At 40.9% G+C, this 72,089-nt stretch overlaps 2 protein-coding genes across 2 annotated transcripts; both read right to left on the reverse strand.

Annotated features, from left to right (window-relative positions):
• Positions 1 to 2,528: 2,528 nt before the first annotated feature.
• On the reverse strand, positions 2,529 to 13,799 carry TAS2R40 (taste 2 receptor member 40). Its single transcript, XM_053743473.1, is given in 5 exon segments — positions 2,529 to 2,633; positions 2,635 to 3,336; positions 3,338 to 3,361; positions 3,363 to 3,462; positions 13,738 to 13,799. Coding segments are annotated over 5 exon segments (993 nt in total).
• A 32,752-nt stretch (positions 13,800 to 46,551) lies between these two features.
• On the reverse strand, positions 46,552 to 47,509 carry TAS2R39 (taste 2 receptor member 39). The gene is given in 2 exon segments (XM_047763860.1): positions 46,552 to 46,827; positions 46,829 to 47,509. Coding segments are annotated over 2 exon segments (957 nt in total).
• Between the last annotated feature and the right edge of the window lie 24,580 nt (positions 47,510 to 72,089).

The raw sequence follows: 72,089 nt of genomic DNA on the forward strand, positions 1-72,089 counted from the left end.
TCTCAGGGGACAGTAGTGTAGGGTTTGCAAAGTGGATCCCTTAGGAATTCTGGTTTCTGTCTGAAGCCAAGCAATTCAAAGACAGGGTATTCTGGCCCCTTCTGGAAGTTTAGGTATGTTTTACATAAAGGAAAAAAAAAAGGAGGGGAGGGAAGAGTGGAGAGAACTTGATCTAGTTAAAGTAGGACAACATACAGTATTTATAATTATGTCATCACCCTTAAAGCTCTTGTTAGCTCTCCTGCCTTCAGCTTTTGCAAACAATGAGATAATATTTCTTCATAATAAGCACAGAGAGGGATTATACAGTTGGTTTTCCTGGCATGGTTCATATTAATGACAGGCTGACTTTTAATTTTTTATTTATTTATGTTTTGCTTTTTAGGGCCACACCCATGCATATGGAAATTCCCAGGCTAGGGGTCCAATCGGAGCCAGCCTACACCACAGCCACAGCAACACCAGATCTGAGCCACATCTGCAACCTACACCACAGCTCATGGCAACACTGGATCCCTGACCCACTGGGGGGAGGCCAGGTATTAAACCTGAATCCTCGTGGATACTAGTTGGACTTGTTTCCGCTGAGCCACAGTGGGAACCCCCATGACATGCCGACTTTAATTTTTTGCTTTTCTCTCTTTTTCAGTGAGTATGTATGCATGTATCATTTAGAAAAAAACATATATTTCTCTATTCTTTAGGAGTTGGAAGGATCTAATTTGTCTTCCTATAACAGTTATGCCAACCTTAAATAGTCATATAAATAAATATCACTTAGGAAAACTATCAAGATAGTATATTTTCATAAACATTTTCCTTTCAAGTTAATTAAGTCCCAAGCTGTCTGAATTATAAAGGGATGAGTGTGAGTGTGCCTGTGTGTGTGTGTGCGCGCGTGTGTGTGTGATTTTTTTTTGTCATTTAGGAGAGGAGGGACTCTCTGAAATATGTGCTCAGGGACCTGGGGACTCAGAATTTAGTCTTTGCTAGTGACCTTATATTTTTATTTGGTAGCTTTCTTCTTTCCTTCTCTTCCTTCCTTCCTTCCTTCCTTCCTTCCTTCCTTCCTTCCTTCCTTCCTTCCTTCCTTCCTTTCTTTCTTTTCCTTTCTTCTTTCTTTCTTTCTTTCTTTCTTTCTTTCTTTCTTTCTTTCTTTCTTTCTTTCTTTCTTTCTCTCTTTCTCTCTCTCTCTCTCTCTCTCTCTCTCTCTCTCTCTCTCTCTTTCTTTCTTTCTTTCTTTCTTTCTGCTATACTCTCAGCATTGTGGAAGTTCCTGTGCCAGGAATCAAACCCAAGCCACAGCAGTGACCTGAGCCACAGCATGATAATGCTGGGCTCCTAAACCCATTGCATCACAAGGAAACTCCTATTTGGGAGCTTCTTAAGCTTGGTATGGTCAGTAGCATTCTTTTCAAATTCATCAGTAATTCTGATTTTAAAAATACCAAATGTAAGAAAAGCTAATCTGCTAACTTCTAGTTCTGAGCTATCTGAGAGGTGGGGTGTCTTACTAGGGAATAGCCTTCTGAAGCGGATGGGCTCCTTCTGGAGAGTGACAGTGAGCAGCAAACAGCCCCTCCCAGGGACCTTTCCCCAGCCCCACGAGGTAGGACTGGTAAAGCCAGAGGAACCAGTGCCACGTACATTGTCACAGATCCAGGAGCGAAGCAAAAGAGCCTGGCCTCTAGTCTTGCCTCTTTCTACCTCCTTTCTGCTTCCTTTTTACTTCATTTTTTTCCCTTCCCTTTCTTCTCACTTTGTCTTTTACCATTTGGGAAAATAGAGCATTGCATTGAGTGTGCAGCACCTACCCACCCTAGCTCGCGCTATTTCATCGTTACCTCCAAGCAACCTCCTGAATCTATTGGTCTTTACAAAATCCATGGGTTTTCATCATCATTTGTGAAAACACCTGTGATGTGAGCGCACCACATCCCTCCATTGGCAGTGTGCATGGCCTCCTCTAAGTCAAGTCCACAGCCTTTTTCTTCACTTTTCATTTTCCTTGAAACCTCTGCACCACTTGATGATTTGGGCCAGCTTTTCTTTCCCCTTTCAGGTTTCCCTTCCACCTCCCGGGATGCACACAGCCCTTGTCACTAGCCCTCTTTTTTTTCTTGACTGTGGGTTAACAGGTTGCCTTGGGGGGGGGGCCTATAATTTTTCATCCATTCCAAAATATTCTTGAGAGTTAAAGGGTGACATATGACAAGAGGCATAAACAGAGATCATCCTGGGCAAACAGAGGTATCTGGTCACTCTCTCCTTAAGGCTCGGTGGGAGAGCAAGCAGAGAAGAGCTCAGGGCAGGATACAAATGACCATAGATGAAAGAGTTTTCAAACATCTGTCGTAGAGTTGCTCAGCTACTTCTGTTTAGATTCTGAAGTTACACATTCAGCTTCATGTTCATGAAAGGATCTAGTCACCTGAGGAGAAGTGTCAGAGCAGATGAGGGAAGAAAAGATGGGTGAGGAAAAGACAGAGCTTGTGGGATCAGGTCCTTTGTTACCCTGTGGGTTACAGTCACAGAATTTGTCCTTACAGGTAAAGATGAACTTGGTGCTGAGACCGTGTCCAGGCTCTTTTCAGCCCAGGGTTGCCCAGGATCAATAGCACTGAGTGGCCATTAAATTGCAAGTAACCTACAGGCAGCCGTGATGATTTCACACAGAATATTCCAAGAACTGTTGGCATTGAAGATGCTGCACATGGAAGGAAATAGAGCAACTGTGCTGCAAGTGTAAAAACTGAGGAAGCAGCTGATGGCTCTGATGGCCCTCATGTGAGCCTCCATGCTGGGGCCCCTGAAGCCAGTGGCATTGCTCTCCATCCATTGGGTGTGTCTCTTGAGAGAGACCATCAGCAGGGTGGCTGCAAGGATGAACATGCTCAGAGGGATGAAGATACCCAGGTAAAGCGTGAGAATCAAGTTGACCACGTTGATCCCAGAGAGGTACAGCTTCTCAGCGGAGTTGGAGGAAGGGCTAGGGATGCAGTTCTTTACGTGCACATTGACGATATCTGCAGAGAAGGGAAAACGAGAGCAGAAGGAGAACAATGACAGCCTCAAGAGCCAAGGCATCAGCACCGGCATTATTCCCTTCATCGAAGCGATCAAAGGGTGAGTAAAGTTTGCAGTTCTAAGACAATAGAAGATACTGAGCCAGTCAGCAAGCCAGAGGTTGGCATAGTTTAGAAACATGGTGACGGTTTTCAAAAGCGTATACACGGTTTTTCGGTTATAAGTGACCCAGAATAGTATAATGTAGGTATTTTCTAGCATGATCCAAAGCTGTAGCAAGAGCCTGGAAAAACTCAGCATCAACAGAATTGCAGTCACCAGCAGGGAGGCATTTTGTCTCTGACCTCCTCGGCTCCACGGATGGCTGTGATGAAGCTGTTCCCAGGAACGGCAGTGATGCACTCTATTCCGGAGACCACTAAGGTGAAGACGATGCTTCAGCCATAGCATCTCTGTTCATTATCGCTGTCCTCTTTAGCTCTGATGTTCAAGCCTCCTCGCCAAGAACTTGTACCTTCTCTGCAGACCTTCTGATCCTTTTTCAATGCTAGTATAGTTTTTTTCCCCCCAGGTAATGGTTATTTCCAATTTTTCTTCATTAGCTTGTCACATGACCAGAGGCATGAAATGCAAATGATGAGAGGATCTGGTTACTGGCTGTCTTGCTTTTTCTTTTCTTTTTTGTTTTAATTGTTCATAAAATTTATTTGTATTTTGTCCATTTACGAAGATGATTAAAATTGGTTTGCTGTCTCCCAAATTTTATTTTTCTAGACAAATTGCTTGATATATACTTCGATTTCCTCTGTTACAGTATTTAAGCACCATTAAATTGCAAGTAACCATAGTTCAGAGTTCTCGTTATGGTGCAGCAGAAATGAATCTGACTAGTATCCATGAGGATGTCTTGCTTTTTCATCAAGATCCATTTGTTTGGGGCTTTCGGGAGCTCATCGAAAAAATAAAATTGAGACGGGTTTCTATCACAGCATCTTCCCACCTTATTTAAATCCATTCGTATTCACCTGAAAGGGCCAGAGTTCCAGGTTAGGACTCCTAGTTTCCCCTGCCTTTTTACTGGCTTGTTTCACAAGACTTGTTAGCTGCTAAATTATCCATGAAAATGCACACAGATTCTTTGATCTGCCTTCTCCTGCTTCCTTTATTGTCTCCTTCCTTTTGCAGAGGTTTTTATCCTGTGGTTAGCCTGTTTATGAATAAGAAATTCCCGTCCGCTCCTATCTAGGCCTTTTGACTCAGAATCAAGTTTCTTTCAGGAAGGGCAGCTGTTGCAATGTCCTCGAACAGAACACAGAAGAGGCAAAACTGGATACCACTTGAGTTAATTAGAGATTAAAAACTCCCTTATGACACTTTTTTATTGTTTGCGTGTGTATCGCCAGGTATAATTTACCAATATCCACCTCACTCTTTGTGCTCAGAATCAGGTACAATCAGCCTAGGAAGGTTTCAGAGTATTTTGAACATCGTGTTAAGTTGGAAAATGTGACAAGATGCTGTTTCTTGAAATTTGCTTTTCTGCTTCTTCACCATGGCTGTGAAACAGAATCAACTCTGGCACTTAAAAAAAAAATACATATATATATATATATATATATATATATATATACATAAAGATTTTTATATGTATATAAAGAGAGAGATTTTTAGGATTCATTCCTAATAAGTCAGAATCTGAGAGAGAGGGCCCAGGTACCCTATATTTTTAAAAACAAAAAGTCTCATGGCCAGCACTGAGAACCAAAGTCTTAGCTAGAGACCACTAAGTCTTGGGCCATGTCTGGCCTGCTGCTGTGTTTTATCTTGCCTCTTGTTGGACATCATTAGTCTACCAGTGCTTAATTTTTATCCTACCAATATTTAGATTTAGGAAATCATATGTCTGCTCACACACACAAAAATCTGTCTTCTCTTGAAAAATTAGAAGACTTGGCAATATTGGGTCTGCACAGTGAACTGATTGAAGTGGAAAGGTGGTTGCCCATTTAACACAGGTATGGGGGTGTTCCTGTCACGGCTCAGTGGAAAGAATCTGACTAGCATCCATGAGGATGTAGGTTTGATCCCTGGCCTCGTTCAGTAGGTTAGAGACCTGGCTTTGCCGGGAGCTGTGGTGCAGGTTGCAGATGTGGCTCGGATTTGGCGTAGCTGTGGCTGTGGCTGTTGCTGGCAACTACAGCTCCAATTTAACCCCTAGCCTGGGAAGCTCCATATGCCACGGGTATGGCCCTAAAAAGACAAAAAGTAAAAAAATAAAACAGATATGAACGCACATTTCAATTTATTATGGTAGTCACCAATTCCTAATGTCTTCTTGACCCTGAGGCTTTATGCCAGTGTGCTTGCCCTGTTGTAATTTTTTTTTTTTTTGTCTTTTTAGGGCCAAACTAGCGGCACATGGAGATTCCCAGGCTAGAGGTCTAATCTGAGCTGTAGCCACCAACCTACACCATAACCCCAGCAATGCCAGATCCAAGCCACCTCTTCGACCTACAGCACAGCTCACGGCAACGCTGGATCCCTAACCCACTGAGCGTGATCAGGGATCGAACCCATGTCCTTGTTGGTGCTAGTTGGGTTCGTTAACCGCTGAGCCATGACGGGAACTCCTGCCCTCTTACAATTTTTATAATACAAATGAAGGACTAATAACATGGATTTCTCCAACCCCAAAATAATTGTATTTCAAATGAAGCCAGATTTATTTTTATTATGTAAATCATATTTGTATGAAAAATAGCACCAGACAAAGCAGCATGTTACAAAATTAAGAAAGCATAATTATCATTATTATTTATTTCTTATTTGGCTGCTCCCTGGCAAATGGAGTTCCCAGGCCAAGGATCAGATCTGAGCCGCAGTTGCAACCTACACTGCAGCCTTTGGCAACACTGGATCTTTTAATCCACACTGTGCAGGGCCGAGAATTGAACCTGCGTCCTGGTACTGCAGAGACACCATCGACTCCATTGTGCCATAGTGGGACCTCCAAGAAAGCATTATTTTATGTATTTATTTATTTGGTCTCACCCACAGCATGGGAAGTTCCCCAGCCTGGGATCGAACTTGCGCCAGAGCAGTAACTAGAGGCACAGCAGTGACAAGGCTGGATCCTTAATTCACTGAGCCACCAGGGCACTTCCAGAAAGCATTGTTCCAGAAGTCATGTCACCACAAAGACTTGTACAAGAATGACTTTATCCATAGTAGCCAGAAATGGGAAACAAGATTCTTTGACAAGTAAGAGATTCATTAAATTATGTTACTTCTCCTAATTGAGGAGAGAAGTATTTGTCAGCGGCTTTCATATGTTCCAAAGCAGAGAATGCATCTTTTTATTTGTCCCAACTTATGCAAGTTTGTAATAAATATATCTCTCCAAATTTCTTGCACATAATTGTGGATTTCCATTATTCTAATAGCATTTTCTCTTGGTGTGAATTCACATTTTTCTCTGATTTTAAGAAGTATTTTAAGAACAGTGGGGACTATTGGGCAGGCCCTATATTTATAGGGATGTGGGGCCAATTTTTTTTTTTTTTTAAGTTGGCACTCACGGCATACGGAATTTCCCAGGTTAGGGGCCAAATCAGAGCTGTAGCTGCTGGCCTATGACACATCCACAGCAACGCCAGATCCCAGCCACATCTGCAACCTGCACCACAGCTCATGGTAATGCCGGATCCTTAACCCACTGAGTGAGGCCAAGGATCGAACCTGCGTCCTCATGGATGCTAATCAGATTTGTTTCCGCTGAGCCACGATGGGAACTCCTATTTTTTAATTTTTTGATCCTTTCTCATTTGGGGAGCTAGAACAGAGGCACCTTTATTTTGGGGAAAATCTCATGGAGGAACCAAACAACAAAAATTTCAAATTATTGGCTTTTTTTTTTTTTTAAATTTTTTTGGCCATGCCCATAGCATGTAGAAGATCCTGGGCCAGGGACCTGAACCACTGCAGTGACAATGCTGGATCTTTAACCTGCTGCCCCAAAGAAGAACCCCCAACTTCTTGGCTATTAAGTTCAAAATTCTAGGCTATTAAGTCCAGATGTAGAATAGAACAGATTTGGAAGAATATGTGATTGGGGAACAACTTTCCTTTCTCTCTCAAGCACCACCATGCAGACTATAATAAATTGTTTTTCCAAGTGAGGGAGGAGTGAGAGGGATGCAGGGAATAGCAATGGAGAGTGAGCCACTCTCTGAAAGGGGCCCTGTGTCTTGGCCCATCACACATGGCTTCATGGGGACATCAAGGCAGAGGGGGCGCCGCAAGCTTGCTTCTGAGTTCCCCACAGCCCATCCACTCTCAGGAGAGTGAGAGTCATTCAACCTTCCTTGTGTTCACAAAAATGGGTTGGAAATTTGCTGAGGGAGTTAGTCGATCCCCAAAGGCTGGTCATACCGAGGAGGTTTGCAAGCGTCGGTTCAGATGCAGCCAATGCAAGGACAGAGGAATAACCATGGAAAAGATTCCCCAGCTCCTTCCCCCCTGCCAAGTCTCTGATCCCCAGGCAACCTGTATGTCACCTTAGGGAGGACGGGCGGGAGAAATCCTGAGACGATCTTGTAATCAGAGTGTCTAAGCCTAGCCTGACTGAGGAGACACTAGAATATAATTGGTTTATGGACACGTGTCGACTGAGTGAGGGGGAGAAACATGAATAAGACTTTCCCTTCAGTCTTTGTGCTCAACTCTGTGCTTTTGAATTTGTTCCCATCCTGTGGTCAAGCCCAAGTTCATGTGCCTGATGCACAGTGAGGCCAGACAAGCCGAAAACGTCAGAGTTTGCAGCAGAGAGGAGGCTTCAGCTCAAAAGATGGGGAACTTGTCTCAAATCCACCTGGCTGGCAGGCTGGGGCACAAGGTTTTTTAGAGGCAGAAAGGGTAAAGAGGAGGCGGCGAGTTCACCTTCCTGATAAGACAGCAGTTTCAGACTTCCCCGTACCATCTTGGGACTTGAGGCATCATTGGTGATTGTGACTGATCTATGAGTTCCTGTGAGGCAGACGAGTTAATCATGGTCTTGCGATCCCTTAACTTCTTTTTAGGAGTGAGCAAAAGCCAAGGTTGAGGCATTTTATTATTTGCTTAGAGCCTTTGAGATGGTTCAGGAGTTTTAGTTCTTCATGGACCCTGCTGGTGTCATCAATTTTAATTCTGCTTTTGGCCAGCTGGTTGAAGCCACAGGACATTACCTCCACGGTTTGGGGTCATAAATCAAGGCATTAGTTTAGGCTAACAATCATGGAAAAGATTTTCTTGGGTTTGCTTTTCCTTTGTTTCTGTACGTCCTCACTTTCCTGGTTGTAACTTCTTGAATCTGCTCTTTGAAATTCAGGGAAGGTCTATGAGTCTAAAACCTTTTTCTACAAACAGGAAACAGGTAACATGGAAAGGCCCCACAGTGCCCTGTTTGGTTTCAATCCCATAGTGATAACTTGGGCAGATTTCATCTTTTCTAATCTTTTTTGTGTTATCACTGCTCAATCCAGCTTAGTTTCATACTTGGTAAAATCTTAACTTCTCCCTTTTCCTCAAGCACAGTTTTTTGTTTTGTTTTGTTTTTGCTTTTTTAGGGCCCCACCCACAGTATATGGACATTCCCAGGCTAGGGGTTGAATCAGAGCTATAGCTGCTGGCCTGAATCATAGCTACAGCCATAGCAATGTGGGATCCAGCCACACATGCAGCCTAGTCCACAGCTCACAGCAACACCAGATCCTTAACCCATTGAGCAAGGCCAGGGATCCAACCCATATCCCCATGGATACCAGTCGGGCTCACTACTGCTGAGCCACAATGGGAACTTCCCCCAAGCACAGTTTGAATGGAGACCCCCATCTGCTGGTATTGGATGGGAACAGCGTAGGCTCTGGGGCACCGGTCTCTCCTTCCTCCAGGGTGCTGGTGAGGGAGAGAGCGGGCAGGTAGTGCCTCTTAATTTTGCTGGGCGCTGTGGTAGGTATGCTTTCTTGTGGATGCTGCTGCTTCCTCTGCACTATGTGGCCACTGTATCTCTGGGGACCAGACCTCCCCTTGCTGGCTGTCTCCTGGGGAACACTAGGGAGTTCTTGAGAGGGCTCTGTGGCATTTGTCCAGTGTTCTTCCCGTGGCTCATGTCACCCTTCTCTTCTCTCCCTCCCCTCATCTTTTTAAAAGTGTAGACCCAGGTGAGCGTTGCTGTTGGGATCCTAGCTAGTTCTAGTAAGGCTGGTATTTCCACATTTTCCACCTTTGGGTAAGATTTGCAGGTGGGTATCTAGTCCTAGTTCTTGGTTTCTTTCTTTAATGTGTCCTTCTCAACCCTCTCTCCATACCAGAATTGGCTTAAAGGGCCTAAAACATCCATATCCAAGGCTCATCCTCAAACATTCTAAGTTGCTGTTCTGGAGAAAAGCTAAGCATTGGCATCTCCAAAGCTCCCCACTGAGAGTCGAATGTGGCGTGGGGGAGGGCTGAGAACCACTGCAGGGAAGGGGTATGTTCTTGTGTGGTTTATAGTGTGGGCTCTAGGCTCAGTTCTGGGGCAACGGGAACCAAGTCACTCAACACCTTTGTGGAAGTGACTGAATGACTTTTTGGAGAAGATCAAGAAGACAAGTTTTTCCATCATGTAGAGAGATACAGATACAGAGGTTGAATCACAGAAAATTATAATTTTTTTTTCTTTTATGGCCGTACCTACAACATATGGAAGTTCTCAGGCTAAGGTCTGAATCAGAGCTGTAGCTGGGCCTATGCCACAACCATGGCAACACCACATCCAAGCTGCATCTACGACCTATGCTACAGCTTATGGCAATGCTGGATACTTAACCCACTGAGTGAGGCCAGGGATCAAACCCACAACTTCATGGACACTATGAGGGGTTCTTAACCTGCTGAACCTCAATGGGAACTCAAAAAATTATATTTTTAAAGCTGAGTTTTGGGAGTTCCATTCCTGGATCAGCGGTAATGGACCCAACTTGTATCCATGAGGACATGGGTTTGATCCCTCACTTTGCTCAGTGGGTTAAGGATTCAGTATTGCTGTGAACAGTGGGGTAGGTTGCAGACACAGCTCAGATCCTGCGTTGCTGTGGCTGTGGTGTAGGCAGGCAGTTGCAGCTCCGTTTTGACCCTAGCCTGGGAACTTCCATGTATCATCCATGGGTGCAGCTCTAAATTATAAAATAAAAAAATAAAAACTGAGTTTGGGGCTTATGAAAATTACTTCCACTCTACGGTATTAAATAAGTGAAAATATTTCTTGGATCTCTATGAGAAGGAGGAAAAAGAAGATAGAGAGTCATACATTCTCCTTTGAGCTTATTTGGCAAAGGATGTGTGGACTAAAAAAATGTTTGCCTGCCATTTCAGTGAACAGTGGATATTGCCTGCCTTCTAGTAAACAAGAAATGTGCCCACCATCAAGCCATTGGCCCCTACAGCTGCTCCCTACCCACCTTCACAGTGGGCCCTGAGGGCATTCAGGATGGAGAAAAACAGGATTCTGGTCCTAGATAGTTAAGATGCATATCAAAGAAAGGAATTCAATGAGCCCAGACTCTTGCATCTTCTTATACATAGAAAAGTGCTAAATATAATTACCTGAGATGTCTGGGTTTTTTTGTGAGTAAATATCAGCAATCTTTTGATGTTTGATTACGTGATATCCCCCCACCTCCACACCAGCAAAAATTCCTGTATATCCTAGCTCTCCTTTACCTCTTTGAAACAGTTCCTTAGAGCCATCTGAGAGGCAACCTCCCAGGCTATACTCCTCAGTAATGTCTCTGAATAAAACATAACTTGAAACTTTTAGGGTGTACTTTTTTTTCTTTTCAGGTTGACAGACGTAATTAAAGAAAACAGTCTAGGTGCTCTTGAAAGAAACACCTGTAAGAACAAAGACCTGGGATGTGAAAGATGTGAGATCAAAACCTACCGGACTGTCAAGAAAACAAAAATGTCAACAAGGTTTGTTTTGGTTGTTCATAAAATAAGCAGTTGTGTATTTAAGTGAAAAATCTGCCCAGGACATCAAATTCTTCAGACTCAAATTGTGAAAGAGTGCCTTTTGAATGTAGCAGAAAGGATGTGTCCTAAAAAGATAGAAGCATGTACAAATATAAATGTAACCAGAAATACTGTTGCTCAACATCCTGGAAATATAGCCAGGAAATTAAAAGATAAATTGTGTGAACAAGTCTTAAACGTTGTGACATTTGCTAGTGCAGCTACTCAGATGTAATAATTAGCTCTATTTATTCACTGTCGGTTTGAGAATTTCTAGGACTGAAAATATTTTGGACAGTGTGCCCACGACAGGCACAACACTAGGAAGTAATTAGGGAATTCATTTTTGGAATAGAGGAAACTTTCAAACAATTTTATGGAGATGATGAAGGGATATGTGGAAAGTAACAATGTCTTTTCTATCAAAGGAAATCTTGGTTGCTCCATTTTGCTCTGGTTTTGGCTGAAACGCCTTCCTGTGACCACCCCCCCCCCCTTCCCTCGTCTCCAAGTAACAATTTGTTTCAAATTAGCCAACCAAGAAGGATGTGCGCCCTGACCTGACCAATGGGAAGGGGACAGGTACATCACCTGCATTAGGGATTAAATAGGGAGGGTCTTTTCTTCTTTGTGCGCACTTTTTGAGTACCTGCGCCCTTCTGCAGAAGTAAAGAGCCTTGTCGAGACCTCCCCATGTTCATGTGTCTCAATTTCTGGCACTGACGATCCAAGCCATCTCCCCAACAGAGAGAGAAGGCTAATATTGGACTTGCCATTAAACTTAAGTTCCACGTTGCAAGTTATATAAGGACACAGCCTTTAGATCTACCCATTTGCATTATTCAGCAGGAATTGCTTTCTGCCAGAAGTTAAAAATGGAACACATCACAGACACAGAGCTCACCACCTGTAAGCTGGATCTCTTCCTGGCGCTTGGGCCACAGAGCATCCTGGGCAATTTGATGAATTGGACACAACACAGATGTCTCCTCGCTGCAGGTAGGTTGGGAGGCTTTGTCACTGCTAAAGCCAAGGAGAATTGTTGAACTGTTGAAATGAACTCATTCATATCTTCTAAGGTGGGGGGGGGGGGGCAAAAAAACCAACTTTGCTTGTGCTGAGCAGCAAAAATTGTCATCATGTAAGTGGTCTTTGGGGTTGACAAACACCTTGAATTTCCCCACAAAGGCATCCCCAGGAGTTATAAGACATTGTGGAGACAGTTATCTGGCAGTGTTTTCTGGTCCTCTTCTTTTCTGGGCTAAGAATAGTTTCTAGAACTGTAACTGGTGGCCTGAATGTCATGATGGGGACAGTGACACTGAGTTCCCAAAGTGACGTGCTGATCTCAGACTCTGAAGATAAACTCCCACTGCTCTGTGCTCCTTTATCGATTCTTACCGACAATGTGAAAGATGACCCACAGGATCATACAGGATGGAAAATTTAGCGTCGTGACCCTGGAGAGTCCAACTCCTGAAAATACCTTAGCGAGTGTGCCAAGATTTTCGAAACTCTTGGGCAATACCTATGTTTTTCCACAGCTCTTTTCCAATATTAAACGTCATTCCTAGTCAAAACTACTTGTCAAACTTAATTCTGTGTTCACTTCAAACTTGATCCAAAATTTAACAATGGCATATCGATGCCAAAGAAAAAGTTGTAGATTTCTGCTTCCAAAAGTCAACACATTGTAAAAGAAATGTTGGAAGTAAAAATATTTCTATTTTATCTTTTTTTTTTTCAATTTTGAATTTCAAATACAACCGTCAATATGAAACAGGCAGGTATTATGTGGTTTGGTTGCAACCTTAGGTCAGAAAAATACAATTTGATAATTTTCCTGGCACTTGGTTTGTTTTTCTTTATGCTCCTGCCTTCTCTAGACCCTGGAGTTTTCACTGATCTCTTTAATTTACTTCTCATGCAGACAATGAATTACGGGATGGCTCTACAGCTTAGCAAACAGATTTCACCATAAGATGGAGCCTCTGAAACTTTCTTGGAAAGTCAAGCAATTACTTAATTCTTCCACTAGTGGGAGGGCATGCTCTTTCTTTCTAAATAGGAACCTCAAGGAAATCTTTGAAAACCTTTTCTATTTTAGGCAGTTGGTTAAGAGTTTTACCCATGCAGTTTTAGGGAGAGCTCTGAATCTTTATACCCATGGTCGGAGTTATTTCAGAAAGCTTTTGTGAGGAAATTCACATTATCTCTTTTTTCTTTCTTTCTTTTTACTTTTTTTTTTGTCTTTTTGCCATTTCTTGGGCCGCTCCCATGGCATATGGAGGTTCCCAGGCTAGGGGTCTCATCGGAGCTATAGCTGCCAGCCTACATCAGAGCCACAGCAACGCAGGATCTGAGCCGCGTCTGGCGACGCTGGATCCTTAACCCACTGAGCGAGGCCAGGGATCAAACCTGCAACCTCATGGTTCCTGTCGGATTCGTTAACCACTGCACCACGATGGGAACTCCCACATTATCTCTTAATAAAGTATCTTTTAATTAACATTGATTACTATTATTTTAAAAAGATATTGCAAATACAAATTATATTCTGTAAATAGACTCCCTCTAGATGACTAGCAGAGCCTCTTGCTAAAGAGTCCAAAACATGAGGGAACTAGAATACCAGTACATATATTATGCTGGACTTGAGAGCTGGTCCATCGAGCTCACAATTTGGAGATGAGTGGACACTGATAGGAGATAAGGACCTTGTTGAACATCAGGTAATGCATCTTGGATTGTCCCTTTACACTTGCCTTTGGAGTTCTATTGAAGTTCTCCCCAAGTGATTAATTTTGTCTTTTTAGGGACAAACCCGCAGCATATGGAAGTTCCAGGCTGGGGGTGGAATTGGAGCTAAAGCTGCAGGCGTACAGCACAGCCACAGCAATATGGGATCCGTGCCATGTCTGCAACCGATACCACAGTTCATGGCAATGCCTGATCCTTAACCCACTGAGTGAGGCCAGGGACTGAACCCTCATCCTCATGGATACCAGTCGGGTTTGTAACCACTGAGCCATGAAGGGAACTCTCAGGCCCTTTCTTTACCAATGGATGGTTACTTGCCTAAATAGGCTCTTTTCATCCAACCCAAGAAGTGGTAATGAAATCTCATTTAGGTCCATTGCTCAACAATCTTTTTTTTTTTTTTTTCTTTGCCCCAAATTAAATGATTTTTTGAGCTCAGGAAATATAGATACATACAATGGCCATTTTTTTTTCCTTAAAAAAAAGAAGTATCCTTTATTCATTCCACACATATTTATTAATTGCTGACTATGTCCCAAGCATTGGATATAAACAGTAAGCGAGGCAAGCTTGTCTTTAAGAAACTCAGTTTCGTTTCTGTGTGTGGGGGGGGTGGGGCTGGGGAGGAAATGTGGGGGGAAGAGAGTGAGGGAGTTTGAGAAGAGCACATGATGTAACTTCAGATGGTGCTAAGCGTGTAAAGAAAAGACTGATTTTCAACAAGGGTGCCAAAACTATTTCATGGGGGAGAGAATAGTCTTTTTTTTTTTTTTTTTTTAAAGATGGAACTGGAGTTCCTGTTGTGGCACAGCAGAAACGAACTATCCGTGAGGATGTGGGTTCAGTTTCTGGCCTCACTTAGTGGGTTGGAGATCTGGCATTGCCATGAGCTTCAGTGTAGGTTGGATCCCAAGTTGCTGCGGCTATGGCATAGGCCAGTAGCTGTAGCTCCGATTCCACCCCTAACCTGGGAACTTCCATGTGCCACAGCTGCAGCCCTAAAAAGACAAAAAAAAAAAAAGACAAAAAAAAGAGGGAACTGAATATCCTCATGCAAAAAGAATGAGGTTAGACATATCTCATACTAGGTACAAAAACTAACCCCAAATGTGTCAAAGACTTAAATAAATAAGAGCTAAAATTATTAACCTCTCAGAAGAAAATATAAGTGTAAATTTCTGTGACCTTGAGTACACAAGGATTTTCTAGATATGACACTTAAAGCACAGCAATGAAAGAAAAAATTAAAATAATGGACTGTGAAAACTTAAAGCTTTGTGCTTCAAAGGGCACCACACTGTCAGAAAGTGAAAAAACAACCTGTGTAATGGGAGAAAATACTGGCAAATCATGGTAAGAGTCTGGTATCCAGAATATATAAAGACCCTTACAGCTCAGCAATAAAAAGTAGCTCAATTAAAAATTGGGCAAAGGATTTGAAAATATCTTTCTTTCCAAAAAGCACTCAGCCCCATTAGTCATTAGGGAAATGCAAATCAAAACCATGACAAGCTACTGTTTCATACCCACTAGGATGGCAAACAAAACAAAACAAAACAATTACAAGTGTTGTTGAGGACTCAGAGAAATTGGAACTTTCATATATTGCTGGTATGACTGTAAAATGGTGCAGCTACTTTGGAAAACAGTTCAGAAATTCTTCAAAAAGTTAAGCATATGACACAGAAATTATACTCCTAGGTAGGACAAGACAATTGAAAACATATGTCCACACAAAAACTTGAACATGAATGTTCATAACAGCATTATTCATGATTCAAGAAAACAACCCAACTCAACAACAACAACAACAAAAAACAGAGTTCCCATTGTGGCTCAGCAATAATGAATCTGACTAGTATCCATGAAGATGCAGGTTTAATCCCTGGCCTTGCTCAGTGGGTTAAGTATCCAGTGTTGCCATGACCTCTGGTATAAGTTGCAGATCCTTCATCACTGTAGCTGTGGCTGCAGCTGCCATTTGACCCCTAGCCTGGGAAAATACTTATGCCACAGGTGTGGCCCTAAAAAAGCAAAACAGACAAACAAACAACCTAATTGAAAAGTGGGCAGAAAATCTAAATAGACATTTCTCCAAAGAAGACATATGGATGGGCAGCAGGCACATGAAAAAATGCTTAACATCCCTTATTTTTATGAGAAATGCAAGTTAAAACTACAATGAGTTACTGTTTCATACTGGTGGCCAACGTTAATAAGTCTACAAAAAACAAATGCTGGAGAGGGTGTGGAAAAAAGGGAACCCTCCTACACTGTTGGTGGGACTGTAAATTGGTACAACCACTGTGGAAAACAGTATGGAAGTTCCTCAGAAAACTAAATATAGAACCATCGTACAATCCAGCAATCCCACTCCTAGGCATATATACGGACAAAACTACAATTCAAAAAGATACATGCGCTTATATGTTCATAGAAACACTATTCACAATAGCCAAGACATGGAAGGAACCTAAATGTCCATCGATAGATGAATAGATTAAGAAGATGTATTACATATATACAATGGAATACCTCTTAGCCATAAAAAAAGAACGAAATAATGCCATTTTCAGCAACGGGGATGCAACTAGACATTCTCATATTAAGTGAAGTAAGTCAGATCGAGAAAGACAAATACCGTATGATATCACCTATATGTGGAATATAAAGTATGGCACAAATGAACCTATCTGCACAATAGGAACAGACTCAGACATAGAGAACAGACTTGTGGTTGCCAAGGGGAAGGGGGAGGAAGTGGGATGGACTGGGAGTTTGGGGTTAGTAGATGCAAACTATTACATTTAGAATGGGTGGGCAGTTAAGTCCTACAGTATAGCACAGGGAATGGTGTCCATTCTCTTGGGATAGAACATGATGGGGGCTAATATGAAAGAAAATAATGTGTATATACATATACACACATATATGTGGGTCACTTTGATGTTCAGAAGAAATTGGCACAACATTGTAAATCAATTATACTTTAATAAAAAAATACAGCAAAAGCAAAAGAAAATGACCCAAATGTCTGATAAATGAATTTAAAAAGGTGGTATGCCTTTCAATGAACTATTTTTCAGCTGTGAGAAAGGAATGAAGGATAGGTATATACTACAACAAGGATAAACCTTGAAACCATTATGCTAAGAAGCCAGACACGAAAAGCCACACACTGCATGATTCCATTTGTATGAAATGCCCAGAATCGGACAATTCATAGAAATAGAAAGTGGATTGGTGGGAGCCAGGGCCTAGGGAGGGAGGAAATGGGGAGTAACCTCTAAAGAAACAAGGCTTCCTTTGGGGGTGATGGAAATGTTCCAGAATTAAATAACAGTGATGACTGCACGAATCTTGTAAATACACGACCCCCCCCGCCCCCCCGAATTACGTATTTCAGAGAATGAATTTTGTGGCATGGGGTTACATCTCAAAAAAAAAAAAAAGAAAGAAAGAAAGAAAGAAAAAAGGTGAGAGGATGGAAAGTGGGCATAGGATGGGAGTGGGTTATTGTAAACACTGGTCAGCGAAGGTTTTGATGGGAAGGACGTGTTTGAGTAGTGTTCGCTGAATTCACAAATGACTGGAGGAAGCACACCAACCCTGCAGCATCCCCATCCTCTCTTCCTTTGATTTTGTGTATCCTTTCTCTGATGCAGACTCTACACACCCTAATGCTACAAATTTGTGTGAAAGACCCAATCAGGGAATGAAAGTCATTGTTTCATGGAAATGCTTTCACATGATGATGCTGCCATGAAGAATTAGTTAACAGGGAAATCTTGAAGCCCTAATGTTGCCATCAACTATTTTAAGGTGTGTCACAGGATGCTAAACGAGGCTCTTGAGTTGCTTTCTAAACCATTGGGGTGGAACACAATGGGTGCTAAATGGCCATATAATCTAGAGAATTCTTAACTCATTTCTGCTGGAGGAGGGAAGGGATGAAACTCTCCCACAAAATGGAGAAGTTATCTTGAGACTGAAAAATGAGGCAAGAAGCTCCATATAATCAGTGGATTGGTATTACAGGGTAACTTACAGGGTGGGTAACTTACAGGGTGGGATCAGGCAGCCAAGGATCTAGAAGCATTCACAGCTGCACTCTACCTTCTGGGGGGCCGCTGGGACAGTTTTATAGTTAACCTAAGGTATGGTGGTATGAGCTTGGAAAGAAACAGGCGTGCATTTCTAAGTCAAGATTTATGAAGGGGTAACTAGACTTTGGGAATTGAGAGCGTGACAGCGAAGTTCTTTGTCATTGTTTGGGGACTAACAGAGCATAGAGGCAACTTGATACTACTGATTATTAAACAATATATATTAACTACAAAGTCCTTGATGACAGAGAAATGATTTACCACACAGGATCGTCCTGGGCAGGGTCAGCTAAGGACAGAAGGTACTCTTTGGGGGTCATTTATGCTTAACACCCATGCAATCTCCCACCTCCAACCCACAGAAGAGAGCCTTCAGTAGGGGCTGCCCGAGTTGGGAGTGTTTGGTGGAGTAAAGGGTAATATTTTCCCCTCAGGCACACACTGTAGAAGTGAGCCAATCTCAAGTTATTTTGAAAGGACCTTCTTGAAAGTGGGATGACTGTTGGACAGGAGAGATTTCTAAGAGGCCCAAGAGTCCATTGCTTGCTTTGGATCAGGATTTCTCAGCCTTACCACTATTGACATCTTGGACCTAAAAATTCTTTGTTGTAGGAGCCTGTCCTGTGCGTTGTGGTAAAGCTGACAGCACTTATGGCTTGAACCCAGCCAGGACTCAGGTTGGTACTTCATCCACATGCATGGACTCAAGTCCAGCCTAGTCTCAGATTGGGACTTGAACCCACATTTTTTAAATTAGAATCATTCACCTTCACCTGGTGTCTGGACTTCCTAGGGTTCAGGTTCTTTGTACCTCAACATGGAAGGAATTCAGTGAGGGACAAAGTGATAGGCAAGAAATAGGTTTATTAAGATAGGATGCTAGTGAGAGGTGCAAGGGGGCAAGCAAGAAGGCTCAGCCCCAAGGATTAAGTGGGCTACATTTTTATCATCCAGGGAGAGTGTAGGTGGGAAAAGACTGCCTCTTCCTCTTTCTTTGAGTAGTTGCTCCTTCTTGGTATCTGTTAAGTTAGTATTTGACCCTATAAGGTCAAACTAGGACTATCATGGTGCTTATTCAAATCAGCAGAAGGGCAGTCCTTATACTTCTGCCTTTGGTCCTAAGGGTCATTGTGTTGCTGGACTTGAATGCAGGCCTCATTTTAATGACCTGAGGCCTATCTCCTGCTTTTGTTTGTGGTTTTGTAGTTAAGAAAGCCTGCTTTGTTCTGATGGCTTTCTTGAGCAATTATTAACTGAAAAGGTGTTCTCCCAGAGTTCCCTAGGTTTCCCTCTCTATCTGGGACTTCCACAACTACCTGTGTAACTATCCTACTCCGTCCCTACCAGGCTGCATCTCTGGCTTCCACCCACTAAAAACCACTGGAAACCCCTCCCCCTCCCCCGTTATGACGGCTTAAAATGCCTATAGATATCAAATACTCCCCGGGGGGCCAAAAATGCCCCTGGTTGAGAAGCATTGCTTTTGAGAAGGGTATATGCCAAGAATCCCACTGTGGAAGTTTGGAAAACTCCCCATGAGTCAGCATATTAGTTTTTTATGGCTCCTGTAATAGATTACCCAAAACCTAGTGGTTTAAAACAACACACTTTCTCGATCTCACAATTCTGGAGGTCAGAAGTCCAATATGGATCTCAACGGGCTAACATCAAGGTGTTGGCAGGCATGCGTTCCTTCTGGGAGCTCGAGTGGAGAATTCCTGTCCTTGACCTTTCCAGCTTTCTGAGGCTGCCCTCCTTCCTTGGCTTAGCAGCTCCCAGCCATCAATGTCATCTCTCTGACCTCCGCTTCATCATCGCGTCTCTGTCTCTGACTCTGACCCTCCTGCCTTCCTGTGAGTAAAGACCCTTGTGATTACATTGGGCCCACCTGGGTAATCCAGGCTTATCTTCCCATCTGAAGGTCCTAAACTTCATCACATGTCAAGGTACCTTTTTACCCTGGAAGGTAATGTATCCACAGGTTTCACAGATTAAAATGTGGCCATCTTTGGGGAAGGCTTTATTCTGCCCACCACAGTCGGTATTTGGGCGCATGCCAACCAGAAGGCACAGAGAAGCCAGGTTGCACCTGCATTAGTTAAGTCATATCCTATGATTTCTACAGTCCTCCCTTGGTATCCGCAGGGGACTGGTTTCAGGATGCCCCTGATGGGGCAGCTACAGGTAGTTGTAGAAGTCCCAATAAGGGACCACAGATAGAGGGGGAAACAGAGGGGACTTTGGGAGATCACTGTAAATTAATAATTGTTCAAGAAAGCCATTAGAACAAAGCAGGCTTGCTTGACTAGTGCAGGTGTGAGATATACCTCAGGTCATTGGATGGGTTGTAGGGTGAGGCCTGCATTCAGGTTCAGACCAAGGGCAGGAGTTTGAGGACCACCCTTCAGCTGATTTGAATAAGCACCAAGACCGGATATGAAGGAGGAGCTACTACTCAAAGAGGAAGAGGCAGTCTTTTCCCACCCACACTCCCCGTGGATGATAAAACTGTAGACCTAAGCCTTGGGGCTGAGCCTCCTTGCCTGCTTGCATCTCTCACAAGTGTCCTATCTTAATAAACCTATTTCTTGCGTATGGCTTTGTATCTTGCTGAATTCCTTCTGCATGGAGGCATAGAGAACCTGAACCGCAATAAGTCTAGACACCAGATGAAGGTGAGTGATTCTAATTTAAAAATTGTGGGTTTAAGTCCCAGTCTAGGTTTAGGCTGTGTTTGAGTCCCAGCACATGGGTTCAAGTCCCAATCTGGGTTCTGGCTGTGTTCAAGCCATAAGCGCTATCAGTTTCACCCCCACCTCCCCAAAGGGGAGGTTCACCAGTCCCTCATATAAGAGGGCATAGTATTTGTCTGTAAGCTACACGCATCTTCCCCTGTACTTTAAGTTATCTCTAGGTTACTTGTAATACCTAATACGATGCAAATTCTATGTCAAACATTCTGGGGTGCTCAGCAAATTTAAGTTTTGCTTTTTGGATCTTTTGGGAAAGTCTTCCTCTCAAATATTTTCTACTTGCAATTGCTTGAATCTGCGGATATGGAACCCAAAGATAGGGAGGGCTGACTTTAATTCCTTATTCCGGGGCTCCACTCAGGAATGGGAGGCAGCTGAGCTAGCGGGAATGACGGGTGAGGAAAGAGCAGACTTTGTGGCTCAGGCCTAGCTGGAAAGAGGACAGACTTTAACTTAGGTATGAAATAATGGTTTTGATTATAATAGGATTCTTTTTTTTTTTTTTTAACTGATGATTATGCTGTTTTAATTCCCGACTTGCCTGGAAACCCACAGGTTCTACCTGGAGGGTTGCGCTGGGCTAGAAAAGGAGCTTTTCAACTGTACATCTAAAGGCAGTGATGGGGCAAGGGACAGTCCTTCTCCAGGTCCCTTGCAGAATCCAGCTTATTGAGTAAACCTGGTACAAAATGATTTTGGGGGAAAAGGGATTTAAGAATTCAATGGACTCACCCCATGAACTAAAAAAACCACTCTTCCTAGAAAGGGAGGAAGGGGCTGTGAACTAAGAGGTGGGGAGGCCTCAGGAAGCCAATGGTTTTTCCTCTTTTCTCAGGGACCCTGGATGATGTTTCTCTCACCTAGAGATTTGAGGAAGGAGAGAGAAGAGTGGGAAGAGGCTGGAAAGACCTGGACTGGAAACCACTGACACGCACGTGGGCAAGAAGTAGACTGCCTTTCCAGTCTGTGCTGGCAGGAAAAGCTGGGGCATATGGCCCCACAGGAAGAGGTGCAGCTCACACCTCCGCAGCTCCGAATCCAACCAGCAGGCTTCCCGACACGTGAATATACGGCCTGCATCAACCCTGAAACCATCAGCAGAAAACTTTCATGGGCTTCTTGAGGACACCAAGGAGATCTTGAAACCCATGTTTCTCCACTTACGGCTGACAGCTTCCTTCAATCCCGGGACCTGCAACACCACGGACCAGGCCATCAACGAAGACTAAAAACTGTGAGTGGCAATCAGGTTAAAACCAAAATTGCTATATATATATATTTTTAAAATGACTATGGGGTGTATATATAATGATAATGACTATTTTAAGCATTCAAAAATAACACATGGGGCATTCCCTTGTGGTTTAATGGTTAAGATTCACCGCTTTCGTTGTTGTGGCCAGGGTTCAATACCTGGTCTGGGAACTTGAGATCCTACATCAAGCTGCTGCACACCATGGCCAACCCCCCCCCCCCGCCCCCGCCCCAAATTCTATTAGCTGTCCTAGAAAGGTTTGAGGTGAAAATGGTTTTGTTGTTGTTGGGAGGTAAGGGAACAGCGAACACGGAGACATGTTTTGCGCAGGAGATGTGGTGCTGATAGGTCTTTTTGAATGGAATGAAGTCGTCCAACAGGCAGCAGATAATGAGGATAACCCAGTAAGACAGATGGATGTTTTGTGCCTCTTGCACCACTGCAGGGCCCAGGGAAGTATGAAGCAAGAGAAGTGGACCCAGCTCTTAAGTGTTCCAGGTCCATTGGGAGCTTGAGGTTAATAGATGCAGATCATTGGAGTTCCCGTCGTGGCTCAGTGGTTAAGGAATCCGACTAGGAACCATGAGGTTACAGGTTCAATCCCTGGCCTTGCTCAGTGGGTTACGGGTTCGATCCCTGGCCTTGCTCAGTGGGTTACGGGTTCGATCCCTGGCGTTGCTGTGAGCTGTGGTGTAGGTTGCAAACACGGCTCGGATCCCGAGTTGCTGTGGCTCTGGCATACGCTGGAGGCTACAGCTCCGATTGGACCCCTAGCCTGGGAACCTCCATATGCCAAGGGAAGCGACCCAAGAAATGGTAAAAAAAAAAAAAAAAAAAAAAAAAAAGGCAAAAAAAAAATAGATGCACACTATTGCCTTTGGAATGGATTAGCAATGAGATCCTGCTGTGTAGCACTGGGAACTATGTCTAGTTACTTATGATAGAACCTGATAATGTGAGAAAGAATAATGTATACATGTATGTGTAACTGGGTCACCATGCTGTACAGTAGAAAAAATTATTGGGGAAATAAAAAAATTAAAAAAAAAATAGTGTTCCAGGTCCAGAGAGAAAAAACACACTCAGGTGTGAGGTGGGGACAGGTGGGAGCAGCTAGACAGAACTCATCTTTCTCTAGGTTCTAAGTAGGGATGAACTTGTAGAACTTTATGCCAGGAGCGCAGCAGATACTGGAAGTAGGGTGTTGTTGATGTGCCTGCTCCTGTGGGTGCTCACTGCCTTCTGCCCCCAATTCTACCCATGACGGACAATGAAAAGCACCTGGATTTTTTCTTTGCTCTCAGGTGGGTGGGCGGAAGCATCCAAGGAAGCTGGGTTCTGTCTCTCCATGTTTTTCTAGCTGTCTACCTGGGAACAGATGCTTCTTACTTTTTTGCTTTTTTGGGCCACACCCGCAGCATATAGAAGTTCTCAGGGTATGGGTCGCATCGGAGCTGCAGCTGCCAGCCTATACCACAGCCACAGCAACGTGGGATCCGAGCTGCCTCTGTGACCCATACCACAGCTCAGGGCAGCGCTGGATCCTTAACCCATTGAGTGAGGCCAGGGCTTGAACCTGTGTCCTCATGGCTGCTAGTCAGATTCGTTTCTGCCATGCCACAACAGGAAACTCCTGACTTTTAAATTGCATGTGGTAAAGTCTCATTTTCTAAATTAAGGAGACTGTGCCTGGCCGCATATGAGGCTCTTGGTAAGTAAGTTGTAGAAGGAAGGAAGGAGGAAAGGAGGGAAGAAGTGCCTCAGGTGTGTGCTAGGGGTTGAGTCACAGGAATTGGCTTCAAGAGGTGGCCCAGGGGATTATGAAGAGCTTAGCTTGGGGATCCTTTGGGTTGTGACAGAGAAAGCGGGTTACTTTGGTGCTGGATTGTCACTGTTTGCTGTGGGAAGAATAGAACCGTCCTTACGTCCTTATTCTGTGCTGAGGGTTAGAAATGTTATCCATGAAGAAGGACCGAATTACCCATGAACTTGGGGACCCTTGCAACACAGATTCTCCCTGGAAAGCTGCTTAATAGCTTTTCTCAGGGTGTATAAATCAGTGAAACCAAACAGCCCTGTGCTTTCTTCACTTACAGCCCTGCTTTAAGATCTCTTTATTCTCTCCCTGGAGCCTCCCCCATCTGTCTGTGTGTTTGATGCTCTTAGCCTTGCTCTCTGCACTTGTTTTTTATTTTCTCTGTTGGGGGTTCTTATCTATGTTCTGTGGTCCCAGAAGAGATGGCTGTTCTCCCATTTCACACATGCCTTTGGTGTTATATATGGCTTTCAAAGTGTCTGTGCTAAGGTGGCTGGAATTTGTATGAGTGAAAACAAGCCATTGAGAATATTACATGTGAAGATTCTAGGTGGAGAGTGTGCGTTGATCACTACTGGTGGATTTAGAAAATGCTTAAATGCTTATCTTACAATTTGCTTATCTCTTATTGTCAATGCTATCTTTATTTTGTTGTCTAATCAAGACCTCAAATCTATGATACTCACAATGGAGAGTGTTATTTTCTATTTTGACACATGGAAGCCACTGCATTTCTGAAGAAGGGAGGTGTGATCTGGATAATCCCTATAAAAGGCAATGCCTACTGCTCTCATTGGCGGTCAAATAGAGAGTTCAAATTGGAGTCAGAAAGTGACTAGAAGGGAAGGGATGGGAGTTCCTGTTGTGGCTCAGCAGGTTAAGAACTCGACTAGTATCCTTGAGGATGCGGGTTCGATCTCTGGCCTCTCTCAGTGGATTAAGGATCTAGTGTTGCCACAAGGTGCAGCATAGGTCACAAATGCGGCTTGGATCTGGTGTTGCTGTAGCTGTGGTATTGGCCAGCAGCTGCAGCTCTGATTCGACCCCTAGCCTGGGAACTTCCTTATGCCTCAGGTGCACCCCTAAAAAGGAAAAAAAAAAGAGAGAAATGAGGAATAAAGTGACTGAGGTATATACCTTTCTGCTATGGTCCTAACATGGGTTGGAAGAAGAATTTCCAGACACAAAGCAAAGTGAGAAGAGAAATGAATTTATTGAGCTAAGAAATGCTGCTAGCACAGCGGGATGGCTTCCTGATGGGCAGGGAGAGCCGACCCCAGTGGAAGCTGGCTGCTGCTTTTTATAGTTAGAGTGTAAGGGAAAGAGTGGTGTGGCTTTGCTGATTAACCAGGGGTCTGAAACTCTCCTCATTCCTGATAAGGACCTACTTAATCAGGCCCTTTCTCCTTTACCAAGAAAAGGAGAACTTTCAAGGGCAGGGCTCCTTCTTTATCAGAAGAGAGCTAGGCTGTCTCCAGCATCAGCTCCAGGTTTTGTGCTTGAGCTAATATGCTGCAGCTTGAGTTCCACACTTTCTCTTCTCTCCTTCCTTTTTCCACACTATCTTGAGACAGACAAGAGTTTCTTTTCTTTTTTTCTTTTTTTTAATTACTCAATGAATTTATTACATTTGTAGTTGTACTGTTGCGGAAACCGCAAAAACCGTGGCAGTGGAAGGAGACAAACAGCACTCAGAGATATGGAAAAGCAAGGTTTATTCAGCACCGGTGCGGGCTCAGAGGAGTCACCTCCAGAGTCTGAGCACCAGGTCTTTGTTCTCAGTAACTTTTATACACTGCAAGGTCTTGATTTTCCCGTGTAAGCATCCCGGACCTCCCCCCATCCCCAAGCAGACAGTGTTCCTCCCTAAGAAACTGAGCAAGCAGGGTTACAGAAGAGGAACTGAGAAGCAATGTTGGATACATGATTAGCAGGGCTGCTGGCTTGGAGGTAGGGCACACAGTTGTTACATTATTACAAGAAGGGTGGTATGTGAGGAGCATAGGGGGAAAGGCTTGCAGCTGCCTTCTTAGCCAAGGGGGGGTTGTTCTTTACTTAAAACTCTATTTCGGTACAATGATCATCACAATCCAATTTTATAGGATTTCCATCCCACAACCCCAGCGCATTCCCCCCACCCCCCAAACTGTCTAAGAGTTTCTAGTTGAGCAGAAAATGGAAACTTAAGGTGATACTGTAGCAGAGACAGGAATGTTCCACAAATAATGCCTGGAATTCCCAGCATTTCCTGCGGCCCCCCCCCCCCGCCCCCCAGGTAGGTGGGGCTGTGTCATTAGTTCGATGGGCCCAGAGTGGAAGATTTGCAACATCCACACAACTGCACAGAAGTGCAACAGCCAACCGGCTCCCTTCTGCTAAGGTGACCCCTGGGCCTCATTGGAGATGGTAAAACATTAGCTCTAAGCAGCCTGCATCCCTGAGATGGAGAATAGCTGCCCTTGAAGTACTTGGGCCTGCAGGGAACTTTAAAGGAGCAAGAAATAAGTACGTGGCTGAACCAAACCTGGATCCATTTGCCCAGGGTGGTAAAGCCAATCTGTTGATGCTGGTTTGTGGTGAAGGCGAGTGCAGTGCTCTCTGATGGGTTTCAGCAAAGGATTTTTAAAGGCAAAGTGGGGGGGAGGCGTAGTGCCGCCCCATCCCAGGGAAGGTAAGCAGCTCCTGCAGGATTCTCTGATTGGTGGATGAGGTAACAGGGCAGTGTCACAGGGGTTAATGTTAAGAATCCTTAGGCGCCAGAAGGTCTCCATGCTCATGGTCATCACGTAGTTAATTTCTTCCATTTGGTGCTAAAGCCACATCTGTAGAACAACTCAGGAAATGTACATCAGATACCATTATCTGGGTATTTCAGAGAGGAGCTCAAGCAGAGGCTGTGGGGGAAGGGTCTGTCTCAGGAAGGCCCCATAGGATCCCGCTCAGTTACAAGTATGTTTTCTTAAGACGTCGAAACTTGGAATTTTTTTTCATGGAAAATGAATTTAATTGGATCCCTTAAACAGTATAATTTTTAGTTTTAACATATTTACACAGCACTTTGTAATTACTAGAGCATTTTAAAATAGATATTTCCTTTAAAGCTCATCAAGCTCCTAAGGTCATTTAAAAAAAACTTTTGACTTAATTTCAGACTTCTAGACAAGTTGCAAAAAGACCACAAAGGATTCCTGCATATCCTTCATCCAGATGACTGAAATGTTATCATTACTGCATTGCTTGATCCTTTTCTCTAAGTATGTATACAGTTGTCCCTTGGTATCTGTGAGGGATTGGTTCCAATATCCAGCTCCCTCTCCCACCCGCGTGGATACCAAAATCCAAAGATGCTCAAGTCCCTTATATAAAATGATGTAGTATTTGCATATAACCCTCCACATTCTCCCCTATATTTTAAATCATCTATAGATTGCTTATAATACCTAATCCAATGGGAATGCTGTGTAAACAATTGCCAAATTCAAGTTTTGCCTTTTGGAATGTTCTGGAATTTTTCTTTGTTTCTTTTTTTTCTTTTTTTTTTGTCTTTTGTCTTTTTATGGCCATACCCTCGGCATATGGAGGTTCCCAGGCTAGGGGTCTAATCAGAGCTGTTGCTGCAGGCCTATGCCATAGCCACAGCAATGCCAGATCCAAGCCACATCTGTGACCTACAACACAGCTCACAGTAACGCTGGATCCTTAACCCATTGAGCGAGGCCAGGGATCGAACCTGCATCCTCATGTTTCCTAGTCAGATTCGTTTCCTCTGTGCCACGATGGGAATGCCCTGGCATCTTTTTTTTTTTTTTTTTTTAATATTTTTGGTCTGTGATCGGTTGAACTTGAGACTATGGAACCCATGGGTATGGCTGACTGTACACATATTGCTTTATTTTCTGGATTGTGTGAGAGGAAGCTGCAGATATGATGCTCCCTCACCTCAAATACTTCCGTGTGTTCCCTAGAAACAAGGAGGGTGGGATCATGCAGCACAGCACAGCCTATTCTAAACTGATACAGACAAACTTTGTGGCATTGGTAAACAGGGAGGTTTTAGCACAGACAACAGTGAATCTGCAGACCTGAGGTCACAGCCCATTATGGAAAGTCAGTGAATTTGGAAGAGTAGGCTCTTAAAGGAAACAGGTTTTTGATTTTTTCTTTTTTTAATCCTTTTAGGGCCACACCCAGGTTAGGGGTCACATCGGAGCTGTAGCTGCCAGCCTACACCACAGCCACAGCAGCGAGGGATCTGAGTCGCATCTGTAGCCTACACCACAGCTCATGGCAACACCAGATCCTTAACCCACTGAGTGAGGCCAGGGAATGAACCTGTGTCCTCATGGATGCTAGTCAGATTCATTTCTACTGAGCCAGGACGGGAGATCCATGTTTTTGATTTTTTAATTGATGCTTTATGATATGTATTTAGGGAGCTGGATAAAGAGTTAATGGGATTACCACATTCAGGTGTGTGGATACAAGCCATTCAGGAAAATTTGTTCCCTAAGTGAGATGAAACTGGACTTCGTTTCTTCTTTGTGCCCACAGTGGGTATGACATGTCACAGCATGTTGACATATTTTCAATGAAACGTCATTTCTGCTTTTTTTTTTTTTTTTTTTTTTTTTTTGCTTTTTAGGGCCACACCTGCAGCCTACGGAGGCTCCCAGACTAGGGGTCGAATGGAACTACAGCTGCTGGCCTATATACCACAGCCACACCAGATCCGAGCTGCATTGGCAACCTACATCACAGCTCACAGCAACGCTGGATCCTTAACCCACTGAGCGAGGCCAGGGATCAAACCCGCAACCTCATGGTTCCTAGTCGGATCTGTTGGAGCTGCGCCACAATGGGAATTCCTCATTTATGTTTTTTCCAGGCTGGAAAATGTGTCCTGGCAACAATGACATTGTTAAAAATGATGTAGTTAATGAAAGCACAGGAAGGCATCTTTTTGGGGGCGTGGTGGTGGGAGAGTAGCAGTTGAAAATAACAGCTATTAAACTGAAGGAAAGTCAGGTTAGGGTTAGACACTGAGGAATTCGCTGCCCCCTGCCCCCTTTGTCAGCGAACGGGCTCATTTTCCCCAAATTCCAGAGCTGTGTCCTTTTCATGCCACCTTCCAAACCCACCTCCACTGGAGCTTGCAATCTGTGCCTGGATTCTGGTTTGAAGGAGAAGCTGATTCATTTGCAGTCACGGGGATCTGGCATGCAGATGCAAATGGCAGTTTTCTCTAGGAAGTGTCAGTGGCAATTGGATTAGTTTCTGATTTGCATTCTCAAGGCCTGCAGGTCCTCAGAAAACCACATCTTACAGGCAGTCTGCTGGGGGTTATTTTTAATCTCAGCTATAAATGCCACACCATAATAGTCCTTAAAACTGAAAGCACTTACATTTGCAAGGCAGAGGATACTTAGAATTATTAGTTTAGCAAAAATCTGGATCCAAAAGGTGATGGGAGAAAGGACTTTGGAGATAGTGAGCTGTGGGACAGGCCCGGTTTAGAAGTTCTGGCTTTTCGAAGGTCTTGAATAAAGGGAATTGGAGGGGTTTGCTTGGGGAGAGAAAAGTGAACCATGGACCTGGCCTGGGCTTTTCAAGCATCTGCGGTTCTCTTTCTTTTTTTTTTGTCTTTTTTGTTGTTGTTGTTGTTGTTGCTATTTCTTGGGCCGCTCCAGCGGCATATGGAGGTTCCCAGGCTAGGGGTCTAATCGGAGCTGCAGCCACCGGCCTACGCCAGAGCCACAGCAACGGGGGATCCGAGCCGCGTCTGCAACCTACACCACAGCTCACGGCAATGCTGGATCGTTAACCCACTGAGCAAGGGCAGGGACCGAACCCGCAACCTCATCATAGTTCCTAGTCGGATTCGTTAACCACTGCGCCACGACGGGAACTCCTGCGGTTCTCTTTCAAAGTCAGCATTATAATTCATCCCATTCCTGACAGCAGCAGTGCCTTCTGCAGGTCCGTGTCATCTATTCTTGCCACTGCTCAGTCTCTTGCCCTTTGCCTCTGTGGTGCTGGGCCCTGCCTGGAGATAAACTGGACTCTAAATCCTTGTCCAACATAGAGAATTGGTCCTGGGCAGATGCAGGCCCTGAGGATTTTTTGAGGGAAGGATGAATTAAAAAATTTGCAAATCGGGTGTGTGAAAAAGCAACTTACATTGTAAAAACAATTCGTTTAATATTCAAGGAGTCGCCGCCCCCAGGGTCCACCTTGTGGGTAAAAACATAATATGGTGTCAACTCACTCTTATCATGTTATACTCCTCTCTCAAGATACTCTCTCCTGCTTGGAGCCTGGCTGCTAGTTAAAGGTGGAAGTTTGGTCTCCAAGCCAAAGAGAAGTTTTGATCAACGGCAGGTCTCTCGCATCTGCAGGGTTATGACCTGCAACTGCCTGTCCTTTCACTGTGACACCTACATCCAGAATGTCACCTTTTCTTCTCCTTTAAACTGCCCCTTCTCTTGCTCACTCTCCTGGCACTAGTGGTTCCATCTTCATGTTCAGCCAGCTTTGATGTACAGAATCCCGTTGCTTAATGGTTGGAGCAGTGTCTCCATGGTGATACAGGCACAGAACTTTAGAGCATCACCCACCATGCTTTCTTGTATACTTGGCAGGCGAGTTAGAGTTGCCTGGGATGGCCTATATTCTCCTTTTTTTTTTTTTTTTTTTTGTCTTTCTGTCTTTTCTAGGGCCGCACCCTCGGCATATGGAGGTTCCCAGGCTAGGGGTCTAATCAGAGCTCTAGCCGCTGGCCTACGCCAGAGCCACAGAAACTCGGGATCCGAGCTGCGTCTGCAACCTACACCACAGCTTACGGCAACGCCGGATCGTTAACCCACTGAGCAAGGCCAGGGATCGAACCCGCAACCTCATGATTCCTAGTTGGATTCCTAGTTGGAGCCACAATGGGAACTCCTATATTCTGCTTTTATCTTTTCTGTTTGATCTTATGCACTTAAGAAAGAAATTCTTGAGATAATGGTGAGTAGCTGTGTAGAGTGTATGCTAGGAGGTCCCCTATAGACGTTTTTATTTTAAAAAGAACACCACTTAACTAGCTACTTATTGATAAAATCTCTTATTCCCAGGCCCACAATCAGCTTTCATGGATTTAAGCTTTCTGGAAATTTCCTATAAAACCACTAAGACAAGGAAATTGGGAGCTGCCACTGTTTAATCACCTTGAAGGGTTGATAAACTTTCCCAAGGGGGGTCACATAAGGGAATTAGCTGGTCTGTTAACAGGTGAGAAAAAACTGACATAAAACAAAAACAAGATAAGTCTGTTATCAATGGAGTTAATGTTCCGATTCAAAACTTTCCTTAGAAATTTCCTGTAGGAAACCAGTTCGAAGGCATTTTTATGATTCAAAATTAAGATTTGGGCAATACAGGATAGTCCATGATAAAATACTGTAGGCACCAAAAATTAAGCTTCTGAAATAAGCTTAGAGGTTTCTGTGTAATAAAAAATTTGCATAAAGTTTCTGATTTTAAATGTTAGAACAACAAATGCATTTTCCTCCCCTTTCTTTTGAGATTCCATTGAGGGGAAAGAAATCCTAATAATGAAGAGAGAGGAGTGGGGATAACCTATGGCAGACTAGAGATTTTACTTCATTTTCTGGGTGTGGACCACCAATGCAGAAGCATATTGTTTGTTGTTGTTGTTGTTGTTGTTGTTGTTGTTGTTGTTGTTGTTGCTATTTCTTGGGCCGCTCCACTGGCATATGGAGGTTCCCAGGCCAGGGGTCGAATCGGAGCTGTAGCCACCGGCCTACGCCAGAGCCACAGCAACGCGGGATCCGAGCCACGTCTGCAACCTACACCACAGCTCACGGCAACGCCGGATCGTTAACCCACTGAGCAAGGGCAGGGATCGAACCCGCAACCTCATGGTTCCTAGTCGGATTCGTTAACCACTGCGCCACGACGGGAACTCCGTGCAGAAGCATATTGTAGGCAAAGAGGAGTAGTGGGTGCTCAGAATATGCACATGGTGGACCTCTGGGAATGCGGTGGCCCATCAGCTTGGTACATCCAGGGCCCTGGATGTAGGGTTCCTAGCTTTGGATAGTGAGAATGAGGCATGGTGCAAAACCAGAGGTATCATTAAAATTTTGTCTGCCATATATTAGATTCCAGATATAAGTGATATCATATGGTATTTGTCTTTCTCTATCTGGAATCTAATATATAGCACAAATGAATCTTGCCACAGAAAAGAAAATCATAGACTTGGAGAATAGACTTGTAGTTGCCAAGGGGGAGGGGGAGGGAGTGGGATGGATGGGGAGCTTGGGGTTGATAGATGCAGATGATTGCCTCTGGAATGGATAAGCAAGGAGATCCTGCTGTGTAGCACTGGGAACTATGTCTAGTCACTTATGATGGGGCATGATAATGTGAGAAAAAGAATGTATACATGTATGTATAACTGGGCCACCAAGCTGTACATTAAAAATAATAATATATTGGGGAAATTAAAAAAAAATTGTTACCAGATAGCTGCTTCAGTGATCCCTTCCAACCCTTTCCCCACTACTGTCCCCGGGACCATTGGCAGCCCCTCATATTGAAAGTTCTTTTCTGGAGAAATTGGATACATTTCCCAGGAAGAACTATGGTGTCCAGTGCGGGTGTTTGCACATAGATTAAATTCCTTCTTATGACATTTTAGATTTCCAGTCTAATGTCAGATTTCTCATCCTCACACCTAAAAGAAAAGCTGATTGTCAAAAGCCAATGACAATGAACTGGATGGATGACCCAGTTGCAGAGCAGAGCTATCCATCAGCCTTTCTTTTCAGGAGACTGTCCTACTGGGGAATAACACTTATGCAAAAGAGCCTTTCATTTTCCCTCATGAATTAGTTATCAAGGATGATCAGAAATAGCAAAATCCACAGCCTGAAAGAGAAAGCTAAGTTAAACATTCAGAATAAATGACTCCTGAAGAAGTAAAGATCAAAAGCCACCTAAAAAATTCAAATTTACGTCCTCAGAGACGGTAGATACTGTATACATAAAATAAGAAAACGATGCCATTAAAAATAAAAATGAGACGTTTTCAGAAATTAAAAATGATTTAGAATTGCATTCAGTTAATACATGATTTCAGTAAAAATAAGATGAAGTCAAGGTGATTTCTCTGAATGGAGAGCAAAAATCAATGATAAAAATGCGAACAGAGTTATTAATGATGGCCATACTGACCGGCGTGAGGTGGGTTTTATTACAGCTTTGATTTGCATTTCTCTAGTAGTTAGTGATGTTGAACATCTTTTCACGTGCCTATTGGCCATCTGTGTCTCTGGAGAAACTTCTATTTAGGTCTTCTGCCCATCTTTCAATTGGGTTGTTTGTTTTTTTTGTTGTTGTTGAGTTGTAAAAGTTGTTTGTACATTTGGAAGAGTAAGCCCTTGTTGGTTTTATCATTTGCAAAGACTTTCTTACATTCTGTGGGTTGTATTTTTTTTTTTTAATGGTTTCCTTTGCTGTGCAAAAGCTTTTGCATTTAATTAGGTCCTACTGGTTTATTTTGTTATTGTCATCATTCTAGGGGGTGGATCGGAAATTATGGCACAAACAAACCCATACACAAAACAGAAACAGACTCACAGACATAGAGAACAGACTTGTGGTTGCCAAGGGAAAGGGGGAGGGAGTGGGATGGACTGGGAGTTTGGGGTTAGTAGACACAAACCATTATATTTAGAATGGATAAGCTATGAGGTCCTACTCTATAGCACAGGGTATTATATCCAATCTCTTGGGATATAACCTGATGGAAGGTAATATGAAAAAAAGAATGTACATATATATGTGACTGGGTCACTTTGCTGTACAGCAGAAATTGACACAGCATTGGAAAACAACTATAATTTTAAAAAATGAGAACAGAAAGGATATGAGACCACAGATGTTTAATCCAACAGATCTAGAATCTGACTGAATGGAATTTCAGGAAGAAAGACTGAAGAAAATAGAGAGGAAGAAATTATTTTTTTAAAAATAGCAGATCTTTTCGTAGTGCTGATGAAAGATATGGTCTTTTGATTGATAAGCCCTGAATTGGTCTTATGTAATTTTCACCAAATGGAATGTTTGATACTAATTGCCTAAGCCATGATATTTGCTTAGAGGAGAAAATTTGTTTCCTGAACTTCTCATTATAAGCACTCTAATTTTCCTGAACTTTCTCATTATAAATACTCTAATTTTCTTTAGAGGAAAAGCATGCATGATTAAAAGTAATTTCTTCTACAGATTTCCTGGCAGGGGTGTCTATATACTCAGTTCTGCCTGTAATGTAAAAGTGATACCTCAGTGTGTAGCAGCCAATCTTGTGGCCGTGGACAGGAAGCTCAGCAACACGATAAGGAGGGATGGAAAGGAAGATAGAACAGCCACTTTTTTTTTTTTTCCCACTTTCTGGAGAATTTTCTCTAGCCACCAAACTTTACATTGCATTAAAAGTATTAAGCATTACATGGTTACTGTAGTTAGAGCTGTTTATGATCTTGGAGAGACAGCAATGAGTGATGGCTTGAACTGAGATCTTAATTCTCTGCTCAGAAATTGAACCTGGGCAGCCTGGATGAAAACCAGGAATCCTAGCCACTAGACCACCTAGAAACTAGAAGCAGAAATGCCCTGATTCTTTTTTTTTTTTTTTTTTGGTATTTAAAAATTTTTATTAAAGTATATTTGATTTACAGTGTTCCTTCAATTTCTGCTGTACAGTAAATGATTAAAAATGATATTTGCTTTGAGGAGAAAATTTGTTTCCTGAACTTCTTTTCAAGACAACACACTGATTCCTTTAATAAGAACATTATCCTCGTTACATAGAAAGGAAAGCAGGAAGCCTGAAGGATCCTGTTAGAAGATAAGGTACTTTGGGAAAGTTGCTGCATCTCCCTGAATGATGCATCTAAATCCACAGCCTGTGAGCAAAGCATAATTATTAATTGTTAATTAAATGTAAAAATTAAACATGGGTAATTTTTACTTCTTATCTGTCCTGGCACTATTTTCTAAATCTATTTTTTAATAAGACATTGGATCAGTGGACATTTATCAGTACTAGTTGGGAAATTACTCAGAACCAGTACTAGACTGATGATAAATTGGTTTTTTTGGGGGGTTGGTTACATTTTTTTTTTTTTAAATTGAGATGTGGAGAAATACAGTAAAATCACATAAGTGTATAGTTCAGTGAATTTTTTTTTTGTCTTTTTGCCTTTTCTAGGGCCACTCCTATGGCATATGGAGATTCCCAGGCTAGGGGTCCAATCGGAGCTGTAGCCACCGGCCTACGCCAGGGCCACAGCAACGAGGGATCCGAGCCACGTCTGCTACCTACACCACAGCTCACGGCAACGCCAGATCCTTAACCCACTGAGCAAGGCCAGGGATCAAACCCGCAACCTCATGGTTCCTAGTCAGATTCGTTAACCACTGCACCACCACGGGAACTCCAAGTTCAGTGAATTTTAAAGAAGATATAAAGTGAATATGTCCTAAGCATACATCTCAATGAATTTTAAAGATATGTATATATGATCACTAATCATATATATGATATGAAAGATTTCTGGCACCTTAGAGACTTTCTCATGCTAACGTCGAATCAGTAAGACTGTCACCACAAGGAAACCATTTTTTTGACAGAGATTAATCTTGCCCATCTTTGAAGTTCAAATAAATGAAATCACACCATATGAACTCTTTTATGTCTGGCTTTTTTGGCTGAACATTATTTCTGTGAAATTTATTTATGTTATTACATGCAATAATACGTTCATAATATTTACTGCTGTGTGTGTACGGATAGTCCATAATTTATTTAACCAGACTATTGCTGTTGGACATTTGGATTGTCTCCAGTTTTGTGCTACTACGAATAAAGGTGCTATAAGCATTCTTGCACAAGTTTTTTGGTGAGCCTGTGTACCCATTTGTCTGGAACGATAAGTACTCACAAGGTTGTTTCCACCTTTTGGCTACTGTGGATAATGCTGCTGTGACCATTTGTGTACACATTTTTGCCAGCATATGTTTTCATTTCTCTTGGGTGAATATTTACCCAAGGTGTATTCGCAAATATACACAAGATTATACCCAAGATTAGTGAGTGTTTGTGTCCACCAAAAGCCTTGCACAAGAATGCTTATAGCAGATTTACTTATGGATTATTTAGGTTTCGGTATTTAAATGTACTTAGATTTTATTTTTATTTTTAACTCAGTGAATTTTATTACATTTGAAATTGTACAAAGATCATCATAATCCAATTATAAAGTTGCATTTTATAGCATTTCCATCCCAAACCACCAGCCCATTCCCCCACCCCGCAACCTGTCTCCTTTGGAAACCATAAGTTTTTCAAAGTGAGTGAGTCAGTATCTGTTCTACAAAGAAGTTAATCGTGTCCTTTTTTATTTTATTTTTCATTCATTTATTTTTTTGGTCTTTTTGTCTTTTTAGGGCTGCCCCTGCGGCATATGCAGGTTCCCAGGTTGGGGTCTAATTGGAACTGCAGCTGCCGACCCACGTGGGCAGCAATGCCAGATCCGAGCCACATCTGGGACCTACACCACAGCTCACAGCAACGCCGGTTCCTTAACCCACTGAGCAAGGCCAGGGATCAAACCCGCAACCTCATAGTTCCTAGTGGGATTTGTTTCTGCTGTGCCACGATGGGAGTTCCTGTGTCCTTTTTTAGAGTCCACATGTAAGTGATAGCATTTGATGTTGGTGTCTCATTGTCTGACTGACTTCACTTAGCATGATAATTTCTAGGTCCATCCATGTTGCTGCAATTGCCGTTATTTTTTTCCTTTCAATGGCTGAGTAATATTCCATTGTGTATATGTTCCATATCTTCTTGATCCACTCCTCTGTCATGGGCATTTAGGTTGTTTCCATGTCTTGGCTATTGCAAATAGTGCTGCAGTGAACATCGGAGTACATGTGTCTTTGCAAGTCATGGTTTTCTCTGGATAGATGCCCAGGAGTGGGATTGCTGGATCCAATGGTAGCTCTATGTTTAGTTTTCTGAGGCATCTTCATACTGGTTTCCAGAGTGGTTGCACCAATTTACATTCCCACCAACAGTGTAATCGGGTTCCCTTTTCTCCACACCCTCTCCAGCACTTATTGTTTGTAGACTTTTTATGATGGTCACTTTGGCCAGTGTAAGGTAGTACCTCACAGTGGTTTTGATTTGCATTTCTCTAATAATGAGTGATGTTGAACATCTTGTCATGTGTTTTTTGGCATCTGTATGTCTTCTTTGGAGAACTGTCCGTTTAGATCTTCTGCCCATTTTTTGATGGGGTTGTTTGCTTTTTTGGCATTGAGCTGCAGGAGGTGTTTATAAATTTTGGACATGAATCCCTTGTCCGTCGATTCATTTTGCAAATATTCTCTCCCATTCTGTGAGTTGTCTTTTCATTTTGTTTTAGGGTTTTCTTTGCTGTCCAGAAACTTTTAAGTTTAATTAGGTCCCATTTGTTTATTTTTGTCTTTATTGTCATTACTCTAGGAAGAGAAGATAGTGCTATGGTTTATGTCAGAGAATGTTTGGCCTGTGTTTTCCTCTAAGAATTTTATAGCATCTGATCTTTAATCCATTTTGAGTTTATTTTTGTGTATGGAGTCAGAGAGTGTTCTAATTTCATTCTTTTACATGTAGCTGTCCAGTTTCCTCAGTACCACTTATTGAAGGGACTGTCTTTTCCCCATTGTATATTCTTGCCTCCATTGTTATAGATTAGTTGACTCTAGGTACGTGGGTTTAATTCTGGGCTTCCTATCCTGTTCCACTGATCTATATTTCTTTGTGCCAGTACCATACAGTTTTGATGACTAGCTTTGTACTACAGTCTGAAGTCCGGGAGCCTGATTCCTCCAGCTCCATTTTTCTTTTCAGGATGTCTTTGGCTATTCTAGGTCTTTTGTACTTCCAAACAAACTTTAAAATATTTTGTTCTAGTTCAGTGAAAAATGTCCTTGGTATTTTGCTAGCAATTGCATTAGATCTGTAGATTGCCTTGGGTAGTATAATCATTTTGATAATATTGATTCTTCCAGTCTAAGAGCATGGTATGTCTTTCAATCTGTTCGTATCATCAGAATCTTATAGTTTTCAGAGTATAATAAGTCTTTTGTCTCCTTAGCTAGGTTTATTGCTTAATATTTCATTCTTTTTGATGAGATGGTAAATTGGATTTTTCCCCTAATTTCTCTTTCTGATCTTTCACTGTTAGCATAGAGAAATGCAGTCAACTTCTGTGTATCAATTTTGTATCCTGCGACTTTGCCAAATTCATGATGAGCTCTAACAGTTTTCTGGTAGCATCTTTAGGATTTTCTAGGTATAGTGCGTTATTTGCAAAAAAGATAGTTTTAATTCTTCCTATTCAATTTGGATTCCTTTTATTTCTTTTTATTCTCTGATTGCCGTGGTTAGGACAAACTAACCAAAACTATCTCAAATAGTAGTGGTGAGAGTGGACATCCTTGTCTTGTTCCTGATCTCAGCAGGAATTCTTTCAGCTTTTCAGTTGTCACTGTAGAGAATGATGTTAGTTCTGGGTTTGTCATATATGGACTTTATCATGTTGAGGTAGGTTCCCTCTATGCCCACTTTTTGAAGGTTTTTTTGAAATCAGAAATGAGTGTTGGATTGTCAAAGGATTTTTCTGCATCTTTTGAGAAGATCATATGGTTTTTCTTCTTCAGTTTGTTAATGTGGTGTATCACACTGCTTGATTTGCAGATATTGAAGAATCCTTGCATCCCTGGGATAAATACCATTTGATCATGATGTGCAATTCTTTTAATGTATTGTTGGATTTAGTTTGCTAGTGTTTTGTTGAGAATTTTTGCATCTTTGTTCATCAGTGATATTGGCCTGTAATTTTCTTTTTTTGTGGTATCTTTGTCTGGTTTTGGTATCAGGGTGATGGTGGGCTCAAAGAGTGAGTTTAGGAGTGATCCTTCCTCTGCAATTTTTTTGGAATAGTTTCAGAAGGAGAGGGGTTAGCTCTTCTCTAAATGTTTGATAAAATTTGCCTGTGAAGCCATCTGGTCCTGGACTTTTGTTTGTTGTAAGTTTTTAAACTATAGTTTCAAATTCAGTATTTGTGATTGGTCTGCTTATCTTTTCTATTTCATCTTGGTTTAGTCTTGGAATATTGTACTTTTCTAAGAATTTGTCCATTTCATCTAGGTTGTCCATTTTATTGGCATATAGTTTCATGGAGTAATCTCTTATGATCCTTTATATTTTTGTGATGTCCATTTTTTTTCATTTCTAATTTTATTGATTTGGGTCCTCTCTCTTTTTTTTCTTGGTAAGTCCGGCTAAGGGTTTATCAATTTTGTCGATCTTTTCAAAGAACCAGCTTTTTGTTTCATTGCTCTTTTCTATGGTTTTCTTAGATCGTATTTCATTTATTTCTGCTCTGATCTTTATGATTTCTTTCCTTCTGCTAACTTTAGGTCTTGTCTGTTCTCTCTCGAGCTGCTTTAGATGTAAAGTTAGGTTGTTTATTTGAGCTTTTTCTTGTTTCCTGAGGTGGACTTGTATTGCTATAAACTTTCCTCTTAGAACAGCTTTTGCTGCATCCCATAGGTTTTGGAGTGTCATATCTTTGTTGTCATTTGCATCTAGGTATTTTTTAATTTCCTCTTTGATTTCTTCAGTGATCCATTGGTTGTTTAGTAGCATGTTGTTTAGTCTCCAAGTGTTTGTGTTTTTTGCAGTTTTTTTCTTGTTGATTTCCAGTCCTATAGCGTGTTCGGAAAAGATGCTCAGTATGATTTCAGTTTTCTTAAAGTTATTGAGGCTTGATTTGTAGCCCAGGATGTGATCAATCTTAGAGAATGTTCCATATGCACTTGAGAAGAATGTGTATTCTGTTGCTTTTGGATGGAATGTCCTATAAATATCTATGAAGTCCACCTGGTCTGATGCATCATTCAGGGCCTGTGTTTCCTTATTGATTTTCTGTCTGGTTGATCTGTCCATTGCTGTAAGTGGGGTGTTAAAAGTCCCCCACTATGATTGTGTTATTGTTGATCTGTCCTTTTAAGGTTGTAAGCAGTTGCCTTATATATTGTGGTGAACCTATGTTGGGTGCGTAGATATTTAAAATTATTATATCTTCTTCTTGGATTGATCCTTTGATCATTATGTAATGTCCTTCTTTGTCTCTTATAATATTCTTTAAGGACTATTTTGTCTGATATGAATATTGCTACTTCAGTTTTTTTTTTTTGATTCCTATTTTCATGGAATATTTTCTTCCATCCTCTCACTTTCAATTTGTATGTGTCCGTGGAAGTGAGGTGGGTCTCTTGAAGACAGCATATATATGGGTCTTGTTTTTGTATCCATTCAATCAGTCTATGTCTTTTGGTTGGGGCATTTAGTCTGTTTACATTTAAGGTACTTATCGATATCTCCATTCTCATTGCTATTTTATTCACTGTTTTGGATTTATTTTTGTTGGTCTTTTTTCTTCCCTTCTCTTGTGGTTTGATGACTATCTTTAACGTTGTATTTGAGTTGATTTTTCTTATTTGTGTGTGTATCTATTGTAGATTTTTGGTGTGCAGTTTCCCTGAAGTTTTGATATAGGTGTCTATATATATACAAAATTGTATATACAAAATTAAGACAAGCTTCCAAATTTGTTTTATAAAATGAACACAATTTTGATACCAAAGGACAAAAACTGTCTTCCAGAAAACCACAAACCAGTCTCGCTTAATATTTACGTAAGTTTTAAGTTGCTGGTCTCTTAGTTGCAAGTGCATCTCCAGTGTCCTGCATTTGTACCCTCCTCTTCTCACTATTTCTGATTTTTGGTAGCCTGTTTATGTTGGACTGAGCTTCATCTGTGACCTACACCACAGCTCACAGCAACACTGGACTCTTAACCCACTGAGTGAGGCCAGGGATCAAACTCAAAACCTCATGGTTCCTAGTGGGATTCGTTTCCACTGCACCATGACGGGAACTCCGATAGATATATTTTATCACGTTAAATTATCTATTTATTATTTTATTAAGACTTTTAAAATAATTTGGAATCAATAGTGATTTTTTTACTTTTAGTCTTTTTTTAGGGCTGCAGCTGTGGCATATGGAAGTTCCCAGGCTCGGGTTCGAATTAGAGCTGTAGCTTCCAGCCTGTACCACATTCACTGCAATACTGGGTCCAAGTTTTGTCTGCAACCTACACCACAGCCTATGGCAATGCCAGGTTGCTAACCCACTGAGTAAGGCCAGGGATTGAACCTGCCTCCTCATGGATACTAGTCAGATTTGCTACTGCTGAATCACAATGGGAACTCCCTGATATTGAATTTTGCTTATGTTTTTTAAGAATTTATGAAAATTATTCAGTGGCTTTTCTCCTTAGTGTTATTTATATGGTAAATTGCGTTGACATATTTTCTAATATTGAACCTTATTTACTTTTATAGATAAATTTGTATTTTGGATCTCTGTTAAGTTTTATTTAACATTTTTACGTAAATATTAAGTGAGACTGGTTTGTGGTTTTCTGGAAGATGGTTTTTGTCCTTTGGTATCAAAATTGTGTTCATTTTATAAAACAAATTTGGAAGCTTGTCTTAATTTTTACGCTGTGAAACAATTTTGACATTGTCTGCTTTTAAAAAAATCTGTGTAACTCCCTTGTGAAAATATTTGATCTTAGCACCTTTTGGGTTGTGACTTTTGGTAACTTTTTGTAGTTTCTTTACAATGATCAATTCTTTTTGGATTTTCTACCTCTTTTGGAGTCAATTTTAGTAAATTACATTTTTTTCTCTAGGAACACCTACCTTATCTTTTCAAACTCTTGTTGAACAAAATAGATTCTTAAGAATACCATAATTTATCAAATTTTTGATAATTTTTCCTTTTAAAAATTTTGTATATTTATGCCTTTGTCTTTCTTTCTCAATTATTGAAGTTAAAACTACTAATTTTATCTTTCTTCATGAAACTAATTCATATATTCCTTTTTAATTCTCCCCTTTTTGACCTTTAATTCATGAATATTTCATGAATTATGTTTATAAATTGTTTTTTTCTTTTGATTATGCTTATTTTGTTATCATTCTTCTAAGTTCTTGATTTGGGCTTATTTATAACATTGTTTCTTCTTTAAATGTTATTTACTTACACAGACACTTCCTGGCTAAGTTGTAACACATCGCCTCCACCACATCTTATTCATCCTGTACTGTTTTTTTGGCTTTTTTTGTTTGTTTGTTTGTTTAGGACTTTTGAAACCTTTCATTTGAAGTATTTATATACAAATACATCTATACAGTTGATAGCCATTCACTTTGAAAAAAATCTTTATTAAAGTTATATTGTAAGAGTGTAACATTAATTTCCACAAACTAAAAATATGTAACTTACACCCAGATCATGAAACAGAATGTTACCACAGGACTGGTGTCCCAGAAGTCCCCCTTTGTTCCTTCTTAGACAGTGGGCACTCCACATACCCTGTCCTACAATTGCAAAGAGTAGTTTCAGTAATCCTTGTGTTATTATAAGCACTGGTACTGTAACATCTATCCTCTCTTCATGTTTTCATGTTTTTGTGGTTCTGAATTTGTCTCATTACTCTGTAGTATTTTGCTGTGGAACCCATTGTGTGAAGACACATTGAATTTCATTGGAAAACAGTTTGGGAGCATCTATAAAAGCTGAAGATACACATATTGTGTAACCATGAAATTCCACTTCTAATTATATTTTGAACAGAAATGTACACATGTGCTCAACAGATATATTTTGAAATTAGACATCGTACTATAATAGCTCTTAGAAGTTTGAGTATCACATACAAATTCATGGCTATGCTCTGTTTGTGATATTTCCTTTTGCCTAGATTTATTTATTTTAAAGCTTTATTTAAAGCCCCAAAACAGGAGTTCCTGTCATGGCTCAGTGGTTAACGAATCCAACTAGGAACCATGAGGTTGCAGGTTCGATCCCTGGCCTTGCTCAGTGGGTTAAGGATCCAGCCTTGCTGTGAGCTGTGTTGTAGGTCACAGACGTAGCTCAGATCCTGAGTTGCTGTGGCTCTGGTGTAGGCCGGCAGTTGCAGCTCTGATTAGACCCCTAGCCTGGGAACCTCCATGTGCCATGGGAGTGGCCCTAGAAAAGGAAAAAAGACAAAAAAAAAAGTACAAAAACAGTCCACTCCTTTTCCCATCCTTCACACCCCCACCTCTTGCAACTCCCAATTTGTTTTCTGTATCTATGTTCATAGATGGGCACCCTTTCTATTGAAACAGGAGTGTAGAAGAAAATTAGTAGTTTTATAGATTTACTAATGGGAAGGTGAAAGAATGACTTCCTAATGTTTTCCTTTTATCAAAAAATTTAAGGGCAATTTCATGAGTTGAAAATGAGGCAGAGGAAGTTCCCATTGTGGCGCAGTGGAAACGAATCCAACTAGGAACCATGAGGTTGTGGGTTCGATCCCTGGCCTTGCTCAGTGGGTTAAGTATCTGGCGTTGCCATGAGCTGTGGTGTAGGTCGCAGGCATGGCTGGGATCCAGATCATTGCTGTGGCTGTGGTGTAGGCTGGTGGCTCTGATTAGACCCCTAGCCTGGGAACCTCCATATGCCGTGGGTGTGGCCCTAAAATGACCAAAAAAAAAAAAAAAAAATGAGGCAGAGAGATGACAGACTGGAGACTTAGGACTGAGGAAAATCTATGAGATGGTCATTGTGGGTAGTTAATGAATGACTTCTCTAGGGAAAAATGGGTTAGAAATGCCTGATGATGTTACTCATCTGAGGCTGAAGAGCATGAATTTCTAGGAACATAACTTCATCCAGTTATGAGATACCTCAAGCAACACCAGGCTGCTTAGAAGTAACCATGGGGTGTTAAATAGCTGGGTTCATTGAGATGTGCCGTTATTCCACATGATTCACGATAGGAAGCATGGACCAGGAAATTAAAGTGTTTTATAATTCATTTGCATAAAGATATGTTAGGAAAATTTCAAACATACTCTGAACTAGAGAGACTAGTGTAAAGAACCACAGCATACCCGAGACCTTGTTTGAAAAAAATCAACCTGTGACCTTGCCCTCTGTCGAGTTATCTCAGAGCAAATCTCAGACAGAATCTCACTTCATCTGCAAATGCTGAAGATACTTCTTTTTTTTTTTTGTCTTTTTGCCATTTCTTGGGCCGCTCCCGCAGCATATGAAGGTTCCCAGGCTAGGGGTCTCATCGGAGCTGTAGCTGCCAGCCTACGCCACAGCCATAGCAACAGCAACGTGGGATCTGAGCCGCGTCTGCGACATACACCACAGCTCACGGCAACACCAGATCGTTATAACCCACTGAGCAAGGCCAGGTATCGAACCTGCAACCTCATGGTCCTAGTCGGAGTCGTTACCCACCGCGCCACGACGGGAACTCCTGAAGATATTTCTAATGTGAAAAGTATTTCGAAGGGTGTGGGTATGATTAACAAGTAGTCCCAACTGATAGGGAGGAGAAGTGAGGAGGAGGGCTGCCAGGGGGATGGAGAATCTAGACATCTCAGTGGATTGAAAGTTGGCAGTTTTCCATGGCAGCTCTTGAGCTGATACAATGAAAAAGAGGAGGTAGGGATAGGAGGGGAAATGTTCAATTCGTGTTTTTGGAGGTTTGCATTTTCAGTATAAACAAACACAGAGGTTGAGTCAATTAGTTAAGATACACAAGTCTGAGAGTTCCCTGGTGGCCTAGTGGTAAGGACTCATGCTGTCACCAGTGTGGCCTGGGTTCAATCCTTGGTCTGAAACTGAGACCCCACATCAAGCAGCATTGCCACAGCAAAAAAAAAAAAAAAAAAAAAAGAAAATGCATGAGGCCTTACGTAGTTCTGTTTGTAATAAATATATACATAAATAAATATAAATCTTTTACAATTTTATAATTAATGCATATGTGTTCTAAATAGTTCAAACAATGCAGAAAGGTATAAATTAAGTGTAAATGTTTCATTTACCCCCCAACACCCAATGTCACTATGCAGAAGTCCTCTTAAACCATTTTTATACATCCTTCTAGGACCTTTAGATATGCATAAATATACATACAAGAAGAATTTATGGAGTTACCTTATGGTGCAGCAGGTTAAGGATCTGTGTTGTCACTGAAGTGGCTTGGGTTGCTGCTGTGGTGCTGGTTCAATCCCTGGCCTTGGAACTTCCGTATGTCAGGAGGGTACAGCCGAAAAAAAAAAAAAAAGATAAGAGAGAGAGAGATGTATTTTCCATTAAATTCCATAAAACATGAATGGAGTCATGAAATACCTGCTTGCATTTTGTACTTAGTATATTGGAGATCTTTTTGTTTCAGGATACATTCATTTCTGTCCTTTCAAACTGTTTGCAGAAGTTTCCGTTGTGATTGTATGAGTTCTCTCATCGATGAACAGTGCTGCCATGAAGATCTTCCTGCACATGTTGTTTTTTTAACATGTATACTTATGACCGTATTTTACCTACAGGAAAAGTTCTTAGAATTTTTAGGTTGAAAGTTGTCTTAGGTAATGTTTAATTTGATAAACATTTTCAAATTATTCAGATGATGTCTTTGGAGGGTCGAGATAAAATACATTTCCTGCTGTTACTCAGCTTCCTAAATAATCTGAATCTGTTTAAAAGGCACATGGATGGAGAAAGAGAGGAGTTGCCAGAAGTTCAAGTTGCAAGACCTTCTTTTATTTTGGTGGTTATAACAATTCTGGCTGCACATCAGAATCACTTTGAGAACTTAAAAAATTGTTTAAGTTCCACACCCTTGAAATCCTGACTTAATTGTTCTAGGGTCAGGCCTGGACATTGATATATATATATATATATATATATATATATATATATATATATATATATATAAATGTATATATGTGTATATATATATATAAATGTATATATGTATATATATATATATATATATATATAATTTTTTTTGTCTTTTTGCCTTTTTTAGGGCTGCTCCCGAGGCATATGGAGGTTCCCAGGCTAGGGGTCTAATTGGAGCTGTTGCTGCCAGCCTACACCAGAGCCACAGCACCACAGGATCTGAGCCGTGTCTGCGACCCACACCACAGCTCACAGCAATACCAGATCCTTAACCCACTGAGCAAGGCCAGGGATCGAACCTGCAACCTCATGGTTCCTAGTTGGATTTGTTTCCGCTCCTGCCAAGATGGGAACTCCGACATTGATATTAAAAAAAAAATCTCCCCTAGACTACATTTAGAATGGGTACATAGCAAGGTCCTATGCAAGTACAGGGAACTCTATCCAATCTCCTGGGATAGACCATGATGGGGAATCATATTTAAAAAAAAAAAAGAATATATGTATATATATATGTGCATCACTTTGCTCTACAACAGAAATTGGTACAACATTGTAAACCAACTATATGTTAAAAAAAAAAATTAAAAAGTCCCCTAGAGATTCTGTGTAGCCAGTATGTCTGGAATCACTGCTTTAGATAGAGAAAGGGGAGGTGGAAATGGAAGACTCAGGTGAAGATTATGTCAAGCCATGCAGCAGACGGAGAAATGATCAGTTTGTAATACAAAAAAACACATCGAGGGAAAGGATCAGCTCAGGTTTGGGGAAGAAAGGAGGCAGGGAGAGGTCTGGGTGACGGAAAGGCAGAGCTGGTTGAGTTCAGGGTTGTGGTACTCTTCAGGTGTGGGTTGTAGAGTCTACTCTTTGAAATAAAGATGAACTCGAGCCTGAAGCCGCTTCCAAGCTCTTCTCAACCCAGGGTTGTCCCGAATCAGTAGGATGGAGTGGCCAGCAGGGTAGGTAGCCAGGATGATTTTGCATAAAACATTCCAGAAACTGTTGATGCCAAAGACGTTGGACATATAGAGAAGAAGAGCGACAGCATTGAAAATGTAGAGAATGAGAAAGTAGCTGATGGCTTTGATGGCCCCCATGTGAGCCTCCATGCTGGGGTCCCTGGAGCCAGTGGTACTTGCTCTCCATGTGCTGGGTGTGTCTCTTGAGAGAGAGGATCAGCAGGGTGGCTGCGAGGATGAACATGGTCAGAGGGATGACGATCCCCGTGTTAAAGAGAAGAACCAGGTCGATCACATTGGTTTTAATGAAGTAATTTTTCTTCGTGGAGTTGAAGGAGGGGATAGCAGAAGAATTGTTACAATGCACAGTGTAGACGTTTTTGAGGAAGAATCCACTATGGCCCAAGGAAATAAACACTGACAACCACAGAAACCAGGGCATCAATCCAGAAATTCTCCACTTCAGCTTAAGGAAAAGGGGGTAGGAGAAATCAGCAATCTTCACAAAGTAGAAGAAGCTGAGCCAGGCAGCAAACCAGAGGCTACAGTAATTGAAGAACAGGAAACTTCCTTTGAATGTATCATACACAGTGTCTTGGTTGTAAAAGCTTGGGGATGTTGAACTGAAGTTAATTTCTAGCATCGTGAAGCTCTGTAGAGCTATTCTGGACACACTCAGGAAAAGCAGGATCTTGCCAGTTGTGGAAATTTCCTTATTCTGAATCCATTCCGCTGTATTTATAGCTGCAATGAACCCATTTGCAATGATACCAATGATGCATTCAGCGCTTATAATGATTAAAATTAAAATGATGTGAGATGATAATTCGTTTTCTGGGGGACTGCTGGTTTTGGTCATCCTGAGTCGTTTCTCTTCTTTGTTGTCTGGAGAAAAAAGTCTCCCTAGCATTTGATGGGCAGATCTGGGATAGCTCCCACAATTCATGTCACAAGAGGAAGTAGCTGATGCATCATTTCCAAATCTATTCCATTTGTTTATTTTAGAATTCTTAGTTCTAAATCTGGACATGCAAATGATGGATTTGTTTGTAATCCTCTCCCATGTCCTTTTGGATGTGTTGGTGTGTTAGTTCAAACATGGGGCCCAGGGAAGAACTTTAGACACTCCTTTATAAACCACTGACATGATTTTGAGAACTATGTTCTTAACTAGATCCAATTAAGTCCAACATCTGTCCACCCAGTCACCATTTAATTGAGTTTCACTTGTGACCTCAGGGAAGTGACTGAAAATGCTAATAACTTGAAATAGATACAGTTCTTATGTACCAGGCGCTGTGCAAACCCTATGTATGTATTACAACATTTAAGCCTTACAACAGCTCTATGAAGAATGTACTTTTATTATCTCCATTTTGCAGATGTGGAAACTGAGGCTAAAAAACTCATCCAAAGTCACAGAGAGAAAGCGAGAGAGGGGGTGAGGGGGAGAGAGAGAGCTGAGAGTCACACCTAAGTCACCTGGTCCCAGAGTCTTGGTTCTTAGCGCTACGTTACATTACCTACACTTGTGGATCCTTTTTCCTTTTTTAACATATAATTGATTTTCAGTGTTGTGTCAATTTCTGCCATACAGCAAATTGACCATATATATACACATATGTATATACAAATACATATATAAAGAATATATATATATATATATGCTCTTTTTCTCATATTATCTTCTGTCATGTTCTATCCCAAGAGATTGGATGTAGATCCCTGTGCTACATTCTAAATGGAATAGTTTGCATCTACTAACCCCAAACTCCCCATCCATCCCACTCCCCCCACCTCCTCCTTGGCAATCACAGGTCTGTTCTCTATGCCTGTGAGTCTGTTTCTATTTCGTAGATAGGTTCATTTGTGCCACATTTTAGATTCCACATATAGGTGATATGATATGGTATTTGTCTTTCTCTTTCTGACTTACTTAGTATGAGAGACTCTAGTTGGATCCATGTTGCTGCAATGACATTGTTTCTTTTCTGTGAGCCAAAGATTAAATGCGGGGTTGGCCTAACTGTTACATTTTTTTTTTTTTTGATAGTCTTTCATGATGTCCTCACTACTTAAGGAAAGAAAAATTGAGCTGAAAAAACAAAAACAAAACAGAACCCATCTGTGAGGTGCCCTTTTTATTTTATTTTTTCACTTTTTAGGGCTGCACCATGGCATATGGTAGTTCCCAGGCTAGGGGTTGAATCAGAGCTGTAGCTGCTGGCTTACACCACAGCCACAGCAACAGCAACTCATGATCCTAGCAATGTCTTTGACCTACACCACAGCTCATGGCAACGCCAGATCCCCCATCGACTGAATGAGGCCAGGGATTGAACCCAAATCCTCATGGATACTAGTTGGATTTCTTTCCACTGCACCACAATGGGAACCCCCTGTTTTTTTTTTTTTTTTTTTTTTTTTTTTTTTACTACTCACACAGAAAGCTTTACTTCTGATTCTTCTGGTCACTAAACATGTGGGTCCCCCCTCTCCCCCACAGCATGCAACACCATTTTGGTGCCCTACAATTGAACTCAATTCTGACACTATCTACCTGGAGATAACATCAGATTCCACAGGCTAAGGGCTCAGCCACTGAAGACTGCCCTGCATTTCAGATGCCAGTCCCAAGTCCAGATTGTCAACTGTGCTTCTGACTTCTCAGCTATAAGTTAGAGGTTTCTATGACACACACCTTGGGTCTAGTAATTTGCTCGAGTGGCTCACAGAACTCAAGAAAAAAGTTTATTTACATTTACTGATTTATTATAAAAGGATATGATTCAGAAGAACATCCAGATAGAAGCAATGTATATAGAGAGGTATGTGAAAAGGGGCACAGGGCTTCCATGCCCTCTCTGGGGTGCCATACCCCCAGCACCTCATGTGTTCACCAATGAGTGAGACTAGGAAGGTTCCAATCTGTATTCACAGTGGTTCCCCTGCCAATTAGTCCCTGTCTTTAGGTTTGGTCCAAAAGTCACTTTGTTAACATAAGACATTTTTGTTGATCTCATCACTTAGTAAATTCCAAGTGTTTTAGGAGCTCTGTGCCAGAAAAGGGAACAAGGGCCAAATGTATTTTTTTCTTTTTTTCTTTTCCTGGCCATACCTGTGGCATATGGAGGTTGCCACAGCAACTCCGATCTGAGCTGCATCTGCTACCTACACCACAGCTTATGGCAATGCCTGATCCTTCACCCACTGTGTGAGGCCAGGGATTGAACCTCCATCCTCACAGAGACAAAGTCAGGTTCTTAACCTGCCAAGCCACAATGGGAATTCCTTTTTTTTTTTCATATTTTTTAAATTAAAAATCACAATATCACAATAATAAAGCAAGAAGACATGGATTTTCAGGGATAAATATTTTTAACAAAATAAATTACTTGAGAGGTTATATATATACACACATACACACACACATATGATTGCACACATGTGTGTACACACAAACACACGTTAACCTTTCATTTAAAACAAATCACTAGGAAAATAAGGCTTGAAGGAAAAATTCCTTGTTTCTTTACAAGGTAGGCAAACCAACATTAGTGTGAAAATAATATCCTAAGTTACCTAATCTGTTTTGGAATATCAGAACTCAAAGAGGGGCAGAAAAACATCACTTTTATTCTGAGGCAGTTGTTTCTGATGTAAAAGGTAAGCACAACACACATAATGACAAAAAGAGAGGGTTGGTGAGTGAGATGGCTCTGAAAATTTCCATAAAATTTTATTTTCCCTTAGGGACTTCTTGCCTTTTTTTTTTTTTTTTTTTTTTAAGAGCCACACTGGAGGCATATGGAAGTTCCCAGGCTAAAGGTCTAATTGGAGCTGCAGCTGCCAGGCTACACCACGGCCACAACAATGCTGGATGCAAGCCACGTACACCACAGCCCATGGCAATGCTGGATTTTTTTTAACACACTGGGCAGGCCTGGGGATCGAACCTTCATCTTCATGGATACTAGTCAAGTTCGTTCCTGCTGAGGCACAATGGGAACTCCAGGACTTCTTTTAAGTAAGGAAACAATTTAAGGATTTTCTGCCTGATGAGCTGTATTAGACAAGTTATATATTTTACCGTCTCATCTTTACCTCTCCATTCCTGAACTCCAAGAGAACTCTCCTGTTTCTCTTGAATACAATATAACAAACAACTGTTGCTCTCTGCTTGTTTCCACTCACTTGTTCAAGTAGGTGGTCTGGAGCATCTTGGGGCCCCTGACTTGGTTTTCAAGAGGATTTTTCTTGTGCCAGGCTTCCCTCCACATCCGTGGGCCAGGCTTCTAAGGGTAAGAGGGATAACGGGACACACTAACTGCACTTTGGTGTCTCTCTCCTCATTTGTTTTGTGATCTGTGTATGTGGGTCAGAAAAAAGAATTTTCTATATTCAAAGCGAGGTGAGGAAAAGACAAGGTTATTGAGGCAAGAGATGCTATTAACCCAGCAGGCAGACTTCCTGATAATCAGGGAGAGCCTATCCTGAAGAGAAGGAAGAGTTTAAGATGAGAGACTCAGCTGGCACAGGGGGACGACTTCCTGATAAACAGGGAGAGCCAGACCTGGGATGCATGGTCCTGACTGTTTTTATAGGAGAGGACTCAGGATATACCTGCTGACCTGCTGATTGGTCGAGGAAAGAGGGGGTCTTACCATACACTTGCTGGTTGGTTGTGGGTGTATAAGGGTGCCTATAGGGGCAGGGTGAGGAGTGGGTCACATACCTTTCCTAGTAGGAGGCAGGAAGGAGTAGGCCAGGTTGCTCAAGGTGGGGGAAGGGCAATTATAATAAGACAGGTGGGGCCATGATAAGGGCCAGAGGTTTGTGTTCTAGCTCATTGAAAGGGCTGTGAAGTCCAACAATTTGTTTTGTTCATCACTGTATTTTTTTCAAATAGAATTCACATTGAGTGAATTTGAAGATCAAATTGGCTTTATTCAGTGATTTATGAATAGGGCAGTATCCCATCTAGCAAGTAGAAAAGAGTTCTGGGGAGCTGTACAAAAAGGAAGAATTTTGTAGATAGAAGGGAGCACAAAAAGGGAATTTCTAGCTAAGAGTGGATTGTTTCAGGCAAGGTCACTTTCCTTTGGGGCGGGGGGAAGGGTCTAGCAGGCAGATGACCTCCTTAGCACTGACCAGCTAATTCCAGGTCAATCGGTTCCTGGGAGAGGCTGAAACTGAAACTAGGTCAGATATTAAGTCTTGGCTTGCTAATGTGGGACCTAGGCTCCATTTTGGGCTTGTTTCCTTTTAAACGACTGTATCTCAGTCCTAAATCCTAATGCACTGCCTGACTCCCAGGAGGTTGACACATAGATACTAGTTAGTGAATGAATGATGATGAGACCAGGGAATCCTGAGTTTTTTTTATCATGAAAGACATGCAGATAAATGGAAGTTGCACCACCTTCTAAACCTTGAACTCTTGCAGATCCAATGTCCAAATCAAGTGTGGGAACATGAGAACACAGCTATCCTTTGAGCTTTCTGTGAGAGAAACACTGGTGGGAGACAGAACAAAGGAAGGGACACAAGACTGGAGAGACGTCAGGAGGGGCTGGGCTTCACGGTGGTGGATGCTGCAGTGAGGTGGTGGGCATGGAGCAGGGGCCATGGACTTCATCAAATGCATTTTAGAAGAGGCTCTGCTTGCTGCAGCTTCTGGCAGTTTGCTCCTTGCCATGGAAAGAAGACAATTGTTGATGTGGATTTCCTATGGACGGTCTGAAGTGGGGATGAAGTAACCTTTCTGGGTGGAGAGGATGATCTTTTAAAGTAGAACCCGTGGACTAAGACCGAAAAGGCATATCCTGTTTGCTAAATATAGCCTGTTGTATTTACATGTACTTCTAACCAAGAAAAAAACTCATGAAGAGAATTGCACCATTAAGGACAGAAAGAAGGGCTTTAAAAACCCAGTTTATTTGAAGTTCCCGCTGTGGTGCAGTGGGTTAAGGATTCATAATTGCTACAGCTGTGGTGTAGGTCAGGCTGAGGCTTGGATTTGATCTCTGGCTGGGAACTTCCATATACTGTGAGTGTAGCCAAAAAAGAAAAAAAAAAGTCCATTTTCTTTGGTTTTATAGACACACACACACACACACACACACACACACAGTTTTTAGGGTCTCACCCATGACATATGGAGGTTCCCAGGCTAGGGGGAAAATTGCAGCTGTAGCTGCTGGCCTTCACTATCCCACAGCAATGCAGGATCTGAGCCGCATCTACAACAGCCTACACCACAGCTCATGGCAGTGCTGGATTCTTAACCCACCGAGCAAGGCCAGGGATCAAATCCACATTCTCATGGATACTATTTGGGTGTGTTACTGCTGAGCCACAATGGGAACTCCTGGTTATATTTTTAACTTATTATTTCTAAGTAGTTTTTGATGTGAAGATGCAATAGTACATAGAATACCCATATGCACTTCATCCAGCTTCCCCTAATGTTCATACCTTACATCCCATGGCACAATGATGGAAAGTAAGAAATCAGCTCAGTTATAATACTATTAGCTAAATGTAGGGTTCATTGGATTTTTTCATTTTTAAACTAATGTCCTTTTCCAAGGTCTAATGGCAATTGCTTTTAATCATTATGTCTCTTTAGTCTCTTCTAGTCTGTGATGCCTTCTTGGTCTTTAATTTTTTCCTTTCATGATCATGACCCTTTTGAAGAATACTGGTCGAGGATTTTGTAGAGTAGGTCTTGGCTTGGGTTTGTCTCATGTTTTTTCAGGATTAGACTGGAGCTGTTTAATCCCTTTCCCAACCCAATCCTTAAATCCTTGTTTGCTGTCCCAATACTTTGGCTCTTTTTAGATGCCATATAATTGGTTTCATACATTATATAGCCTTTTGAGCCTGGCTTCTTTTGCTTCATGAAATGTATTTAAGGTTGAACCGTGCTGCTGTGTGAATCAATAGTTCAGCCACGCTTATGGCTGAGAAGTATTCCATGGTATGACTGTATTAGTTTGTTTATCTATTTTCTTTCGAAGGACATCTGAGTCACTTAATTTTTGGCATGCTAAGTGATAAAGCTGCTATAAACATTCCACACATGTTTATATTCACACAAAGTTTATATTTCACTTGGGTAAATTACTAGAAGTAGGATTTCTGAATTATACAATAACTTTGCAAGAAGTTTAATTTTGTAAGAAAACTATTTTCCAGAGTAGTCATACTATTTTTCACTCTGCAAGCCATGTATGAGAGTTCTACTTGCTCTGATCTTAACAAGCACCTGCTATTGTCAGTGTTTTGCTTTGTTTTTAAATCATTTAGAAATATGTGTAATAATATTTCATTGTGATTTTAATTTGCATCTCCCTGATGACTGGCGGTGTTGAACATCTGTTCATATGCTAATTGGACATAAATGTATCTTCTTTGGTTAAATGTTTAAAGATTTTTGCCTATTTTTTTTTTCAAATAGAGGTGTTCTCTTGTGGCACAGCCCGTTAAGGATCTGGCATTGTCACTGAAGTGGCTTGGGTTGCTTCCGTGGTGCAGGTTTCATCCTTGACCTGGGAACTCCCACATACTGAGAGTGTAGCCTCCCCTAATCCCCCCCCCCCCAAAAAAAAAAATTGAGTTGCTTGCTTATTGTTGAGTTTTTTGTTTTGTTTTATTTTGTTTTGCCTTTTATGGCTGTACTTGCAGCAATATGGAAGTTCCCAGGCTAGGGGTCGAATCGGAGGTACAGCTGCCAGCCTACATCACAGCTACAACCACAACACCACCAGATCCATGCTATGTCTGCAACCTACACCTCAGCTCATGGCAACGCTGGATCCTTAACGCACTGAATGAGGCCAGGGATCGAACTTGCGTCCTCATGGATACAAGTCAGATTTATTTCCGCTGAGCTACGACAGAAACTCCTAGCTTTTCATTTTCTTAACAATGTCTTTCACAGAATGAAAGTTTTAAGTTTTGATCAATTCAATTTATTAACTTTTATGCTATAAAGTATGCTTTTGGTCTTATATTGAAAAACTCTTTCCTAGGCTGAAGGCCACAAAAGTTTTCTCCCTTGTTTTCTTTGAGAAGTTTTATAATTTTACCTTTTACATTTAGGTTGATGCTACATTTCCATTTAATTTTTTTTCAGTATGTATAGCAGTATTCTATTTTATTTTTAATTGTTTTTTTTTAATTTTTTTATTTTCCCACTGTACAGCAAGGGGGTCAGGTTATCCTTACATGTATACATTACAATTACATTTTTTCCCCCACCCTTTCTTCTGTTGCAACATGAGTATCTAGACATAGTTCTCAATGCTACTCAGCAGGATCTCCTTGTAAATCTATTCTAAGTTGTGTCTGATAAGCCCAGGCTCCCGATCCCTCCCACTCCCTCCCCCTCCCATCAGGCAGCCACAAGTCTTTTCTCTAAGTCCATGATTTTCTTTTTTGAGGAGATGTTCATTTGTGCTGGATATTAGATTCCAGTTAAAAGTGATATCATATGGTATTTGTCTTTGTCTTTCTGGCTCATTTCCCTCAGGATGAGATTCTCTAGTTCCATCCATGTTGCTGCAAATGGCATTATGTCATTCTTTTTTATGACTGAGTAGTATTCCATTGTGTATATATACCACATCTTCCTGAATCCAATCTGTTGATGGACATTTGAGTTGCTTCCATGTCCTGGGTATTGTGAATAGTGCTGCAATGAACATGCGGGTGCATGTGTCTCTTTTAAGTAGAGTTTTGTCCGGATAGATGCCCAAGAGTGGGATTGTGGGGTCATATGGAAGTTCTATGTATAGATTTCTAAGGTATCTCCAAACTGTTCTCCATAGTGGCTGTACCAGTTTACATTCCCACCAACAGTGCAGAGGGTTCCCTTTTCTCCACAGCCCCTCCAGCACTTGTTATTTGTGGATTTATTAATGATGGCCATTCTGACTGGTGTGAGGTGGTATCTCATGGTAGTTTTGATTTGCATTTCTCTTATAATCAGCGATGTTGAGCATTTTTTCATGTGCATTTCCATTTAATTTTGTATAGAATGCAAGGAATGTGCGGAGGTTTTTGCTGGGCTTTTGTTTTTGCTTTTCACATATGAGCAACCAATTGTTCCAGAACCATTTGTTCACAAAAATATTCTTTCTTCATTGAATTGCCTTAGTACTCTGGTCAAAAACCAGTTGTCTCAGGATTTCCCATTGTGGCTCAGTGGGTTATGAACCCAACTCGTATCCATGAAGATGTGGGTTCAATTCCAGGCCTTGCTCAGTGGGTTAAGGATCTGGTGTTGCTGTGAGCTGTGGTGAAGGTCGCAGATACAGCTTAGATCCTGAGCTGTTGTGGCTGTGTGTGGACGGATAGCTGCAGCTCCGATTTGACCCCTGGCCTGGGAACTTCCATGTGCCCCAGGTATGGCACTGAGAAGTGGGGGGGGGGGAAAAACCAGTAGTTTCTATCCATGCGGATCGACTTCTCAATTGTCTCCTCTGTTCCATTGGTCTGTGTGTTTATCCTTTTGTAAACAACACACTATTAATTATAATAAATTTTATAAGTGTGTAAATAACTATAATAGATTTTGAAATTAGTGTGACTGTGAAATTTGTTCATGCTTTTCAGAGTTGTTTTTCTGTAAGTGGAACTCTGGAAAAAAAAAGGGGAGAAGATTTTTTTCTTCTACAGTAACAACCATAGCATTCCTTTTTCTCTCTTTTTTTTTTTAATTTTAAGTTTTACTTTTTTTTTTTTTGGCTTTTTAGGGCAGCACCCATGGCATATGGAGGTTTAATTGGAGCTACAGCTGCTGGCCTGTGCCACAGCCACAGCAACACTGGGTCCGAGCTGTGCCTGTGACCTACACCACAGCTCACGGCAAGGCGGGGATCCTTTTTGTGTTTTACTGTATTTTTTTTTTTTTCCCTCATAACCCACTGATCTAGGGCAGGGATCGAACCCACACTCATGGTTCCCAGTCGGATTTACTTCCGAGGCGCCACAATGGAAGCACCAACCACAGCGTTTCAAAGGAGTGTTTTCCTGCTGTGGTTTCTCTTTCCTGCTACAGAAACTGCCACATCTTCGAGTCTTCGGTTGGACTGAAGTGAAAAAGCAGAGGACATTCCCTTCTTTCTTTCTTTTTTTTTTTTTGTGTGTGTTTTTATCATACTAACGCTAGGAGCAAATGGTAATCTAGACGTATTGCAAGATCGTGAGAGTTCACATTTCACATTTATTACACTCTAGAGATCCCCATAGCTGATCTTTGCTTTCTTCATGGCACAATTACCATTTGCAATTGGAGTAAGCTCTGTGTTTCTTTTCTCCCCAGTGTGGGTGCTTATGACTCTCTTAAAGTGATTCCATGAAAACATATTATGTGGCCAATTATAGTTTTGATATTAATAGTATTTTTGTATGAAAACTACAAAATTTTTATTTATTTTATTTTATTTGCTTTTTAGGGGTGCATCTGCAGCATATGGGAGTTCCCAGGCTAGGGGTCAAATTGGAGTTGCAGCTGCTGGCCTGCACCACAGCCACAGCAACTCAGGGGCTGACCCTCATCTGCAACCAACACCACAGCTCACAGTAATGCCAGATCCTTATCCCACTGAGTGAGGGCAGGGATCAAACCCTCGTCCTCATGGATACTAGGATGGTTTGTAACCCTCTGAGCCACAATGGGAACTCCTATAATATATTTTAACTAAACTATAAAAAGGATTCTATTCCAGGACTCAGAAATGACCATTGTATTCAGTATTATTTATTTATCTAATTTCTACGTTTTATTTTATAACTGTAAAGGCCATGAAAGAATAATAAACATTGTGTCCCAAATAAAAGCTCTTGAGTTGTATACTTGGCTCAGATAAGCTCTTAAAAAAATAACTTCTTTTTGACCTTTTACAGCTCTTAAAATTCATCTTGAAGTCATTTTTAACATAGCAAGCAATGCTTAAACCAGACAGACATTTATCTCTAATATACTAAAGTATGGAAGTGAGTGGTCTGCGATGGGTGGTAACTCTGTCCCACCAGGTCCTCAGAGACAATGCTTCTTCCAGGTCATTGCTCCACCATTAGCCTCAGATTCAGGATGGTAGCATCTGCAGTCAAGGGGGTAGAGTGGAAGATGGGCAAAAGATGAGACAAAAGATGTTGACATGACCCTAAAGTAGGACTCCCATACACCACAAAACAGTGATTCTTGCATATCACTGGCTGACTTTATAATCTAGTGCAACATTTGTCTGCAAAGGAGGCTTGGAAATGGAAGTCTATTGTAGGTAATTATGTGTCCTAGTTGAAATTCTTTTACATTGGATAAACAGAAAAAGGAATATTGGGGAAAACTAGCAGGGTCTGCTAGAATCATAATATGTTAAAACTATGAGGTGAATTCAATTTATTAATATTCTATTTAGATTTTTGCATTTATATACTTCAGATTTATTTGAACTTTCCTTGTACTCTCATTATTCAGGACATAATTACTTCATAAATGAGTTGGGTAGCTTTCCCTTCTTATTTTAGTCTCGAAAACTGTTTATTTAAAATAAGGATTATATTTTCCTTGAAGATTTGGTAAACCTCATTTAGTAAATCTCCACTATATCCACAGTTATTGCATCCTTTTTTCTTTCTCATATTGCCTGTGTCTTTTCTTATTGCCTACTATTTAGAGGTTTGCTTCTTTAACCAGATTTCTCACCCTCATGTAAAGATTCAAGTCTAGGAGTTCCTGTTGTGGCTCAGTGGTTAACGACTCCAACTAGGAACCATGAGGTTGCAGGGCTTGCTCAGTGGGTTAAGGATCCGGCGTTGCTGTGAGCTGTGGTGGAGGTCGGCAGCTGTAGCTCCCATTCAACCCCTAGCCTGGGAACCTCCATATGCCGTAGGTGCAGCCCTAAAAATAAAATAAAGATTCAAGTCTAGGTTTTGTTTATTCTCTATTGTTTCTTTGATTCTTGCTGCATTAATTTCATGAATTATGTTTTGTTTTCTATCTTCTTTTAGTTTAATTTTGTTACTTTTTTAGGTTTCTTGAGTTGAACACCTTCACAAACTTCTTTTCAATTAAAAATTTTTTTAAAAATAAAGATGTATATACATTTATCGCTAAGTACCATGTTACTTGAACCTGTATAATTTGATGTGTAGTACTTCCATTGTCACATGTTTTAAGTATTTTGTAACTTCCTTAATGATTTTCTCCTGAGAATTTTTGAAATAGGAAACACACTTTTGAGCACGTAGATATGACAGGATATAGAAATGAAACACTTAAAGACATCTTAAAGATCAATGTTTGTAACTATCACAGGTTTAAAAAGGTAAACACTTAAGGGCATGGCGTGTTTTATGTTAAGTAGGTTTCTGACTGTGTCAGCTTATATGATTATTGACTACACTGGTTGGGTAGAGTGCCCTGGCCAGATGAGGCCAAGATTAACATCCAGTGTGTGAGTTCATAAATCAGTTTCTCTTTGTTCCTGGAACAGCTAATCTCAGTTAGTAATGTTGTAAACAGTTACCTGGACACAGGAAAAAAATCATGTAACTAGATCGCATAATTTTAGTTGGGTTTTTATTCAATGTATGCATAGTTTAAAGAGTCATATTTCTTTTTTTTTGCATTTTAAAATTAAACTATAGTTGATTTACAATGTTATGCAAATTTATGCCATATAGCAAGGTGACCCATATATGTATCTCTATACTGATTTCCATGGTGGTTGTACCAATTTACATTCCCATCAACAGTGTAGGGGGGTTCCCTTTACTCCTCACTCTCTCCACCTTTGTTATTGTAGACTTACTAATGATGACCATTCTAACTGGTGTGAGGTGGTACCTCATTGTAATTTTGATTTGCATTTCTCTAATAATTAGTGATGTTTATTTAGCATTTTCTCATGTTCCTACTGGCCATCTGTATGTCTTCTTTGGAGAAATGTCTCCTTAGCTATTCTGCCCATTTTTCGATTGGGTTTTTTGTTTTTTTCCATTGTTGAGTTATATGTATATTTTGGATTTTAAGCCCTTGTCAGTTGTGCAATTTGCAACTATTTCCCCATTCACTGAATTCTCTTTTCATTTCTTATGGTTTCCTTTGCTGTGTAAAAGCTTGAAAATTTGATTTGGTCTCATTTAAAAAAAATTTTTGTTTTCTATTGCTTTGGGAGACTGACCTAAGAAAACATTTGTATGGTTGATGTCAGAGAAGGTTTTGCCTGTGTTCTCTTCTGGGAGTTTGATAGTGTCACGTCTTATATTTAGTCTTTATTTTATTATTATTATCTTTTTATCTTTTTTATTTTTTATTTTTTTATTATTTTATTTTGTACAGCAAGGAGATCAAGTTATCCTTACATGTATACATTACATTTTTTCCCCCCCACCCTTTGTTCTGTTGCAACATGAGCATCTAGACATAGTTCTCAATGCTACTCAGCAGGGTCTCCTTGTAAATCTATTCTAAGTTGTGTCTGATAAGCCCAAGCTCCCGATCCCTCCCACTCCCTCCCCCTCCCATCAGGCAGCCACAAGTCTATTCTCCAAGTTCATGATTTTCTTTTCTGAAGAGATGTTCATTTGTGCTGGATATTAGATTCCAGTTAAAAGTGATATCATATGGTATTTGTCTTTGTCTTTCTGGCTCATGTCACTCAGTATGAGAGTCTCTAGTTCCATCCATGTTGCTGCAAATGGCATTATGTCATTCTTTTTTATGGCTGAGTAGTATTCCATTGTGTATATATGCCACATCTTCCGAATCCAGTCATCTGTTGATGGACATTTGAGTTGCTTCCATGTCCTGGCTATTGTGAATAGTGCTGCAATGAACATGCAGGTGCATGTGTCTCTTTTACGTAGAGTTTTGTCTGGATAGATGGCCAAGAGTGGGATTGCGGGGTCATATGGAAGTTCTATGTATAGATTTCTAAGGTATCTCCAACTGTTCTCCATAGTGGCTGTACCAGTTTACATTCCCACTAACAGTGCAGGAGGGTTCCCTTTTCTCCACAACCCCTCCAACACTTGTTATTTGTGGATATTTTAGTCTTTAAGCCATTTTGAGTTTATTTTGTGCATGGTGTGAAGGTGTGTTCTAGTTTCATTGATTTGCATGCAGTTGTCCAGCTTTGCCAGCACAACTTGCTGGAGAGACTGACTTTTCCCATTTTATATTCTTGACTAAAAAGTCTTATTTCTACATGGCTTTTTACTTAGGAAAAAAGAAAAAAAAACATTCTGTTTTCCCTTACCATTGCAGTTCCTATACTCAGAGGAAACCATTTTCATTCCTTTATCTGTTAGGTTTGATATTTTTCTCCATGTCTCTTAAGTAACATACCTATTCTGCTACCTTTTGATGTTTTTCCCCCAGTTTCGTGAATTTTTTTTGATGTCCCAGTTTGGAAGATGAGGATTTCGCTTTATTTCATTCTCCACACCCCAGCTTACTACACACACTCACAATACTTTCTAGCTTCCCTGCTCCCCATATACTTATAATATTAGTTAAAATGATATTCAACATCTACATAAGTATGACCATGCAAATACAATTTGTAGTTGAGTCAGGTCATGCCCTGTAATTACTTTTGTTTCAGAGGCATCTTTTTGTTTTCCTTAGAACAACAAAAAAGATTTTCGTTGTTTAGTTTTTAGAAAATATTTGTCACCCACTCATTCCAAATGGGACCCTAATCTTCCAAATGCTCAGCCACATCAGATGTTCTGTATTTTTTAGATACAGCCCTTTGATCCTTTCTACTTGCTCCGGCCGGGACTGGTTCTTTCTAGGCCTGCTGCTCACCTGCTGTTGTAGACTCTCCTCTCCCCATTGTCCTGGTGATGCTCTTTGCTTCTGTCTTATGGTGATTCCATTTTCACATTCCCATGTTTTCTTTTTTTTTTTTTTTGGTTGACTCCTATTTTCGTGCGGCACATAGCTTCCTGAGAAACGATTGTAAAATTTAATTAACAGAAATCTCAATTAAAATAGTCATGAGGCCAGCAGGGGGAGCTGTCACACCCCGTGATGATAGAGCCCAGCAGGAAGAAGAAAGACTTTGTCTTCTTTTCTGGAAAGAGTTTGTTCAATGAGAGATATCTCAACCAATGACAAACTATAGCCTCTGTTTACTATAGTCTTACCAACTTCCTTCCCCCCTCCAACAAAGAGTTAGCCTCTCCATTTTTGTGGGGAACTTGCACGTGGCACATCATGGTTGCAGACCCTGATGTGTAATTCTTCTCTAATCCTGAGTAAATCATTTTTGCTGGAGAAATAACAGATGGTCTCTTTGTTTTAGGTCGCCAGGAGATGATGGGAGATACTTTTTATTTTCTTCCAGATTTACATGCTAAACATACCTTTATTCTCACTTCCTGACTAATGGTATGGCTGTGAATAGAATTCTAGGTTGGGACATATTTTTCTGTGGAATTTCTTCCTGTTTCAAGGGTTAGTGTTGAGGAGTCTAACCCCAATCTTGTTCCCCTGTGTTTAATTTACATTTCCTTCTCTGGAATCATGAATAATCTTCTCTCTGTCCATGGTGTCCTGAATTTTCATGAAGATGTTTTCTTGTTGCATGCCAATTTTACCTACTGGATTGGGGTTTTAATCTGAAAATTACGTATTCCAATTTGGGCAATCTATTGATCATTTAATGGTTCTTCCTACTTCGTTTTCTCTCTTCTCTCTTTCCTGATTTCCTCATGTTCAGTGTTGGCCTTTGAAATTTTTCCATCTCTATTGGATTAGGAAGATGTGGTATATATACGCAATGGAATACTACTCAGCCATAAAAAAGAACAAAATAATGCCATTTGCAGCAACATGGATGGAACTAGAGACTCTCATGCTAAGTGAAGTAAGTCAGAAAGACAAAGACAAATACCATATGATATCACTTTTATCTGGAATCTGCTATATGGAGCAAATGAACCTTTCCCCCAAAAAGAAAATCATGGACTTGAAGAATAGACTTGTGGTTGCCAAGGGGGAGGGGGAGGGAGTGGGATGGATGGGGAACTTGGGGTTAATAGATGCGGACTATTGCCTTTGGAATGGATAAGCAATGAAATCCTTCTGTGTAGCACTGGGAACTACATCTAGTCACTTATGATGGAGCATGATAATGTGAGAAAAAAAAATCTATACTTGTATGTGTAACTGGGTCACCATGCCGTACAGTAGAAAATCGACAGAACCCTGTAAACCAGCTATAATGAAAAAATCATTATATAAAAAAATAATTTTTGTCCATCTCTTTAGCATTGTCTTCTGATTTCTGGGAGATTTCTTTGACTTTGCTTCCAACCATCCCATTTATAGTGTTTTCATTTTCACTATCATGCCCTTGTCTCCCCTCTGAATGCTCCTTTATAATAACGTCCATTTATGGCTACATGCATGGAGGTACTATTAATTGTCTTTTCAATGTTCCATCTTCCTAAATGCTATTTCCTGTAAGTAAATGCCTCTTTTGATTTGGTCTTTGTATTTCTTGGTAAAGATTTTAAGCAGCTATCTGTTAATTTTCAGATGACTTTCTGTATGAGTGGGGTTCTCTTAGTATTTGTGTGTCTGAATATATTTTTATTTTTCTCTTATTTTAATGAGAATTTTATGATTTAAAAAACAACTTTTTTCTTAGGACTTCGTTAGTCTAAGTACTTCTTAGTCTCTTGTTTCTGGTATTATTCTTGATGAGAAATACAGTTATTCTTTAGTAGTTATCCTTTTTAAATTATATTTTGGTAAGTTTTAACATGATCTGTTTTCTTTGGTTTACTACAGTTTTTCTACTATGTGTCTAGTTTGGACTTTTATTATTATTATTTTTAATTTGTCCTGCTCGTCATTTAGAAGGGGCTCTAGATATTTCATATGTTTAAAACTGGAAAACTTTCAGAAATGATGTCTTTAAGTCCGTCTCTCAGATTTTTCCTCCAATGTCTTCACTGAAATTATTATTAGACGTAGCTTCTCTTTACAGTTATTTCAAGTTTTTAATATTTTTGTCGTCTTATTCATTCCATATAGGCTAATCATGTAATTTATCATGCAAATGAGACACTTTGGGGAATGGAAAAAAATTTTATAATTATTAAACCTATATACTTATTTGAATATGAATTTATTGGCTGGAACATTTTAATTTTTTTTTGTAAACTAATAAAATAGTATTTCAAACAATCTTTCTAAAAATCACACATCCTGGGAATTCCTGTTGTGGCTTAGTGTCAACAAACTCAGCTAGTATCCATGAGGGTGTGGGTTTATCCCTGGCCTCACTCAGTAGGTTAAGGATCTGGCATTGCCATGAACTGAGGTGTAGGTCACAGATGTGGCTTGGATCTGGTGTGGCTGTGGCTGTGGCTGTGACATAGGCTGACACCTACAGCTCTGATTCAACCCCTAGCCTGAGAACTTCCATATGCACAAGTGTGGCCCTAAAAAGAAAAAAAAAATAACAAAAACAGTTTTCCTGTTGTATATTCATGTACTTTAATTAGATGTTTAGTCATATTTATTTCTAATATTCTGTCACTGGCATTTTTCCGAATAATATAAATTTCAGTATTTTTTTCTCTCTCTAAAATTGCCTGCAATATTATTCTAAGTTGCATTTTATGGCTAATACATTTGAAATTGTTGACACCTTCGATTTCTTAGTAGTTCTCCTCTGACTACTTAGAAAATTGTCTCTATAGGTGCTGAGATAATTAGTATGGGCTGAGCAAACTCTGTTAAAGGGAAGGTGTTCTCAGTTCTAACATTTTTGGAACTGAATTATGTAAATATTTTGCCTTCCATTCAGAAAAGCTTTCTTCAAAAATACTTTATAAGATAAAACTTAAATATGTTTCTCTTGTCCATGATTCTTTTGAATGCTTCACAAAATTCTGTGTACTTCTAGTCCTTAATTTTATTTCATTGGGTGAATGTATACTTACCCAATCAAGAATTTTACCTCAATTAAAGTACTCTTTTCTAGAGTTGAGACAGTGTAAAGAATAATTTTTAAAGTTTGAAATGAAATCTTCTATGCGATTGAGTACTCATGGTTTATTTATTTATTTATTTCTTTTGTAGGGATAGACGCCAATGTTTTCCTTTTTTTAAGTTGTGTTTCAATCATAGTAATTTACAAAAAGCTTTAAAAGCTGAAACATTTTTTGCTCCATTTGTTTAATATTTTGATTATATATTTCCTCTGATTTTTCACACCAGTAATCAAAATTTACAGAAAATTGCTTACCAAAACATTTAATATAATTGTAGGCAACTTAGTTTCATTTATAAAGTAGTTCTTTAAAGATTCAAACATATCTAAAGTATGACTGATGAGAAGGAGCAAAGGGAGAAATCGTGTATAGCCATGTTGAAGTGTTTTTAATATTTAATATGAGATTCATCTTACAAATTTTGTGAGTTCCTCTGCTTATATAAAAATATTTGCAAAGTTTAGCAACTACACCTATTTTGATTGGTGAAGTATCTCAGTTTGTTTGAAAGCTATTTGAATTGTATTTGTACCACAAGCAATTCTAATTATCTTTCACAGATTTCTTAATTTAGTGAGAATATTAGGTTATTTTTTTTTCTCTTTTGTCCTTTTAGGGCTGCATCTGCAGCATATGGAGGTTCCGAGGCTGGGGTTGAATTGGGGCTGTAGCTGCCGGCCTACGCCAGAGCCACAGCAACACCAGATCCAAGCTGAGTCTTCGACCCACACCACAGCTTACAGTAATGCCGGATCCTTAATCCACTGAGTGAGGCCTAGGGATCGATCCCGCAACCTCATGGTTCTTAGTCGGATTCGTTTCCACTGCGCCATGATGGGAACTCCAGAATATTAGTTTTTAATGTGACAGTGTGCTCCCCTAAAATTTGTGTTTGTATTATTAGCTATGGAACAAATAATTTTATCTGCAATGTTTACCTTTTTAAATGAGTTTCACACCAGAATATTAGCTATTTCATCTTCAGTAGAAAGAACTTCCCCAAAGCTTTCCTTGTATTTCATGGATCAGATGAACACAGTCTAACCAGTATTTGAAATAACCAAATTTTTCACTTGAAAGGCTCTGATAAAACTGAGATTTTTATTATTGGGAATTTTTTCTTCTACTAGTGGACCCAACATATTGATAGTTTTCAGTTCTTTTTTGGTATGTAGGCTCATAAAACTTGAAATTGAGAAGGTAAGCCTTACTAAAGGAATTTTACTTCTTCCTTTCCTATTTGGATGCCTTTTATTTCTTATCTAGTTGCTCCAGTTAGGACTTCTGTTAGTATGTTGAATAGAAGTGGCAAGACTGAACATTCTTATATTATTCCTGACCTTAGAGGAAAAATGTTCATTTTTGTTTTAAACCATTGAGTATGACATTAGCTGTGGGTTTGTCCTATATGGCCTTTATTATGTTGAGATACATTTCTTTTATACCTAGTTTGTTGAATTTTTTTATCACAAATGAATGTTGAATTTTTTTCAAATGCTTTTTCTGCATCCATTGCGATGATGACATATTTTTATCCTTTATTGTGTTAATGTGCTATATCCCATTTATTGATTTGCATATGTTGAACCATCTGTGCATCCTAGAGATAAATCCATTCAATCATGGCATGTAATCCTTTTACTATATTTTTTTAAACATAGCAAACATGGTTTGCTAGTATTTAGTGGGATTTTTGTATCCATGTTCATCAGAGATATTGGCCTATAGTTTTCTTTTCTTGTAGTGTCTTTGTCTGGCTTTGTCGGAGCTTTGCTGGGCTCATGAAAAATGTTTTGGAAGTGTTCTCTCCTCCTCAGTTTTTTGGAAGAGTTCAAAAAGAAGTGGCATTATTTATTTAAAAGTGTGGTAGAGGAGTGCCAGTTGTGGCTCAGTGGTAATGAACCTGACTAGGATCCATGACAACATGGGTTCGATTCCTGGCCTTGCTCAGTGGATTAAGGATCTGGCATTGCTGTGAGCTGTGGTGTAGTTTGACCTCCAGCCTGGGAACCTCCATATACTGAAAGTATGGCCCTAAAAAACATAAATAAATAAATAAAAGTATGGTAGAATTCACCAACAAAGCCAATTGATCTTGGCCTTTTCTTTGTTGAGAAGTTTTTGATTACTGATTCAATCTCCTTACTTGTTATTGGCCTCTTCAGATTTTTTTTCTTTTTCTTTTTTTCGAGATTCAGAGTTTATTTATTGGTTTTCTCATAAATCCACTTAGTCTTATGCATAAAATTATGATTTGGTGTATTGTCACATGCTTTCCAGGTGTTTATCTAAATGAATCTTTTTTTCATTTTTAAAAGTTTTATTGAACTATAGTTGATTTACAGTGTTTTGATAATTTTTTCTGTACAGCAAAGTGATTTGTATATATGTATATACATATATATTTGTATATATATACGCACACACATTCATTCTTTTTCAGATTCTTTTCCCATATAGATCATCACAGAATATTGGATAAAGTTCCCTGTGCTATCCTGTCCCGTTTGGTCAGTAATTCCATATACCGCAGTGTGTGTGTGCCAATCCCAAACCACCAGCCCATTCCGCCCCCCACACCTATCCCCTTTGGTAATCATAAGTTTGTTTTCCAAGTCTGTGAGTCTGTTTCTGTTCTGCAGATACATTCATTTGTATCCTTTTTTAGATTCCACGTGTAAGTGATATCACATGATGTTTGTCTTTCACTGTCTAACTTCACTTAGTATGATAATCTCCAGGTCCACCCGTGTTGCTGCCAATGGTATTATTTTACTCTTTTTATGTTTGAGTGATATTCCATTGTGTGTGTGTGTGTGTGTGTGTGTACACCACACATCTTTATCCCTTCCTCTGTCGATGGACATTTGACTTGCTTTCATGTCTTGGCTATTGTAAATAGTGCTGCAGTGGACACTGGGGTGCATTATGTTTTCAAATTATGATTTTCTCTGGATAGATGCCCAAGAGTGGGATGGTTGGATCATATGGTAGTTCTATTTTTAGTTTTTGGAGGAAGTTTTTGATTACTGATTCAATCTCCTTACTTGTTATTGGCCTCTTCACATTTTCTACTTCTTTGTGTTTCAGTCTTGGTGAGGTTCTAGAAATTTATCCATTTTTTCCCCCTAGATAATCTAATTTGTTGGCATATAGTTGTTCATGGTTGTTTCTCGTGGTCTCTTAAATTTCATGGTAATAGTTATAATATCTCCTCTTTCATTTCTTCTTTCTTTCTTTTTTTTTTCTCTTTAGGGTTGCACCTGTGGCAAATGGAGGTTACCAGGCTAGGGGTCAAAATGGAGCTGTAGCTGTCAGCCTACACCACAGCCACAGCAACATGGGATCTGAGCCACATCTGTGACCTGCACCACAGCTCATGGCAACGCCAGATCCTCAACCTACTGAGCAGGGCCAGGAATCCAACCCGCATCCTCATGGATACTAGTTGGGTTCATTTCTGCTGAGCTACAACGGGAACTCCCTCTCCTCTTTCATTCCTGATTTTATTTGATCTTCTCTCCCTGTTTTCTTAGCATAATCTAGCTAAAGGTGAGCAAAACGAAAGGTCATGTTTCTCTAGGAGAGGAAGGAAATGCATCTTCTCCACATGTACATACCATCATCTTTAGGTAAAGTCTTTTCAAAGTAACACCTAACTTTTGAAGTAGTTGTTGTGGCTCCCACAGCAGATTTAGGTCTATGGTTTTCAAGTGGTCGGCAATACTATTATAACCCCCATGATAGATGCCCAATGACAGCAGATATATTCATTACCAAATTTCTTCTTCTTTTTCTTCTTCTTTTTTTGTTTGGCTGTGCCTGAAACATGCAAAAGTTCCCAGGCCAGGAATCCAACTTGTGCCACAGCAGAGACCCAGGCTGCTATGATGATAACACTGGATTCTTGACCCAATGTGCCACAGGAAAACTCCCAATTACCAACTTTCTTGAGAAATGAAAATTCAGTCTTAGCTTTGTGGAAAATTCAGTATTATTTTTTTATCATCATACCATACACCTTGTTACCTTAAGCTCATTATGCCAAAAGGTTTATTGGAAAAGTGGCAAATGATAAAACAAAAAAGTAGGTGTAAGAGTTCCCACTGTGGTGCAATGGGATTGGTGGCATTTCTGGAGTGCCGGGACGCAGGTTCGATCCCTGGCCCAGCACAGCTGGTTAAAGGGGAACACCGTATGTCATGGGGGCAGCCCCCCAAAAAGTAGTTGTAGATTTACACTGTACAGAAAAATGACAAAATAGCACAGCAGGAACATTCAGACCCCTTTCCACTTGCTTTATGGCAGAACTGCTTGGCCTCTATTTCCTGTACATTTTTCACCTAATGTATAATTTCCCATCCCCCTCACTATTCTCACCAACTGAGGGCCTGAAGCCTGCATGCAAATTTCATGCCACAGCATGATGCCTCTATAAAAGCTCCCAAAGGTGGAATCTGGAGGGCTTCCAGGTGGGTGAACATATGAGGGGCTTGGAGAATGTAGCCCTGGGAGAGGCATGGAAGCTCTGCCCCCCTTTCCTCCTATCTTGTTTTACAGCTGTCTTCCATCTGGATGTTCGTCTCTTATCTTTGTCATATCCTTTTATGATAAACTGGTAAACATGAGTCATTCTAGCAAGTTAATTGAACCTCTGCTTTATGGAGGATGGATCGGAAGCGCAGGTGGCAACATGGCCTTGGCATTGGCATCTGTAGTTGCAAGGGAGGAGTCTTGTGGAACTGATCCCTTAACCTGTGAGATTGGAGGCTGCCTCTTAGTAGATTGTGTTAGTATTGAGTTGAGTTGTAGGACACCCAGCTGGTGTCACAGAGAATTGCTTGGTGTGGGGAAAGCCTCACACATTGGGTGACAGAAATGTTCTATGTCCATGTGATAGTGGTGTGACAATAAAGGAGACACACAGGAGAAAAACATAGTAGGGAACACCTGGGTTTTTCCCTACACAGGTGAAAAACTGAGTTTCCCCAAACGTACAGATAATGGCAAGTGGAGCTGTTGTGTGCACACAAAAAAGGTAGGGTTTGAGGGCTATGAACAAAGCACTGGTGGTAACTCTAACACTTTTTGCTGCAGACTCTGGCAACTTCACCCTTGGGGGGGGTGTCTCTTGGCATGCAGGGGCACTCTGGGACAACAGCTATCAACCAAGAGTGGGGGTGGGACCATGGAAAAATATCCCAACTCTTTGTCCTTCAAGGGGGACAGCTTCAGAGATCCCAGCATACTTGGGTTCCGATTGTCCACGGCAAAACCTGTTTATCAGCTCACACTGTATTTTTCTTCCATTTCCTGTCTCACTTCCTCACTGAAGGGGAGATTCCAGTGTTGGATGCAATCCACCTGCTGTGGGGCAACAGGGACTCTAGTGCAGGTGTTAAATGAGATGCTGGCATACTGCAGCATCAAAATATTTTGCCTTTAATGTTTGGTAGGTTGACATGCTGTATAGGTAGTGTTTGAATAATATGGAGATAAGGGTAATTATGAGGGTGTGGCATTGGATGCCTGTGTTTACTGATCACAGAAACCTAGAAGAAATGAAAAGGGAAAGAAGGTTGATGATCATTTCAGGTTACAATTTCAAAGTCAGAGCATCTGCAGAGCAGCTTAAGGAGATCCTCATCTATTGTAGTTTTCAGTATACCTGTTGAAAATCAGGTGTACTGAAAATCAGGCCCAAGATTTCATTGTCAGGGTGGCAGATTTTAAAAGGACTAGATTCACAGCCGTAACAAGATTCTATGATAAAGTCAGGACCCTCATGAGGAATAAATGGATTCCGAGACTTGGGATGGAGAAATTTGGGTTGAAGCACATGAGAACGTTCAGCCCAAGGTAACCCTGAACCTCTGAACTTTGTTAAAAAAGAGCAAACTCCTTTTACCTAGAGACCATGTACCTGAGATGGATGTTTTTGTCCTGTTCTCCTTGAAACCTGCTCCTACATCTCCTCATTGATTTTCGCTGATAACTGGAGTCAAGTATCCGCTTGGCCCAAGCAAAGAAGGACTGTTTTTACTCTGGGGAGGGAAGGATTGCTCACACTAAACTTGACAATATCTCTCAGGAGGAATGAGGGGAATGTATGGAAATAGTTTTAACTGTCTTGTACTGTACAAGACAGAATACAAGATTAATTAGACCTTATTTATATAGAGGATATCTTATCTATTGCTGCATAACAAATGACCATATATGTCAAGACTTATATCTTTATTTTTTTCATTTTTAGGGCCGCACCTGTAGCATACGGAAGTTCCCAGGCTAGAGGTCAAATTGGAGCTGCAGCTGCAGGCCTACACCACAGCCATAGTAACTCAGATCCAAGATGCATCCTCCACCTATGCCCCAGCTTGGGGCAACAACAGATCCTTAACCCACTGAGCAAGGCCAGGGGTCAAACCCTCATCCTCAAAGACCCTAGTTGGGTTCTTAACCTGCTGAGCCACAACAGGAACTCCTGTTGTGGCTTTTAAAAAGACACACATTGGAGTTCCTGCTGTGGCACAGTGGGTTAATGATCTGGCTTGTCTCTGTGGTGGTGCTGCTTCAGTCTCTGGCCCGGTGCAGTGAGTTAGGGATCCAGAGTTGCTGCAGCTGTGGCATAGGTCTCAGCTTCTGCTTGGCTTCAATCCCTGGACCAGGATCTTCCGTATGCCCCAAGTGCAGCTGAAAAAGGAAAAACCACCACCACAACAACAAACAAACAAACAAAACACACACACACACACACACACACACACACACACACACACACTTATTATCTGACCATTTCTATGGGTCAGGAAACATGCGCACAGTTTATGTAGGTCCTTTGCTTCAGGATCTTTTATAGTCTGCCATTCAATTATCAGCCAGGGCTAAGTTCTCAACCTAAGTCTCGATTATAGAAATATTTGTTTTCAAGCATGTGCAGTTGATGGTGGGATTCAGTTCCTTGTGAGTTATTTCATTATTTCACGGAGACCTTTAGTTCCTTGCAAGGTATTGACTAGAGGCTATGCTCCTTCCTTTGCCATGTCGGTCTCTCCGTAATGGCACCTTGCTTCATCAGATCAGTAAGGGAGAAGGTCTATGAACAGGGTTGAAATCACTCTGTTATGTAATCTGTGCAGATAAATGACATCTTATCACATTTTCTATGTTCTACTAGTTAGCAGCAAGTCATAATTCCTGCCCTCTCTTAAGGAAAGGGGATGATATAAAGGCATGAATACCAGGAAGCAAAGCATACTCTAATGGGTTTGATATTCTTCTGGAATGGCTCCTTGAAGTTTGACAATGTGGTGACTTAAAGAAGATTCAGTGGATGTGGTCAAAAGTCTCTGGCCAGATATTTGGGAAGGATTCAAGAGATGGAGGGAGGTGGGCATGTCAGAATAGAT

Source organism: Phacochoerus africanus, chromosome 16, assembly GCF_016906955.1.
Source record: "Phacochoerus africanus isolate WHEZ1 chromosome 16, ROS_Pafr_v1, whole genome shotgun sequence".
Taxonomy (NCBI): Eukaryota; Metazoa; Chordata; class Mammalia; order Artiodactyla; family Suidae; genus Phacochoerus; species Phacochoerus africanus.